Source organism: Sminthopsis crassicaudata, chromosome 2 (assembly GCF_048593235.1).
Source record: "Sminthopsis crassicaudata isolate SCR6 chromosome 2, ASM4859323v1, whole genome shotgun sequence".
In the NCBI taxonomy this organism is placed as follows: Eukaryota; Metazoa; Chordata; class Mammalia; order Dasyuromorphia; family Dasyuridae; genus Sminthopsis; species Sminthopsis crassicaudata.
The window spans coordinates 494,311,938-494,384,026 of record NC_133618.1 but is presented as its reverse complement, the minus strand read 5'-3'; the positions used below and the strand labels follow the sequence as shown (position 1 = coordinate 494,384,026).

At 43.7% G+C, this 72,089-nt stretch overlaps 1 protein-coding gene across 1 annotated transcript; it reads left to right on the top strand.

The window, feature by feature from the left end:
* The first annotated feature begins 24,292 nt into the window (after positions 1 to 24,292).
* CCDC102A (coiled-coil domain containing 102A) lies at positions 24,293 to 67,592 on the top strand. Its single transcript, XM_074293533.1, has 9 exons — positions 24,293 to 24,459; positions 41,083 to 41,978; positions 43,357 to 43,574; positions 44,593 to 44,701; positions 47,605 to 47,721; positions 48,908 to 49,117; positions 55,453 to 55,623; positions 57,006 to 57,109; positions 66,737 to 67,592. The coding sequence occupies exons 2-9, from the start codon at positions 41,307 to 41,309 to the stop codon at positions 66,861 to 66,863; spliced, it is 1,728 nt and encodes a 575-aa protein (XP_074149634.1). The 5' UTR covers positions 24,293 to 24,459; positions 41,083 to 41,306; the 3' UTR covers positions 66,864 to 67,592.
* The last annotated feature ends 4,497 nt before the right edge of the window (positions 67,593 to 72,089 follow it).

Here is a 72,089-nt window from a genome sequence, read left to right as displayed (position 1 = left end):
TCATTTGCTTGGTAGTTCCCTTTTGATTGGCATGTTCATTCTTGAACTAAGATGTATTTTATAGTACATTATTCTAATAATCTCTTTTAAATATTTCCATTTTTTGTGCAAAATTATGTAGTTATTTTGTGAATGCAATTTTGTTGGCATACTAAGACTGAAGTCAAAAGATCCAAGGAGTCCTGGCACATGAATAAATTTAAAGGTTCAGAAAACTAAATATTTAGAATAAATTTTAGGATTGTCCCCAGTTTGGAAGGCTCATTAACACCATGTTCTTATATATGAAAACATCAATATACTTGATAATGTTCACATTAACCTCAATTTCTATGATGCAGCATCTTATTTTCACTTCAGTTTTACATAGTTAGGGTCACCCTTTTGATTTCATCAGTCGCAAGTGTTCCACCTTCAGAATTCTAAAATTCTTCTTTCTGACCATAGCTCCATCTCTCTCTGTGGCTCACCCCTTCTAAAGCTGTTCTCCATACATATTGAAAACTCAAGTTGAAGAGGGAGAAAAGCAGATAGCCCAATATGTAAATGATCAACAAAATCTTACATCCTCTAGAGAAAAATCCCTTTCAGAGGACTTACAGTCTCCAGAGAAACTCCTTTGATATACAAACTTCCCCATATCCTCTAGAAGCAGAAAAGTCTTTTACAAATACAAATTCTGTTTTATGATCCTGTTGGTGTATAAAATGAAGCTCCAAAATTCTATTCTTTGCAATAAGGCTTTTTTACCTGGAAGCTTATTGCCGGCAGACTCTGTGGCTTCCCTTTCCTAATCAATAAAGACTTTGTTTTAACACAGCATTGAGTAGGCAAATTCTTTCATCCCTCCAACTGGTCTTAGCATTTTGGAGAAGAGAGGAGAAACCCATCTCTGCCTAGTATCCCACCCTCTTCAAAGACACCTCATTTCTCTAGTCTATCACCCTTACTCTGGTCTTTTATTACTTCAAAACTTTGACCCTATGGCCCTGACCCTAGGGGCAAGAGAAGAAGATCAACCTGAGGTTATGTGTTAGGCCCTGTGTGGGAGTGACCACAGTAATCCTAGAACCAGCCTCAGGGCCTGAGACAGAATTTAGCAGGGGACAATTCAGGACTTTTATGTCAAGAGAGAATCCCATGGAAAGGAATATAACAGATCCTGAGCCACCACCAGGATGTAGGGAGTAGGGAACTCAACAAAAGCTAATACAGGGGAGCAGCCTAAGAGCCTCCCAGCAACAGGCAGTCGAGTCACAGAACATCCTAAAAACTCCTTGAAATACAGGCCCAATCTTGACCACCACAGTCAGGACCAAGCAGGGGTGTCTATTCCATTCAGTTCAGAAGAGGAGCCTGACCCAAACATAAGTCCCACAATCTAGACACTGAAGCTGTTGAGATGAACAAAACAAGGATTGGGCTTATTGGCCCAGTGAATACTATAAAGAAAAATATGGATTTAAGAGAAATTCAGGAAAGTCTTAGAGGAAAAACATCTTGATCACAAGGACTACAAGAGTATTTGGAAGAAGTAAAAGAAGAAATACAAACTAGATTACCCAGTGAGGAAATAATTTCAATTTAGAACAAATAATGAAAAACTTTATCTAGGAACTGAGGGCCCTGAAAATCAGAATGAACTGAACATAAAATGATTCAGTGCAAGGACAATAAATATTTGTTTTTTAAGGGAATTGAGGTTAAATGACTTGCCAGGATTACACAACTAAGAAGTGTTAAGTGTCTGAGATCACATTTGAACTCAGGTCCTCCTGACTTCAGGGCTAGTGCTCTATCCACTACGCCACCTAGCTGCCTCAGAAAAAAATAAATATTGAAACAAAATCACAAAATTGAAAAAAAAGAAGAAAATTTAAGAAACATATCAAAAACAATGGACCTTGGAAACAGATCAAGAAGAGATAATTTGAGAATTATCAGCCTATCTAAAAATCCTAAATGAAAAAAAAAATCTTGGATGCCATATTTTTAAGAAATTATGGGCAGAGCCAAGATGATGGAACAGAGGCAGCAAGCCAGATGAACAACTTTCATTTCTAAACAATTCTAAACTCTAAATCAAATTTTGGAATGGCAGAGCCAACAAAAGGTCAGAATGACACATTTTTCCAGCCTAAGACAACTTAAAAGGGCTGTAGTAGCAGTGACTAGCCTTGGAGGCAACAGCAACAGTATCAGTAGCAGCTAGTCTTTCGGTTCAGAGACAACAGAGGTTGGACAACAGGTCAGGAAGAGATTCCAGGTGATCCTTTGTTGACTGGGTATAGCTAATGCTGACTGGCAACTCAATTTCAAATAAGCAGTTCTGGGTCACATTTTGAGGGCATCGAAGAATACTTATGGTCAGGCCTTGGTTGTAGTTCCAAGGCAAAGGGAAATACTAGCACTTGTGGCTACAAGAGAACAGGGCACCTTGTCACAATCACAGTTTGGGAGCCAAGGAGGAGCACCAGAACTTGCAGTTGTTAATCAGGGATGTATTGAAGAAAGGTGAGGGGAGAGGTAGAATGGGAAATTTTTTCTTAGATAAAAGAGACGTGCAAGGAAGAGTTTTTATAATGGAGGAGGAATTGGGGAGGTGGTGGCAGGCAATGATTAAAACTTTCTTTTATTGGAATTGGTTCAAAGAGGGAACAACCAAAAATTTGTTTTGACAATAAATTAGGAGGAGAAGGGGATAAGAGATTTATGGGATAAAGGGAAGGTGGATTAAAGGCAGCACTAGTTAGAAGCAAAATAGGCATATGAGGAGGGACAGGATAAAAAGATAAAGATCAACATAAGAAAATAGGAGGAAGAAAATACAGAGTAATTATAACAGTAAATAGCAATGGGATGAACTCGTGCATAAAACAGAAGTGGATAGCAGCATGAATTAGAAAGTAGAATCCAGCAATATGTTCCTGGCTCATACAAGGTGCTGTATAAATGCTTATTCCCTTTCTCTTTTCAACATTAGACTTCTGAAGTCTTGATTGATCATTGATCAGAACTATTAAACATAAGCCAGTGGTTCTTATTCATGAACTTGTTTTTAAAATGTGTATATTTATGTAACTAGATTGTTACTATTATTGGGTTTTTTTTTTAACTATACTTGATTTTCTTTTGTAATCCTATAGATTTTATAAAATCAAAAACATTATGCTGAGAAGGGATACACCAACCCCACTAGATTGACAGAGGTGTCCATGATACATACCAAAAAGGGAAAGAGATCCTGTTCTAAACTGTTTTTCATTATAATGTTGTAGTCATTGAATTGGAAAAGAAAATGGACAACCACTCCAGTATCTTTGCCAAGAAAACTCCAAATGGGATCATGAAGAATAAGTGGTAACTGAAAATAGTTGAACAACAGTCATAATTGTTTAACTTGTTCTCTTACTCCAATCACTCTGCTGGATCATTTCATTCGTCCTCCCAGGTTTCTTTGAATTCATCTCTTTCATCTTTCTTATGGCACAATAGTATTCATTATATTAATCTATCATTATTTGTTTAGCAACTCTCCTCACTTTGTTTCTAGTTATTAGTTACCAAAAAAAATCTGTAAATATTTTGTTCATGTAGATCCTTTCCATTTTTCTTTGATCTCTTTGGGGGAATTTGCCCATCAATATCACAAAATCAAAAGATATATTCAACTTAGTGAAATTGGGGATCATAGTTCTGAATTGCTATTTAGACTATATTGATCACTTTATAGCTAGACCAAAAGTGCATTAGTGTACCTTTCCTTTGATGAGTCTTCCAACAATTGTAATTTTCCTCTTTTGTTGTGTTTGCCAATCTGAAGAGTTGGAAATAGAACTTCAAATTTATGTTAATTTTATTGTAATTATTAGTGATTTTGGAGCACTTTTTAAAATATTGTGCTGATAGTTTATATTGTTTCTTTTGATAACTGTTCCCATATATGCCTAGCTGGCCAGGAGATAATGAACTTTGAGTTGTTGCTTAGACAATTCAGATCCAAGAGCTTCAGAAGGAAATTTAGTTATCAGTTTCTAAGTATGTCCTGAACTTTGATCTCACCAAAAATGTTTGAATCTTTAGTTGTAGAGAGTTTGCAGAAAACATGCTATGTATCAAGTGCCCCCTCATCCTTGTTAAAAACGATCATTTAATATTTCCCCAAGTCACTTTTATTACCCTTCAATGCTTTTACTATATCTTTATTTTTATCCTCAGGGTCAATTCTAAGAATGAAAAATCTCCTTGTCTGTTTTTGCACACTGAATTTTTAATGTTCTGACCTCCATTTTTTTTAAGTTTCTAGTTATGCTCAGTAAAGTGTCTATAGTACCATGCTATAATGACAAATTGCCACACATAATGAATACTGTGTATATAAAAGACAATATAGAATCAGATACACAATAGCAATGAAATAATTGTCACATGTAAACAATAACAATGTTATAAATAACATATAACCACTATCATTCCAAGCATTAGGGATTAACAGCAGTCAGAATTAGGGTCAGCAATAATAATGGCTTCTTGATGGTAATAATGTATTTGCAGTCATACTGTATAATGTATTTGCAATCTATGGGATAATAAGAATTGTGAGAAGAATGTTCACAATAGCAAAAGCAAGAAAGTAAAAATATTTGTGGTAAAACACATCAAATCTTAGACTGGAAAGAAAATACTTCTAGTAAAGGGGGAAAAAAACTAAAACTTAAAAAAAAAAACAACCTTTCCTACATATACTTTCAGGGTCCAGGGAGGGAATAGAAATAGTTTAATGTTCAAGAAAAATGAGATTTTGAAAAGATTGTTTTTTCATTAATTTTTTTAAAAAACAGCTAAAATAAATTATTCTTAGGCTCAAGTAAAATAACATAACAAAAACAGTAATCCCAAGGAAGATTTTCCATATGTAAGTTTATTTTGCTTCACTTGGATATAGTCAGGAGCAATATTTCATCTACTAATAGCATTAGCATGAGGAGCTCAAAGTGACTGCTCAGTTTGTTGGAGCTGAATAAAGTCACCATGTGGCACTCTAGGTTTGAACTGCCTCAGCTCTCTACATTAAGCAGGTACCAAAGAAACAAATATTCCACTGAGTTGCTGTATCTAATTGTTCCAGGCCAGGATTGACTTAAGCCATATAGACTCAGGATTGGAATGAAACAAATCTATAAATGGCCATAGACTATATTATGCCAGGGGGAGGGAAAGGGGATAAATGTTTATTCTAGAGCCTACTGTGTGCCAGATCATGTTAACCACTTTTTACAAATATCATCTTATTTGAGATTCACAATAACCCTACTAAATAGTCTTATTCCCATTTTATAGGTGAAAAAACTGAGGAAAATAGGACTTAAGTGACTTGTTCAGGGTCACACAGTTAAGTAAATGTCTAAGGCTGAATATGAATGAAGATCTTTCTGGTTTCAGGTCCAGTGCTCCATACACAGCACTACTAGCTACCTCTCCATTTAACAAAAGAAAGTTTACTCAACAGCAGTAAAGTAACAGTATTGATTGGGTTGGGGACAGTTCCCATTTTTACTTTCCCATTTTCACAGTGTTGCTCCTAACATGGTAATATAGGAAGTCTATCAAACTGAGGAAAACCATCCATTTGTGTACTGGGATTGAATGCTTTAAACTGGCACATAATGATGATGAGATCCATCTGCACTTAGAGAGAGAACTGTGGGAACTGAGTGTGGACCACAATATAGTATTTTCACTTTTGTTGTTGTTTGCTTGCATTTTGTTTTTTTTTCTCATTTTTTCCTTTTTGATCTGATTTTTCTTGTGCAACATGATATTTGTGGAAATGTCTATAGAAGAATTGAACATGTTTAATATATATTGGGTTACTTGCCATTTAGGGGAGAGGATGGAGGAAAGGGAGGAAGAAAAAAATTTTGTAGCACAAGCTTTTGCAAGGGTGAATATTGAAAGCTATACATGTGTTTTGAAAATAAAAAGCCTTGGAGAGATTTACATGAACTTATGCTAAGTGAAATGAGCAGAACCAGGAGATCATTATACACTTCCACAACAATACTACATGAGGATCAATTCTGATGGAAGTGGGTATCTTCGGTAATGAAAGGATCCAATTCAGTTCCAATTGATCAGTGATGAATAGAACCAGCTACACCCAGTGAAAGAACACTAGGAAATTAGTGTGGTCTGCTTGCATTTTTGTTTTTCTCTCCAAGTTATATTTACCTTTCTAAATCCGATTTTTCTTGTGCAACCAGAGAACTGTATAAATATGTACACATATATTATATTTAAGATATACTTTAACATGTTTGACATATATGAGACTGCCTGCCATCTAAGGGAGGGAGTGGAGGGAAGGAAGGGAAAAGTTGGAGCAGAAGTGTCTGCAAGAGTCAATGTTGAAAAATTAACCATGCATATGTTCTGTCAATAAAAAGCTATAATAATAATAATAAAAAAGACAAAAAGCATTATTTTTTAAAGTCCTTGTCCATAATTAGTTTGAGCCTTAGTTCAATGGAACACTTAAATCTCAAAGTCAGTTTTGTGTTCTTTTTAAGGGAAAAATAGCCTGTATTTAAATAGGACCTTCTAATCTTTTCATTAAGTTGTTCTAATACCACACAAGTAACCACTAGGTGGTGCTCAAAACTTAACCAATACAAACTTGTCCACAGACTCTTATGTGGAAGTAGTTTTTTCAGACTGCAACTTTTCCCATTGCCTTCCAGGGTTATCTAAAGGTATGACTTAACCTCATAATAATTCACAATTTATCTCGGCTCAAGTTCTGTCCTATCCCACTATGATTTTTATTTCTTCTTCAACTTCCTCAACAACAGAATCTGAAATTTACATGCTCATTTACATGCAGATAAAATGAACTCTTTAAAATGATGAAAATAAAATTAACAATATCAACTGTAAAACTCTCTAGTGGAGGAAGAAAAATGAATGCTACTCCCTGTGAGATCTAAAAATCTCAACTCCCCCTGCCTAAGGCTTATTATATTCTTCCTGGCTGGAGTGTCCTTTGAGAATTTTAGTATCAAAGGTTAATGGCCATGGACTGATTTCTGCTTAAACTCATCACATAGTTCTCTTATCATATCTGGCGAGACATATAACTAGTGCCACCTGTACTCCTTCATGGGCACAATGAAGCAAATAAACTAAGTCATTCTGTATTGTATTTAGATATTAAATTTATTAGAAAGACTTTTTTTTTAGAAGACAGAAAATGAATATGAATTCTAACACTTGTCTGATAGAGATATTTTATCAATAAGGGTCCCCATCTTGCATAAAGAATTTAGGACTTATGTATTCTTGTGAAAAATGACTAAATGGAAATTTCTAGAAGTTACATAATATTAGAATACATAATAACATTTTACATTGTTAAAACTTAGGAACAGAGTGGCAAATAGCCAAGTGCAAACAAATTGGACCAACATTTACCATCAAAGACATTGTCACCCTTCTAAAGCTTTAAGAATTTGCAAATGACAACACTTAAACAATAGCAATGTTATGAGAACAAACTAAATTCTATTTTATGTGTCTAAAATGTTTCTTCTTCTAATATTTATAAGATATGTAGAATTTGAGCAGTTTTATTTTGTTTTGATATTCACTAGTAGTTTATAATTGCAGAAGCTTAGTAAACATTAGCTAAGTCTTATACATTACTTAATTTCATTTATTTATCAATTTGAAGTGATAATATTTTGCTTTGATATGCACTTCAGTGTCCTTTTCATCAATTAACAAGAGTGAGCAATCTTCTAAGTTGTTCCCTGGAGGGAGTATGGTCATATACCTTCTTGGAATTTTCTTTCCATGTTTTTCTAAGACTTCAGTATCTCTTTCTGGCATCTTCTTCTTGTATTCTTCCCATAAAACATGGTGACAGACATCTCCCTCATGATGTAACATTAGGGCAACCATAAATATTAATTAATCTTCTGAAACTATTAATCTCCACAGTTCATATATCACTGATGCCTTTAAGATGAAATTACTGAAGGAAAAACACATACCTCTGGCCAATAAGAGTCTGTGGGAGGTTTTAAGTAGCTAAACTTGTGGAGTTTCTAAAACTTCTAACTCCTGAACGTTTTGTGGAGAACACGCCTGCAGAAGGGATGGAAAGAATTTCTTTCTTTCCTTCCCCATGCATGGATCATGGGCTGTGTGATAGTAGAGTGGAGGGTGTCCCATCTACCAGTTCTGTAGTTTATCAAGTGCAAGTATAACTTAAAAAGAGAAAGGAGCAGACCCTCAGAACCCAGTTATGTAACCTATCTATCTGGGACAGGGTACCCAAAGGGTGATGTGTGAGTTCTCTCTTTACAAAGAGAGCAACTGTTTCTAGATCCTATAAAGCACGGGTTCTCAAACTATGGCTCTCGGGCCAGATGTGGCCGCTAAGGACGTTTATGTGGCCTGCTGGGTTACCAGCGGGTTACCATGGAGAGGATGTTAAATGTAGCACAATTCTTTGTAGACAAAAACATTTACTAAGTACTTATTATTTGCCAGATACTGCACCAAGCACTTTGCACACTATAGGCTGCTAATAAATGTTTGCTGTATAATAGATACAAGAAAGTAAGAAAAGCATTATATTTTCTAGAATGCCTGGGCCATTAACAGAACTGAGGTAGGAAAAGACATTCCTCAATATCCTTGAGCTCAATTCCTCCTCCAAACACTCAATGGGAGAACAAGATCTCCCATTCCCAAGGATGTGTGTTGAGGAAGGGAGGGGGGTTTGTGATCAAACAAGGAGGCCTCTAAGAAACAGCCACAACAGTTGCAGTGTTTCTTAGTTATATTAGACAATAAGAGTTCTGTCTGGAGCACAGTGAAATGAGGTAGCCTGAATATGGAAACCTGGTAAACAATGGCCATCCTCAAGAGAGCTGAGTAGTACCTCAAGTGATGGAAGCCAAGAGCTATATAGCTGATTATGGTCAAATAAGAAGCAAATAGTAAGTGGCAGATACCTGCAAAAATAAGCTTCATTCACCTTATTCCACTTAAATATAAACCTGGCCCTATCAAGACCATTACTCTTTTGGAAGAACTTATTTTCCAAGTTACTCTGGAGGCAAAGATTGTTTTAACACCAGGCTGCAGCAGTCCCTTGTATTTTTCCCTTTAATTTTCCATATCTAATTGCCAAGGGAAAACAGAAAAGCAGAAATCCAGGAGTTGAGACTTTAAATGTAAAGACTTGCTTAAGATCATTTAATTTTATATATTTACAGTAGGACATTTTAAAACAAAATAAATTATCTGCTCTGTGGGAAATGTCAGATTACGTACATGCACACACACACACACACACACACACACACACACACACACCACATACCCCACGCTAAACCTACCTGAAGGATAGCATAGAACAGCTAGGTTGGTTTGGGAGTTGCTCTGCTGTCATATGGGGGACAAGCCTAGTCTATTGCACCTGACAGCAAGATAGTCTGGTATGAGACATCAGAGAAAACCTGCAGGGATGATCCTGCTCTATCACTAAAAGTAGAGGCTTTCACTGATATGTCACGTAGGAAATAAATGAAGTTCCTGTCGAATTTGGGATAAAGGACTGTCATTTCCCAACTCCCATTTTGTCTGTACTTTTCTGTACCAGTAGCACTTTTCTACCAAAATCACTGGGCACAATTTCTCATTTAATTGACATGTGAATAAGCAACCATTTCAGATTCCATGAAGTTGAGGAAGAAGTTAAAATCTCAGTGGGATGGGGGAGAACCTAACCAAGAAAAATTGTGAAATATTATGAGATTAAAACATACCCTTAAACAAAAGCCCTAGAAAAGCAATGAATAAAGCTAAAATCTGAAAAAATTAGCATTTCTACACATGAGTGAGAGGTAAAGTGTATTGGGTAAGCTTTGAGCACCACCCAGTGGCTTAATCAGTGTGGTATTGGCAACATGTATTCCTAATAAAAATATAAGGTCTTTCCCTTAAAAAAAAAAAAATGAAACCAATTTTGAGACGTGTTCCATGGGGTTAAGGCTCCAATTGTTGATGTACCATCTTAAAGTATACAATTCTAGTGCACAAATAACTAGTTTTCCTCAGGTTTGACAGACTTTCTATTGCTTAGTTGGGGCAAAAAATGAGGAAGTAAAAATGGAAGCTGTGAACGAGTCAATGGATGCTGTACCTTTGCTGAATACCCTCTCCTTTCTATTGTTGAGTAAATGTTTTATTAACTGTCATATGGCCTATACAGGATTTGTTTCATTCCAATCTTGATTCTCTAAAATCTAAGTCATTTCTGGCCTTGAATAATTAGATATAACAATACAGTGGAATCATACTAAGATAAGATCAAAATGGGTCCATGATTTAGGCATAAAGATCGAGATCATAAATAAATTAGAGGAACATAGGATAGTTTACCTCTCAGAGTTGTAGAGGAGGAAGGAATTTGTGACCAAAGGAGAACTAGAGATCATTATTGATCCCAAAATAGAAGATTTTGATTACATCAAATTAAAAAGCTTTTATTTTTTTTATTTTTTTTTTAAATTCATTTTTCCAAATTATCCCCTCCCTCCCTCCACTCCCTTCCCCCGATGACAGGTAATCCCATACATTTTACATGTGTTACAATATAACCTAGATACAATATATGTGTGTAAATACCATTTTCTTGTTGCACATTAATTATTAGCTTCCGAAGGTATAAGTAACCTGGGTAGATATACAGTAGTGCTAACAATTTACGTTCACTTCCCAGTGTTCCTTCTCTGGGTGCAGTTATTTCTGTCCATCATTGATCAACTGGAAGTGAGTTGGATCTTCTCTATGTTGAAGATTTCCACTTCCATCAGAATACATCCTCATACAGTATTGTTGTTGCAGTGTATAGTGATCTTCTGGTTCTGCTCATTTCACTCAGCAACAGTTGATGTAAGTCTCTCCAAGCCTCTCTGTATTCCTCCTGCTGGTCATTTCTTACAGAGCAATAATATTCCATAACCTTCATATACCACAATTTACCCAACCATTCTCCAATTGATGGACATCCATTCAACTTCCAGTTTCTAGCTACAACAAAAAGAGCTGCCACAAACATTTTGGCACATACAGGTCCCTTTCCGCTCTTTAGTATTTCTTTGGGATATAGGCCCAGTAGTAGTACTGCTGGGTCAAAGGGTATGCACAGTTTGACAACTTTTTGGGCATAATTCCAGATTGCTCTCCAGAATGGCTGGATTCTTTCACAACTCCACCAACAATGTATCAGTGTCCCAGTTTTCCCACATCCCCTCCAACATTCATCATTATTTGTTCCTGTCATCTTAGCCAATCTGACAGGGGTGTAGTGGTATCTCAGAGTTGTCTTAATTTGCATTTCTCTGATCAGCAGTGATTTGGAACACTCTTTCATATGAGTGGAAATAGTTTCAATTTCATCATCTGAGAATTGTCTGTTCATATCCCTTGACCATTTATCAATTGGAGAATGGGTTAGTTTCCTATAAATCAGGATCAGTTCTCTATATATTTTGGAAATGAGACCTTTGTCAGAACCTTTACTTTTAAAAATATTTTCCCAATTTGTTACTTCCCTTCTAATCTTGTTTGCATTAGTTTTGTTTGTACAGAAACTTTTTTAGTTTGATGTAATCAAAATCTTCTATTTTGTGATCAATAATGATCTCTAGTTCTCCTCTGGTCATAAATTCCTTCCTCCTCCACAGGTCTGAGAGGTAGACTATTCTCTGTTCCTCTAATGTATTTATTATCTCATTCTTTATGCCTAAATCATGGACCCATTTTGACCTTATCTTGGTATATGGTGTTAAGTGTGGATCCATATCTAATTTCTGCCGTACTAATTTCCAGTTTTCCCAATAGTTTTTTCCAAATAATGAATTTTTGTCCCTAATGTTGGTATCTTTGGGTTTGTCAAAGATTAGATTGCTATAGATGTACCCTTTTTTGTCCTTTGTATCTAATCTGTTCCACTGATCTACCGTTCTATTTCTTAGCCAGTACCAAATGGTTTTGGTGACTGCTGCTATATAATATAGCTTAAATTAAAAAGCTTTTTTACAAACAAAACTAATGCAAACAAGATTAGAAAGGAAGTAACAAATTGGAAAAATATTTTTACAGTTAAAGGTTCTGATAAAGGTCTCATTTCCAAAATATAGAGAGAACTGACCCTAATTTATAAGAAATCAAATCATTCTCCAATTGAAAAATGGTCAAAGGATATGAACAGACAATTTTCAGATGATGAAATTGAAACTATATCCACTCATATGAAAGAGTCTTCCAAATCACTATTGATCAGAGAAATGCAAATTAAGACAATTCTGAGATATCACTACACACCTGTCAGATTGGCTAAGATGACAGGAACAAATAATGATGAATACTGGAGGGGATGTGGGAAAACTGGGACACTGATGCATTGTTAGTGGAGTTGTGAAAGAATCCAGCCATTCTGGAGAGCAATCTGGAATTATGCCCAAAAAGTTATCAAATTGTGCATACCCTTTGACCCAGCAGTGCTACTACTGGGCTTATATCCCAAGGAAATACTAAAGAAGGGAAAGGGACCTGTATGTGCCAAAATGTTTGTGGCAGCCCTTTTTGTAGTGGCTAGAAACTGGAAAATGAATGGATGCCCATCAATTGGAGAATGGCTGGGTAAATTATGGTATATGAATGTTATGGAATATTATTGTTCTGTAAGAAATGACCAACAGGAGGAATACAGAGAGGCTTGGAGAGACTTACATCAACTGATGCTGAGTGAAACGAGCAGAACTAGGAGATCAATATACACTTCAACAACAATACTATATGAGGATGTATTCTGACGGAAGTGGATATCTTCAACATAGAGAAAAGCTAATCCAATTCCAACTGATCAATGATGGACAGAATCAGCTACACCAGAGAAAAAACACTGGGAAATGAGTGTAAACTGTTAGCATTTTTTGTTTTTCTCCCCAGGTTATTTTTACCTTCCAAATCTAATTCTTCCTTTGCAACAACAACAACAAAATTCGGTTCGGTACATATATATTGTACCTAGGATATGCTATAACATATTTAATATGTATGGGAAGCCTGGAGCAATCCACGAAGAAAATCATGTTGCTTCCCCTGCCCACAAATAAGCTACAAACTTGAATGCTTAAGTCCTGGAGCACAGTGGGGAAAACCCTGAATTGGGAGGCCTGGATTAATAGGCTTGATTCTGTCGCTTACTTTACTGTGTCACCTTGAAGGAGTCACTTTATCTCCCAGGACTTCAGCATCTTCATCTATATGATCCATATATCAACCTCCTTAGCATATATTTTTCTTTTACAGTCTCACAAGAAATTACCATTTTTATGGTTGGTAAGAAGTAAATGTTTGGCTTAGGATTTAGCTGGTCCTCTTGAATACCTGTAAAGCCCTTGTTGTCTTTGTTGCCCAAAAGCCAAGGTCAGTCATTCCCTGAATCAATGGTCAGTCATGGACACTGGTTTGAGAGATTCATGGTCATGTCATTCCCTTCCCCAAGAAATAAGAGTGGCTCGAGTGAATATAATAAAAATGACAATACTACCTAAATTAATTTACTTATTTAGTGCTTATACCAATTAAATTCCCAAGTAATTATTTCACAGAGCTAGAAAAAATAATAACAAAGTTCATCTGGAAGAACAAAAGGTCAAAAATTTCAAGGAAATTAATGAAAAATGCAAATGAAGGTGAGCTAACTGTATCATATCTAAAACTATATTTAAAAGCAGTCATCATCTTTTGATACTGGCTAAGAAACAGAGTAGTTGATCAGTGGAATAGGTTAGGTTCACGGGACTAAATAGACAATGACTACAGTAACCTAGTGTTTGACAAACCCAAAGACCCCAGCTTTTGAAATAACTCACTATTTGACAAAAAATGCTAGGAAAATGGGAAACTAGTATGGCAGAAACTAGGCATTGATTGACCCACACCTAACACCTTATATCAAGATAAAGTCAAAATGGGTTCATGATCTAGACATAAAGAATAATATTATAAACAAATTAGAAGAACATACTCTCATAACTCAGATCTCAGAAGGAATTTGTGACTAAAGAACTAGAGATCATTATTGATTACAAAATAGATAATTTTGATTATATTAAATAAAAAGTTTTTGTACAAACAAAACTAATGCAGACAAGATTAGAAGGGAAGCAATAAACTGGGAAAACATTTTTGCATTCAAGGATTCTGATAAAGGCCTTGTAAAGAGCTAGAACTGAGCAAATGCACTTGGATAATGGAGCACGAGAGACTAATCGCCAATTGGACGGTTCTCTATTAACTTGTTTGAAGGTTGACCCTCCCCAGCTGTTCTGTGCTGACTTGATTGGTGGGACAGAGGGGGAAGTGACATGTGTGGGGAGAGTAAGAGGAGGCAATTGAGGCATTCTCGATCGTGGTGGTTGAGAGAAGAAGGTGGTGTGGAGATTACTAGATCTAATCCACTTATCTAGTGACCTCTAGAGACCAAGAATAACGACTTTTGGTGATCCTGACTCCGGCTGATTTCTGAGAAGATAGAGTTCCAGCAAGGCCTCATTTCCAAAATATATAGAAAATTGACTCAAATTTATAAGAATTCAAGCCATTCTCCAATTGGTAAATCAAAGGATATGAACAGACAATTTTCAGATGAAGAAATTGAAACTATTTCTAGTCATATGAAAAGGTGCTCCAAATCACTATTGATCAGAGAAATGCAAATTAAGAAAACTCTGAGATACTATTACACACCTCTCAAGGTCAATGTGGAAAATGTATCCATGCATATGTTTTGAAAAATAAAAAGCTTTAATTAAAACAAAAAGAAATAACAGTGGCTTCCCATTGCCCTAATGGTCACAGATTCATAGAGATTAGAAGATTTTAGGAAGGGATTTTAGGGATAGATTATCTAGTCTAATCTCTTCATCATACAGAGGAAGAAAGCAAAGTTCAGACAGAAATACAAGGAACACTCAGTCTAAATTTAACATTTTGCATTTAATGTCCTCTTTGATCTAGTCCCAGGCTACCCTTCCAAATTAATTCTCAGCTACATATCTCCTGCTACTTACTATCCTATATGTCTCCTCCTTATTTCATTCTCTTTCTTGTCTATGTTCTTCCTTTTGTGCTGTGTTCCTCAACCAGATTGTTCTCTACAACCATTCACCTATTCAATTTTACCTTTCTTCTTTGCCCAGGTCACATTTCACTTCCACCAAAAAACCTTCCTTAACTATAGATTCCTCTTTGTATTTCCACTCTTCACTAATTCTGATGAAGTCTGATGCCTCAAAATCTTTTTCTCTCCTTTACCTCATAGTGCCAAGAACAGGAACAGCCACAGTAATAATAATTGACATTTAAATAATGCTTTAAAATTTGCAAAGCTCTTTACATGCAATAGGAAAAGTAAAATGACCTGACTTGGTACTATCACATGGTTTAATCACATCAGAATTCATATCAGAAACTGATATGATTTTATGAGTTGTTCTTGTCGTCTATTCTTTGTTATTGTAGAGGATCAATGACATAAGGAGAGTGATGTCTTGACTTGGATTTCAGTGAGGCAGGGCTGTGCAAAGTCATCTTTCCTTTAGAGTCATCTGAGTCTAGTGGCAAGACATAGGTCAGAATGACTGGCAATGTTCCTGGATGCATTCATTATATCAAAGAGATATCATTATCGTCTGTTTTGTTGCTGTATCTTGAGGACCATTAAATTTTTCCATTTGACTTGCAGCTGAAATCTTCTCTATAAAATCATTTCCATTAGAATGTGAGCTCCTTGAGACTTACATGAACTGATGCTAAGTGAAATGAGCAGAAGTAGGAGATCATTGTACACAGCAACAACAATACTGTATGATGATCAATTTTGATGGACGTGGCTCTCGGCAATAGTAAGGTGATTCAGACTAGTTCCAATGGTCTTGTGAGAAGAAAGCTATCTGCACCTAAATAAAGGACAGTGGGAACTGAATGTGGACCATACTCCTCTTTTTCACTCTTGTTGTTGTTGTTTCCTAGCATTTTGTTTTCTTTCTTATTTTTTTTTCTTTTTGAGATGATTTTTCTGGAGCAGCATGATATTTGTGGAAATATGCATAGAAGAATCGCACATGTTCAACATATATTGAATTACTTGCTGACAGGGGGAGGGGGTGAGAAAAGGGAGGGAAAAATTACAACACAGGATTTTGTAGGGGTGAATGTCAAAAATTATACATGTACATATATTGAAAATAAAAAGCTTTAATTTTTAAAGAGTAAATGTTGAAAAGTAATAAATAATTTTTTTTTAAAAGAGAGAATGTGAGCTCCTTGAGAATATACACACCTCTCAGGGTCAATGTTGAAAAATTATCCATGCATATGTTTTGAAAAATAAAAAGCTTTAATTAAAACAAAAAAAGAAATAACAGTGGCTTCCTATTGCCCACTTGGCAATTTTTGTTTTTCTATTTGTATCCCTAACACTTAGCCCTGAGTTTTGAACATAGTGTTAAATCCTTTTATTCATTCATTCATTCAATCTTACAACCTGTGTAACTACACAAATCACTTAAATTCTCTAGGCTCAAGTTTTCTCAATTGTAAAATGAGAGGTTTGGACTAAAGTCTCTATTCCATCTCTAGATCTAGGATTCACCTTTGAGTAATAGTATTCCCATTTTGCAGATGAACAAACTGAGGCTCAGAGAGATCAAATGATTTGTCAGTAATCATATTGCTAATAAATATCAAAGGTGATATTTGAACCCAGGTCTTCCTGACTCCATGTGTTGTCTAGTACTCTATGCTGCCTGTTCTTCATTTTTGAAGATCAATGACATCACAATGTTGGAGCTGGGATAGGGTGTGTTTGGCTGTGGTTGATCTGTCCACAAGAGTGGAAGCAGCTCCAGATCTGAGCACTCATGTTTCCTCTGTGCTTCTATAATTTTACTTTGCTCATGAAGAACAATACCAGCATTTCCCACGTCCCATAGTCAATATTAAATTCTTTAGAGATGCCATGAGAGTGTCCTCATATTGCTTCTTCTGATCACAATGTAAGCACTTCTTGTGTGTGTTCTCCATAAAATAATTCTTTTGAGTAAGCATGCATTTGGTGTTCAGATAATGTGGCCAGTCCTTTGGAGCTGTGCTCTCTGCAGTAGGGTTGGAATGCTTGGCAGTTCAGTTCAAGCAATGACTCAGTGTCTGGTACTTTATCCTGCCAGGTGATCTTCAGAATCTTCCCAGGACAATTCAAGTGGAAGTGATTCAGTTTCCTGCCATGGTGGTGGTGGACTGTCCCAGTTTCACAGGCACACAACAATGGGGTCAGCACAGCAGTTCTGTAGACGTTCAGTATGGTATACAGAAGGCTCTCTCCTACTCTTTCTTCTGGAGCTTCCCAAATGTTGCACTAGCTCTGGTAGTATGTATATCAACCTTCTCAAATGTGTGGACACCCATACTATCTCTCGCCTTCCCCTACCTAAGCATAATAAAATGTCATGGATGCATTCTCATAGAAAGCACTGGCATTAAATAGACTACATCATTGTCAGGAAAAGAAATAGGCAGAAGGTGAGAGTGATGAAGGCTATGTGAAACACTGTGCTGCATCTATCACAGACTCCAAGCTAAACATTTGTACTCAGCAAAAGTGGTGGCCCCATGGCAAGATGACTGTCAGGAGACTCAATATGAACAGGTTGGAGTGTTTTTCCCTGTATAAACAGACTATTGCTGACCTAGAGGAGAAGCTGAGTCAGTACATAGTAACAGTGGAGCAGAAGAGGGGGCAGCTTTCAGAGGCCTGGCATAGAGGGTCACATTTGCTTCTCTAGGTCAGGACACTCATAAACATCAGGATTGATTTGGCAAAAATGATGGGGAAATTCAGAAGCTTCTAAATGAGAAACAAGAACTCTACAAGATTTGCCAGCAGAGTAGCTTCTCTGTTAAACAGCAGCATTTAACTCCATCACAAGTAAAGTGCAAGTGAGGCTTCTTTGATAGTTATTGATGGGAATATGTATTGAAGCCCCAGTATTCCTGTACACTAAGTTCATTCCCTGGAAGATGAAAGCACATTATTATGTGGTACTCTGTCAGTACCCAGTTCTAATTCCCTAAAGTCAGTGACAGCCTTCAGTGAAAGTGATGGGATCATAGAATATCAGAACTGGAGGGAATCTTGGAGAGCCACTAATTCATCTCTCTCATTTTACTGAGGAGGAAACCGAGGACCCCAAAGATTAAGCTATTTGTTCATGCCATGAATGGCAGAGCCAAGATTTTAATCTAGATCTTTAGACACAAGATCTCAGCTGGCTCCAGGAGAGTATCCAGGAGGGGAGAAGGTGCTGAAGATGATAAATTAAAGACCAGAGATTAAATTAAATTAAAGCCTGTTAGAGAGAATGCTGTATACACATGTTTCCTAAAGGCTGAGTTCCCACAAGCTGCCCTGCCAGCTACCATAACACCAATCATCTGGGGGAGCTCCTTATAAAGTTCACTTTATGAGGGCCTGAAAATCCTACAAATCAGTTATATTGTATATGTAATGACTAGACATTCCTTTTCTGAGGTTTAGCAGAGGCTACAATCTTAAAGACTGTTACTGAGCTTGGAATCCCTGAGCTGCTAAAGCCTTGCTGTGTGACTCTGGGCCCCTCTAAGCCCCAGGTCACCCCATTTTTCCTCACTGTCAGTCTTAAGGAGTTCCCTTGTCAAATCTACTCTTCCTGATGATGTCTGTCAAAAAGAAGTGTTCCACTTGAGGTGGCCTTAGGGCTCACAGAGAGGGAGTCCAATGGGAACTTCTGACTATCCCAAATCCTTTAGGCAGCTCCTAGCCAACTGATGAAGACATTTAAACCTCGTGAATGAGATCATAGCTGGCTCATTTCCCACAGATCCCAAGACTCGCAGATGGTTGTCTGCATCAGCTGGAGTTGACAACATTAGCCTTGGAGAACAACCTTTTTAACAAAGAAAACTGAGCATTGAATTGTATGTAGAGACCTATGGGTATTAGGCATGACTGGGGGAAGACAAAGGAAGGTGGAGACATAGCTTTGAGGAACTTATATTTTGTCTAGAATAAAAGGGATTGGATACAGACCAGCATATAATATTCATATATATAACTCCCAAAATCCATAAGCTGCTTCCCCACCTTTCTAGTCTTCTTAGACATTACTCCTTCTGTCTTCCCCTACTCTGTTCTTCGAAAAAGACATTCCATTTCCCAATCAAGCATTTGGAATGTTCTTTTTCTCTTCCCAGGCTTCCTTCAAGTCCCAGTTAAAATTCCATTCTCTACAGGAAGCCTTTCTGGAACCCCCTTAATTCTAGTGTCTTCCTTCTGTTGATTACTTCCAATTTATCCTACATATAGCTTGTTTGTATATAGTTGTTTACATATAAATGTCTCCATTAGATTGTGAGCTCCAAAGATCAGGAAAGTTTTTTTTACCTTTCCTCACATCCCCAGGGCTAAGCACAGGCAAATAGTAGACAATTTATAAATGTTTATTCACTGGCTAATTGAATGACCCAGACTTGGATACCCAGCTAATTATAGTATTACAGATGTAACCATAAAAAGAATGAAATGAGAAGGCTAAAGAAAGGTTGCTACTGAAGTGACTAGTTGGGCAGATAATGTAAAGGGCTTCCTGGAAGAAGTAACCAAATGGAAGAGGAATAAAGTTTGTAAACAAAGAGTATGTTGCTATAGTTAGATGTTTCAATGTCCAATTCCCTACTCAAAAAGGTCAAATCTGGGCAGAATAAAGGCTGAATAAAGAAGGGGTGGGACAGCTAGATGGTGTAATGGCTAGATAGAATGCCAGGCTCGAAATCAAGAAAATTCATCTTGAGTTCAAATCTGGCCTTAGAAACTTACTAGCTGGATGACTGGACAAGTCATTTCTCTCTGTTTGCCTCAGTTCATCTATAAAATGAGCCAGCACTCCAGCATTTCTGCCAAAAGAATCCCACAAAAGGGGATCATGAAGAATGGAGATGATTGAAACAATTAAACAACGACAAAAAGAAGGTCCAGGAAATTTGCAGGGAATTGATAGATGAGCCCTTCCTAGTTGGAAACACTTATTTTTCAGGAATAAAAGTCTGATCTATACTGTGTCTTTTATATTTGGGCTATTACCTCAACTTCCTCCCCAGCAGTAACCTAGACTATGCTACTGACGCCCCTACTAGGCGAGCCTTTACTTTGTAGGTCTTTACATTACTTCCCCATTGATTCCATACCTTGCAACTGGTATCTTTTCACTATCCTTTCCAGATCTTCCTTATGTGTAGGCTACCATAATTAGAATGTAAACTTCTGGAGATCAGTGACTGACTTTCTCCTATGCATTTGTGTCCCCAGTGCTTTAGCACTTAGCACATAGTAAGTATTTAATAAATTCTTTATTTATCTATGATAGCTCCCACTTATGAAAAGGGTAGTGATGTGTACTGTTGCTGGTTCCTGATAAAATAATTCTAATATATGGCTTCAATAGTTTCTCTTTCTTTGAATGGATGCCAATCAATTGGGGAATAGCTGAATAAGATATGGTATATGAATGTAGTGTACTGCCATTGTTCTATAAGAAATGATAAGCAGATTGATTTCAGAAAAACTTAGGAAGACTTATATGAACTGATGCTGAGTGAAGTGAGTAGAACCAGGAAACCATTGACACAATAATAGCAAATTGTGTGATGATCAACCATGATAGACTCGTAATAGTGATTGGAATTTCAACAATTCCAAAGATTTGGGATGAAAAATGCCACCTTCATCCAAAGAAAAAATAAAGTTTGTAAATTTGAGACTGAATACAGATCAAAGCATCCTATTTTTACCTTTTTTATAAGGGGAGGGTTGGTCTTGTACTTTTTTCCTTTTGTTCTGACTTTTCTTTCCCAAAATGACTAATATGGAAATATGTTTAAAATGACAGACGCGTATAACCTTTATCAGATTGCTTGCTGTCTTAGAGAAGGGGGATTTAAGAGGAAAAGTGTTAGGTTCTTACTAAGTGCTAATGAGATAATGAGATGATAGGTTCTTAGTAAGTGCTAAATCAGCACTAAACAATTCTCTAGTTCCGGCCTTTAGGGGAGTTTTACCCCTGTGAACTCCTGGGGAGGAGCTTGAGAGATTGAGAAAGAGTCTCTACACGAGGTGAGAATTGGTGGCAGTTGAGACAGCAGATCTCCCAGAGAGCGATCGGCAGTTTCTGGAGACAACAGCACATTACAGGAAAGGGAGGAAAAAAAATTGGAATTAAAAATCATACAAAAATGAATGTTGAAGATTATTTTTACATGTAATTAGAAAAATAAAATACTATTAAAATGAAAAAAAAGTTTCTCTTTCTAGGTTTTAGGATGATTCTTTAGGTTTGTATATTGTGTCTGTTTTGGGGAGATCCAGAAGCTTCTTCACCATCTTCAGACCAAGATAAAAGGAATTCTCTCCCATCTATTTAAGGACAAAAGGCATTCTTCCTCCCAAACTTTCCCTATTTGCTATCATTAACCACACAAGTCAGGATCAGCAGCCAGAAAATGTTCATATGTTTGCATATGTATTAACAATAATGGTAAGTGCCTGAGGAACAAATTGTCCAAAAAAAAGTTGTCTGTAGCCTATAGTTATCCTGGAGGAAGGGACAAGGATGAGGTACATCATACTTACTGTACCTGTATTCCTCCAAATAGTTCTAGAAGATGAACTTTCCCTATCCTTTTTCCAAATTCTTTTCCAATGCCAAGTTCAAAAACCATAAATCCTGACAAGTAACTAGAATTCTGAGTTCCTGTGGCAGTGTTTACTATCTTGCCAGATAGGAGGTAGAAGATTATAAAAGGAACTCCCCAGTGCCAATCTGCATCTTCCAAAAGACAAGAGAAGTTCAAAGGATTTTGGAAAGAACCTTAAAGAACACACGGTTTGAGCTAAAAACTACTACTTTAGACATGGATTTAGAATTAGAGAGGATTTCAGAAACGATCTTCTTCAAGGAACTAATTATATAAAGGAGGAAATTGCAAACCAAAGAGTTTTTGTCCAAGGTCATACAGGTTTTAAGTAGAAAAGCAGAGATTTGAATGTCAGCTCCAAGTTTAATGTTCCAAAGAACTAAACCATCCACCTCTCACCATTCCTGGAACCATTAAAGGTTTACACACTGGGTCTTTGAAATGATCAGATTTAAAAATCTGACCTTCACTTCTGAACAATTTAATTGTGTTCATTCTTCTTATCAGCCTTTAGTAGTGGACAATAAGCAAAGAAAATAATCACCAGCAATGCAGATATTTTCATTCGTGCTGCCCTTTTTTTTAATTGAGGGGAAATTTACAACATGGCACAATAACAAGTTCTGGGTGTCAAGTTTTGGCTTTGCCATAACTTGGTTATGTGACCTGGCCAGATAGGAGGTAGAAGTCAAATCACTTTCTCTGGGTTCAACTTCCTCATCTTGAAAATGGGGGGTGGGGTGGACTAGAGGATCATGAAGGGCTCCCTGAGCTCTGATGTTCCATGTTCTAAGATCATTTACAGATTTTTGACTGTACAAATCCTTGGGTAACAAGGGTCCAGCTGAGAGGAACTTGGGAAATAATGATATTTGTTAGCTTCCTCTTAAGGATGAAAATACTAAATGCAAAGAAAACAAACCTCTCTCAAGGATTAACTTCAACCATCAACTTCTAGAGTACATCCTGGGAGAAAATATAAGTACAACCCAGTTTTCTCTAATATTCTCCATCTCCCCCCTACAGACCTGCATAATAGAACATAAATATTCTCAGAGACTGTTTCTCAAATTTCTCAAACACCTAGTATATTTGGTATGTTATAGCAGACACTCTCCCGTATAATTGCAGAAAAGTCAGAGAGAATATCTCCACTGCTCTGGAAGTTTCTGGAATCTCTGAAGAACCAGCTTTTTCAACCCCTAGGATGTTAGTTCTGAGGGCAGTAATGGTACTTATGGAGCTAGTGCCAGGGCCAGCAGTGATTTTCAGGTCAAGAATTCATAGAACTTCAGCCTGGGAATGGATCTTAGGAATCATCTAGTCCAGTTCCCTTTTGTTATAGAGGAAACAACCAAAACTCAGAGAGAATAGGGTGTTAAAACATAGACTTTAGACATCTAGAACTCACTTCATCCCATTGCCTAATTGTACTGGGAGAGACACTGAGTCTCAGAGGTAAAGAAGTGGTTGGGGTAGGGCCAAGCTCACCTGCCTGATTCTGACCCATGAATTTTTCCAGTTTTCTCCTAAGTAGACACCCAGCCCATAGACAGGGCACGTGGCATTTTTATATTACTTTCCACAGACTTTTTAAAAATTGTAATACGGGCTGTTCCAGAACTTTGACTGCTACAGGGATCTCCTAGGTGAGGAAACTCCCTCTGCCAACGCAAGCTGGCACCTTCTCTGAACTTTATGTCTTACAGAGTTTCGAGGGGCACTGGAGGGCCCAGCCAATAAGTGTCGGATCTGAGGCCGGCTCTTATCTGCTACGCCACATTACCTCTCGCTTCCCGAACCGTTGCTATAACCGGCTCTCCGATGTCCGGGGTCCCTCTTTTTCCCATTGGGGGGGGGGTGCCTGAGCAAGGTTTCATTGCCTGAGCTTACGTCACCGCATTGCTACTTTGACCTCGTGCTTCCCTGCCTCCTTCACCTTTGTCCCCTCAAAGTGAGCAGCACCCTACGTACAGCCCCCGGACTGTGGTACCTGACGAGACTCAGACCTTGATGTTGGGAAAGATTAAAGGCAAAAGGGCTGAGGGGACGCAGAGGGCGGAAGGATGGAGGAGCGCGAGCTCGGACGGACTCGGGAGATGGTGAGGGACTGGGGTCCGTGGGCGCAGGAGTCGGACTCGCTGAACAACAACAAAACTTCCCCACTCAGATGGGGACCTGCGCCTGCTGGGCATCGGGTCATCCAGAGGCGGCTGGCAGCCCGGCAGCCCCTCCTGAAGCGGACAGAGCCAAAGCGGAGTCCGAGGAACTAGCCCGTCGGAGTCAGACCCAACTCGGCCAGAGAGGCTGGAGGGGACCGGGCGGGTGGGACCCGGCCGAGGGGAGCCCCAGCGACCCCCGTCCTGGCTGCGCCAGCCCCTTCCCCGCACGGTGCTCCTCGCCTCTCTCCCCTCCCCCCGGGAGGAGGAGACTCCGCTTCCTTGGTCCCTCCTCCCGCCGCCGCGGCTGGAATCTCGGCTGCCCAGGCCGCCGGCTGCTCCGAGCCGCTCCGCTCTGCCTTTCCGCGGGGCTGAGCTGAGCGAGCCGCGCCAGGCCGGGCCAGGCCGGGAGGGGAGCACGGTGGTCCAGGTGAGTCCGGCGCTGGGGGGGGGCGGAGGAGGGAGAGGAGGAGAGAGCCGTCCTCATTCCGGGCCATCCCGGAGGAAACTTCACGCCCCCTCCGCGGGGCAGGCAGGAGCCGAGCGCGAGCGCTGGGCTGTAGGACCCCGGCAGGACAGAATTTCCGAGCTTCGGGGAGCGCTGTGGCCATCTCCTAGTTCCGAGGCTTCCACAGTCTCTAACTTTCTTCTTCCAACTTTTTTTGGCGGAGGCTGGGGGGGGGGGCGGTGTTTGTGGTCTATCTCCTGGGGGACCGAATACCTCCCTCGCTGGCCCTCGCCTGGCTGCCGGGGGGAGGGGGCGCCGGGCTTTGGAATGCAGCGGTCCGGGAGTGGGGGCGGCCAGGGGTGGGATTTGGAGCGCTCCCCACCGAACTTAACGTGGTCACCATGGCGAGCGTGGGATAGACTAGCACTGGCAGCCAATCCTCGTGGGGAACCCTCTCGCCTCGGTCTGCCCCCCACTTCGGAGGCGCCAATGAGGGCCGCGCACAAGGGGTAGGCGGGACCTCCCGGTGTTGGGGGAGATGGGAAGTAACTGGGCGCCGAGGCAGCGGGAGGGAAGGGAGGTGGGGAGGTGGGGATCTATCGCGATGAAGTAGGAGTAGCGCTGGTTCTGGCCCTAGTCACTGGGCTCTGGGTTTTAGCAGAAGAGTCGAGTATTGTCTCTTGGAAAAGAGGGAGAATTGAGAGCGGGCAGCAATGCCCATCTGGAAGTTGGATGCATTTATCAGAGGCCACAGTAAGCAGGTGGGGGCCTGGCGGGAGAAAGGTGAGCTGCCCATTCTGGCTTTGAAGTAGGGAGTGGATTCCAGCTTCTTCGTCCATAGCCGGGCATGTAGGGTCCTGCTGACAGCGAAACTGTGCGATTTCTAATAACTCATCGGAACAGCTCTTAAGTCCTCCTGCATTCTCTGATTGGAAGTAACAAATGGTCAAACCCGAAGAAACGTCAGTCCCATTTATTAAACCAGCCTCGCATGCACAACTTTGTGCTAGGTGTCTGAGAGGGCGACAGGCCTTAAAACAGGAGACATCCCTGTGGTGGGGGGGGATCTATAGTTCGGGAAGATCAATAACCCGTTGGCATGTGTGATTCCATTTTTGTGGGCATTTCCTCTATTGGTTCGGGTCGTGGCCCTCAAAGAGTTAGAGGAAAGTTGCTGTATCCAAAAAATCCATCACCCTGCAATCCGTCTAGTGATGAGCCTCTTGTACTTAGTCTGGCACTTAGAGAACACTCACCTACCCTACAGACACAGCTACCTGTAATGCACAATTTAGCATAGAAATGCCAAAGAAGATGTGATGAAATTTGTGGGAGAAAATCCTGATAGGAGTTCTGAGAAAGCTTCCTAGAAGGGTGATTTACATTATTTTTTTAAAGAATAAGAATTCAGCTGGTGAAGGAAGAAAGGGAGGATATTCTAGACAAAAGGAAAAGCATGAGCAAAAGTACAGTGGTTGGCTAGATGAAGGAGTTTTGTTTGGTGGGGACCGGGAGAATGTGGTGCAGTTTGTCTGAAGTACAGAATATACAGAAGGGAATAGTTTGAGGTAGAAATGGGAAAACAGGCCAATGTCATATATTATTAAGGGTCTCAGTGCCTTGCAGAGGAGTTTGATTTTTATTCTGCAGGCAGCAGAGAGACCCAGAAAAGTTTTGAGCACTTAAGTGACATGACCAGATAACATGAACAAGAAAGATCATTTAAAATCATTTAATGCTTGTTTGATATTTTAAGCCTGTCAGAGTTCCACTCCTGTGAAGTTCTTCTTTCCTCTTATTATTACTATTATTATTACTCTTTCTGTTTATTCCCTCTCATATAATCCGTGTTCCCAAGAAACTGATCAACCTACTATTCCCCATATGTGATACTCCATATCCTGCCTTCTGCTTTTTGTACGGGCTGTGCCCCACACCTGGAATTGTCGCCTTCACTTCTGCCCATTGGAATGCCTACCTTCCTTCAAGTGTCACCTTCTGCAAAAGGCCATTAAACTTACTCTGGGACCATGAACAAGTCAGATAATCTTGCTGAGGAGTCTGGACTGGATGACCTCTCTGGCTCCCTTCAGCTTTTTCAGTCTACGCTGCTGTAATTCCCTCCGTTGTTAGCGCTCCCTCTTTTCACTGAATTACTTTGTATGTATTTCATATTTACTTGTGTACATGATTAAATAAGGTAATGTTTATAAATCTTTTGTAAATCTTGACCTACTATCTATGTTATTCTATTGTTGTTATTATTTCCCTCTGTAGAATTTAGGGTCCTTGAGGGTGGGGATTATTTCTGGGTTTTGTTTTTGTATCCTTATCGACTAGCACACTGCCTGATATACAGTAGGAATTTAAATGCTTATTGAATTAAGAAGTAAGTTTAAGGGGAAAATGATGAAGTCATTTGGACATGTTGTATTTGATATATTAGTCGGACAAGTAAAAATATCCTAAAGTCAATTGGAGATGCTCAAAAGGAGGATCAGGACTAAAACAGTAATGAAGGGAAGATCTATAAGAAAACCATTACAATAGTCTTTGCAGGTGGTAGTGAGACATTATCCTCTTCTTAGTCCAGTTAGAATGATGGGCAGGGAATTTAAGAGATGTTGCAAAGATGGAATTAAAGGATTTTTTTCATAATAAATGTTTATTTTTTGACTAATCAATGAAGGCAAAGTACAAAGAATCCTCTTGTACGGGATACTGTATATCTCTTTTAATTAACAGAATTTTGTAATTGATTGGATATGTGTGGTGAGAAAAAGGAAAAAATTTAAGGTACAACTGAAGTTATGAATATTAGAAGCAAAATAAATTGTGTTGTCACAGACAGAAATAGCAAATCAGAAAGAAAAGTAAGTTTAAGGGGAAAGATAATGAAATCAGTTATGGATGAGCTGAATTAAATATGTTGGTGACACAAATAAAATATCCAATTGGGGTTGTTGGTCTGGAGGTCAAAAGAGAGAGAGAATAAGAGGGTTAGAGATTTGGGTATGTTTGCATAGAAATGTTAGCTGAAGCCAAATTGGTAAATAAGATTGCTAAAGGAGAGAATATAACAAGAGACTGACAGGGCAGCTAGGTGACACACTGGCCCTGGAGTCAGCACAGCCAGCCTCAGATGCCTAGTAGCTGTGTGATTCTGGCAAATTGCTTAACCCATGTAACTTCCTGAAAGAGAGACAGAGACAGACAGATGGACAGACACACACACACACACACACACACACACACACGAAGACAGAGACTGATAAAGAGAGACACACACATACAGAGAAACAGAGGGAGAGGCAGGCAGAAAGACAGAATGAGAATGAAAACGGCCAAGAGCAGACCACTAGAAACCTACATTAAAGAGTTGGAAAAGTAAGGAACAAATGAAAGACAGAAATGGTTAGAAACATAAAAGGAAGATCAGGAGAGGGTGATGTCTCTCTCAGAAGCCAAGGGAGACCAGAGTGTCCAGAAGAAGAAGCAGTCATCAGTGCCAGAAAGCCACAAAGAGGATAAAGATATTTTTAAAGGTCATTAGATTTAGTCTTCCAGATCTTTTGTGACTTTAGAGAAGTTTCAATAGAGTGGTAGTGATGGGAGCCTAATTGTAAAGAGTAAGGAGAGAGTGGATAGTGAGGAAATAAAGATGTCAGGTTTAGACACTTTTCAAAAAGTTTAGTAGAAGAGAAATCAAGAAGAATTTGTTGTTGTTCAATTATATCCGACTCTCTGTGACCCCATTTGAGGTTTTCTTGGCAAAGATCCTGGAGTGGTTTGCCATTTCCTTCTCCAGCTCATTTTTACAGATGAGGAAACTAAGGCAGACAAGGTGAAGTGACTTGCCCAGGGTTACACAGGCAGGAAGTTCCTGAAACCAGATTTGAACTAAGGAAGGGAAGTCTCACCCAGCTGGATGAGATTTAAAAAGGCAAAAGCAAAGTTTCCTTTTGTTGTGAATTGGGGCAATCTAAGTATATGTGTGAGTAAATATGGGGGGAAAATGACAAATGAAATGATATTGCTGGAGCAAGGTTTTAGAGAAAAGAAGGTAGGATGAGATCAAGGATACAGTTAGAAAGATTAACTTAACCCTTAGTAGCATGTGGGAGGCATCTGGGAAGAATGGGACAAGGTACCATCTTTCTAGAACCTAAACTGAGCTACCTGCCTCTGACCCAATAAGGAAGGAGACAGAAAATGAAATCATGCAATTTTGGGTTGAAAGAACTAGAATTAGTTGCCTGAGGAAGAACAAAATTTAGGCAGCATAAGAAAATTTCCCCAGTATCTGAAAAGGGAACAAATGTGATGCTTGTATCTAGAGGGCTAAACTAGTAAAGTAGAAGTTATATGGAGGCAGATTTCTTACCTTTACATCCCAAATCATAGTATTTAGAGCTATTCAAAAGTGGAATGGGCTGCCTTATGGAGTATTGGTTCCCCTATCATTGCAGATCCTCAAGCCAAGAAAATTAGCCACTTGGTGAAATTGTTATAGAGGGTTTCCTGTTCAGATTTGATTGGACTAAATGACCTCTGATATCTTTTCAAGGTCTGGAATTCTATGTTCCCTCTGACGGTCACCCTTTAGGGCATAGGCCAGAATTCCCTTCCTAGGCTCTTGTGTCTCCCCACAGTTACCCAAGCCCAGCCTGCAGGTTATATGGAAAAGGCTTCCTGTGGGCTGACCATTCTCTATCCCCCTGTACTTATCCAATTAAAGCAGCCTCCTATTGAGGTTTCCTGCAGTGGCTCACCAGCCTGGCAGGCCCAGCAGGCCCGTGGCCACAGGTCTATCTAAAGTCCTCCCCCCTCATGGGGTGTGTGGCCTCCAACTCTGGTACTGAAGCAGTATTGGCGTGGAGTCACAGGGGTTGTAAGGCAGAGTATTGCTGTCCTTCTGTGGAAACACATCATTCCTTGGAAGACATGAAATTCCTCCCTACCGTGGAAGGGATTCCTCTTAATCAAAAAAGTGGGTAATATGGAGTGAGAGGAGATTGCAGGTCCTGGCTGAAAGGCTCTTTCCAATCCCATCATTACTGTGGGTAAGTATTTAGTGGTTAGTTAGAGCCTCGTTTGGAGTCTATGAACCAGGGTTCAGTCTTTGTGTGGGCCTGCTCCAGGGCCACAATCTATCTCACCAGCTCTGACCACAGGTGCATTTCAATTCCTCAAATTGTGTGTTAGACTCAGGAGGAGAACGGTTAGAGAAGGCAGAATACCTACCCTCACGGAGTTTATAGTCTGGCAAGTCAGACCTAGAAAACCATTCAAGATATGCTAGCTGTCTTCAAGCATCTGTCAAATGCAAGAATTATTAGACCGAGTACTCTTTTTTGGCCCCCGGTGGTGGAACCAGAAGAAGTGATCAGAAATTTCACAAGAGGAAAAATTTGACTTGATATCTGAAAGAAGCTGCTAACAATTAAAGCCGCCCACCAGTGGTCTGGGCTGCACCTGGGGGGCTGTCTCTGTGGAGGCTTTTGAGCAGGAGTTGGATAATCACTTGGGGGTGGGTTATAGAGAGGGATTCCCTTTTTGGGGCAGGTTGGATTAGAGAGTCGCTGAGGTCTTTTCCAGCTTTTCAATTATGTGACCCAGATCTAGGACTCGGACCCACCACAGTGGCAATGTCCTCTTTGAAGATGCAGCTCTTGGCTCTCCTTCCGAGGTTTTGGTTGTGTCCTGGGTGTCTCGCTCACACAGCACCTGGCTCTTAGGAGTGCTTAATAAATGCTGTTTGACTGATTCTAGGCCTTCCTAGGGTCATGGATTTAAAGCAGGAAGGACCATCTGCTTTGTTTTTCAGATAAGAAAATGGAGGCACAGAAGAGTTAAGGGATGTGAGGTCACATAGTTAGTCAGTCAGCTAGCATTTAGTAAACACCTATCGGGCATTGTGGTAGGTGCTTACTAAATGCTAATTGACTGACTGACTGTGTGGCAAGTATCAGAGCCTGGATTCAAATCTAAGTCCCCTGACTCCAAAGCCCATACAGGTTTCACATATCCTCAATAAACATCAAGACATTCTTGATGATATCTTTTATCACAGTTGTTTATAAGCTATCAAGCTTTCCCTCACTCACCCTGTCTTTGAATCACCTGTAGTTGAGATTCTTATGGAATTCTGCTGTTGCACGATTCATCATCATAGCTGATTTTTACATAGATCTTAAAAATTTTAAAGCATTTTATGTGTATTTTTTTCTTTGATTTTCACCATAAGTGGGTCCTGCTGTTGTTATTTAGTCATTTTCAGTTGTGTCCAATTCTTCATGATCCCATTTGAGGTTTTCTTTGCAAAGATAGTAGGGCACGTTTACTAATTTCTTCTCCAATTTATTTTACAGATGAGAAAATGAGGCAAAAAGGGTTGAGTGACTTGCCCAAGGTCACACAGCTAGGAAGTATCTGAACTCAGAAAGATGAGTCTTCCTGATCCTACTGTGCAACATAATGACCCCAGATCCTTGTATCATCCCCAATTACTGATGAGCAACTTAGGGCATTGAGAGGTTAATGGTCTTACCCAGAGTCACACTATTAGTAATTGTCTGAGGTGAGATTTATTTTTTTTTCTCAATAGTAGTTTATCTTTCCAAATACATATAAAGATAGTTTTCAACATTCATTTTTGTAAGACTTTGTGTTCCAAAATTTTTTTCTCCTCTTTCCTTTACCTCCACCCTCCCCAAGACAGCAAACAATCTGATACAGGTTGAATTTGTACAATTCTTTGAAATTTATTTTCATATTTGCCATGTTGTGTAAGAAAAATCAGACTAGAAGGGAAAAACATGACAAAATAAATGAAAACAAACAAAAAAGTTGAAAATATTGTGCTTTGATCCATATTCAGTCTCCATAGTTCTCTCTCTGGATCTGAATGGCCTTTTCCAAACCAAATCTTATTTACTATTGTCTTGGATCACCAAATTGCTGAGAAGAGCTGTCTCTCATAGCTGATCATCATATAGTGCTGCTGTTACTGGATACAGTGTTCTGCTTCTGCTCACTTCACTCAACATCTTAATAGGTTCTTATAAATCTTTCCAGACTTTTCTGAAGTCATCCTGTTCATCATTTCTTATAGAAAAAATAATATTCCATAACATTCATATTCATCCATTCCTCAATTGATGGGCATCCACTCAGTTTTCACTTTCTTATGAGGGAGAATTTAAACCCAGGTTTTCCAACACTCCGTTCACTGTGCCATATTTACTAATCCTAATAGTTAAATGCATTACTGGCATAATCCTGGAGATTTTTTAAAACAGACTTTTAATTTTTAGCTTCTAAATTACATGTCAAGACAGTTTTCAACATTTATTTTTGTAAGATTTTTGAGTTTCAATTTTTTTCTCCCTCTTTCCCTTAAATTCCCCTTCCCCAAGGCAGTAGGTAATCTGAATGCTTTGATTTGTATTTAATCTCCATAGTTCTTTCTCTGGATGAGGATGGTATTTTCCATCCCAAATATATTGGAATTGTCTTAGATCATTATATTGCTGCGAAGAGCTAAAGCTATCATAGTTGATCATTGCACAGTCTTATTGTTACTATATACAATGTTCTTCTGTTTCTGCTCATTTCATTCAGCATTAGTTCTTGTAAGTCTTTCCAGGCTTTTCTGAAATCCACCTGCTCATCATTTCTTATAGAACAATAGTATTCCATTCATTCATATACCATAACTTATTCAGCCATTCCCCAATTGATGGGTTCCCACTCAATTTTCAATTCCTTGCCACTACAAAAAAAAACAACTGCAAAAATGTTTGTACATATGGGTCCTTTTCCCATTTTTATAATCTCTTTAGTATTCAGTATTCATTATTCAGTATTTAGTATTTAGTATTCAGGCCAGTAGTAGTATAGCATCTTAGGACCTGTCAGTTTGTCCTTAACTTGGTATAGACTTGGACAACTCAGGGTCACCTCCACACCATGATGAGGTATCAGATTAGGTGTTTGGCAATCAAGTAGCTCAAATCTTCAAATGGATCTGAAATCTTATCTCATTAAGAGGCAGCATAGCATCATGTAATGGATAAAGAATTGGACTTAGAATAAAAAAGATGGGGTTCATATCCCATCTCAGATACTTATGACACATGACCACAGACAAGTCACTTAACTTCTGGTCTATTTTCTTATTGTTTTTAATAAGAGAGTTTGTCTCAATGACCTCTGAGGTCCATTCTAGTAATAAATTTCTGAATGATGATTGGTTGCAACATATTCATGCCTGTCCATCCTATGTGCAATTCTTATCTATATCTTTCCACAAGTTCACTAGAAGGGGTACATCTAATGTGTCAGAAGTCTTCCTCTCTTTAATACAAAATAATATATAGCATAGAGCAACTAGAACAACCAACCAGTAATAAAAACCATTTCAAAGAAAAAGAAGAGCAAGGAGCAAATTGGCTATCTGAGGAGGCTTTAAAAATAGCTGAAGAAAGAAGAAAAATGAAAGGGGAAACAGGAAGGAAAAGATATTCCCAATTGAATGCTGAATTCCAGAGAATAGGAGAGAGAAGGTTTTTTTTTTTAAAGTGAATAATGCAAAGACATAGAAGAAAACAATAGAATGGGAAAGATAAGGGAATGTTTTATGGAAAAATTGGGCATGATAAAAAAACAAAAATGGTAGGAATTTAAGAAGCAGAAGAGATTAAGAAGAGGAAAAGCTACAGAAGAGAACTATACAAGAAAGATTTTTAACATCACCAATAACCATGATGGTATGGTTACTGATCTCAAGTCAAACATTTTGGAGAATGAAATCAAGTGGGCCTTAGGAAGCATTGTTAACAATAAAATTAGTGGAGGGGATGGGATTCCAGCTGAGCTATTTAAAACCCTAAAAGATGATGCTGTTAAAATGTTTTACTCAGTATGCCAGCAAATTTGGAAAACTCAGCAGCAGCCACTAAATTAGAAAAGATCAACTAACAATCCCAGTTCTAAAGAAAGCCAATGCTAAGGAATGTTCAAATTACAATTGTGCTCATTTTACATGCCAGCAAGATTGCTTAAGATTCTGTAAGCTTGCCTTCAGCAGTATGTAAACTGAGAATTACCAGAAGAACAGGCTGGTTTCTGAAGAGGCAAAAGAATTGGAGACCAAATTGCCAACAATATCTGGATTATGGAGAAAGCAAGAGAGTTGCAGAAAAACATCTCCTAAAGCTTCATTGACTACACTAAAGCTTTTGATTGTGTGGATCACAACAAAAAGTGGCAAGTCCTCAAAGAGATCAGAGTATCCGATCATCTTACTTCTTGTTTTCAGAAATCCCTATGTGGGCCAACCATGGAACAATGGATTGGTTAAAATGGAAAGAGTGTAACAAGGTTGCATAGTGTCACCTTTATCTTTTTATATGCAGAGTACATCATGTGAAATGCCAGGCTGGATGAATCAAAAATTGGAATTAGGTTGCTAGGAGAAAGATCAACCATCTCAGATATATACATGATACCACTCTGATGGCACAAAGTAAAGAAGAATTAAGAAGCCTCTTGATGAAGGTGAAAGAAGAAAGTGTAAAAAATGGCTTAAAGCTTAACATTAAAAAAAAAAAACAACTAAGATCTTAGCAACTGGTCCCATCAATTCCTAGCAAATAGATGGAGAAGTGGAAGTAGTGTCAAATTTTATATTCTTGGTAGCCAACATCACAGCAGAGCATGACTGCAGCCTTGAAATTTAAAAAAAAATGTTTGCTTCTTGATAGGAAAGCAATGGCAAATCTGGATAGCAGAGAAATCATTTTGTCGACAAAGATCCACATAAGTCAAAACTATGATTCTTCCAATGGCAGTATTGGCTGTGAAAGTTGGACACTAAGGAAAGCTGAGTGTCGAAGAATTAATGTTTTCTGGTTGTGGTGCAGGAGACTAATGAGAGTCCTTTAGACAGCAAGGAGATCAAACTTGTCAGTGGTTAAAAAGAAGTCAATTCAGACTATCTACTGGGAGGTCAAATATTGAAGCTGAAGCTTAAAAAAGTATTTAAGCCAAAATAGGCCACATAATGAGAAAATAGGACTTGTTGGAAAAGACCTTTGTTGGGAAAGATTGAAGGCCAAAGGGAAAGGAGAAAGCAGAGCACGAGATGCATAGTGACATAGAAACAATGAATACAAACTTGGGCAGACTTTGAGAGAGAGTGGAGGATAGAAGAGCCTGACTTGTTGTGGTCCATGGGGTCATGAAGAGTGAGATACGTCTGAACAACAACAGCAAACAGCATATTGTATGCCTTTCTAGAGACTCTCAGCAGAGCCCATAAATGGAGGCAACCAGGTCCAGGAGCCAGTGGAAACCCAGAAATGTATTTAATAGATAGGCAAAGCTTATTCTTATCTATGAGTTTATTTTCTTTATCCCAAAACCTGATTCTCTTATAGACTTCCCAGATATCTCTGTTGCACCACCATTTACCTACCCTCTTCACTGGAAGAGTTTCTGAAGACCATTCAGAACATTTACTCATTCTTAATTCTTATGTTTCCAGAAAAATAAGACACATTTCTTCCCTTTAAAACTTCTGAAAATGTTTTGAACAATTCTTGCTAATATAGTTACTAAGACAATCAAGAAAGAAATAGTCAATAAGCATTTATTGGTTTTTTTTTTTTATTGGCTTCTGTGAGCTTGGAGCACTACTAAGTGCTGGAAATAAATAGAAAGGCAAAATAAGGTGGTTGTCACTAGCATCTTGGTGATCTTATCTCCACAATATCTCTTCAGCTCAATCCAACAAACATTTAAATGGCACACAGTAGGTACTTAGTGATTTTTTTGATTGCCTATAATTTTCAAGGACACAATGAATGTTAAAAGACAAAAACGTCTCCAACCCTAAAGAAGCTTACATTCTACTCGAGGGATACACTTGACATGCAGACAAGTAAATGCAAGACAATGCAAAAGCACTGTCAAGTGAGGAAGGAATTAAGAAAGATCTGCAGGAGGCAGCAGTCTGAGGGAAACAGCTCTTAAGAGGCAGAAATGTAGAGATCACGTTACAGTTATGATAGAGAGACAGGCCATGAAGAAGCAAAGAACAGGAGATGGGAGGTCAAGTTTGGGGAACATCTCAAACACTAGTTTGAGAGAAAGAAGGGAGAAATTAGAGAACCCTGGAGGAGCTGGGATATAAAGAATGGATAAGAACATGAGAGGAGGGAGAAAGGAGGGAACTGTGAGAACAAAGACATGGAGGTGGGAGAATATACATATGCCTCACAAATAGTATGTAGCTTATGAAGTAATCCAGGTGCCTGGACCATAAAGTGTGTGAGGGGAAATTCATGTGTAATAAGCCTCTAAGGGTAAGCTGGGGCCATATTCTGGAGGGATTTAAATAACCATCTCTTGTACTTCTTTGCTCTCCATCCTCTCTGCAGGACCTGGAGTCAGAAATATCAGACTCAAAATCTGGTTTTAGATACTTACTAGCTGTGTGACCCTGGAAAAGTCACTTAATCCTGTTTGCCTCAGTTACTTGGTCAGGAAAATGGGGATAATAATAGCAGCTACCTCCTGGGGTTGTTGTAAGGATCAGGTGAGATAATTGTTATAAAATGCCATATAAATATAGATTCTCACAGTTACCTGGTCACCTGCCCGGATTGTTACAATTGCCTCCTCACCATCTTGCCACCCCTCCAAGGACGCTTCATGCCTTTGCCAGACCCGTCTCGTGCATCATATTCTGGGCATACCATTCCTCCTCTTGAAGATTGCTGGTGGAATTATTTTAATGTCTTTTGCTCTACTACCCAGTTCTATTCTATTCAGAATTGTCTCACCTCCGCATCTTTGTTCACACTGTTCTCTCTCCTGGAAGTTCTCCTTCCTCCTGTCAGATACTTGCTCATTCCTTACAGCCCAACCCCAGTGCCCCCTTGTTGGAGCCCAGCTCCTGTGGTGAAACGAAGGGTGGAAGTCAGGAGGCCAGGTAAAGAATTCAGTTAGACCACGAATATATGCACCTTAAAGACTTATATGTTTGATACAAAGTACACTCCTTGGAAGTTCTTATAGCCAAACAAGGTCTACTGAGAAGTAAATGATTACCCCCTCAGCCCGATCTTGGTTACTTAGACAGAGATGTAAATAGCTGAGATACCCATCGGAGGAAAGTGTATTACACATTGTCTCCGGTATCTTTCTCCCAAATGCCTTTAGTCTCTTTGTGGCCTCTTTTCCTGTCCTAAGTTCAAAGGTTTGTCTTTAACCACCCAGTAGTGTTTGCATTTTGTTTCAGTCGCCAGATTTTCAGTTTATAGTATTTCCAAGCGTGTCTCTGCTATTAATAATAGAAAAGAGATGTTGGCGAGCCAAGTTACTGTAAGATTCAAAGACCTGGGATGGATCATTCCTGTACACCAAAGACTCCTGATGCCTTCTCTCCCCCAAAAGACCTTTACTTCATAAGCCCTCACAAAATTCCAGTTTGCATTTCTCTATTATACTTAGCAAAGAATATTCGCACCATTGATATTATCTTAGCCCCTTCCCTACCGGACTGTAAGCTTGCATCTCCCTTTGTTACGGTGCTTTACATGTAGTAGAACGGAGTGGGTGTTCTCGGAATCTGGAGAAGCAGCTGGCTACCAGGGACGTGGGACTGGGCAAATCAGTATTTGGGGCCACAATTTTCTTATCTAAAAGGAAGGAATCCCTTCCAACTCAGATCCACAGCCCTGAAACTTAAGGGGGTTTGGGGACTAGCCTCGTCCTTCCTCACATAGGGCCCCTCGAGGTTTGGCTGTAAGGGTGTGAATGGTTGAGTGGAAAATCGGTGGAAGCCTTTCCTGGCTCCCCGGGTCCCTCTCCCCACCCCCTTTGTCTGTCAGACGTCTGGCCTTGGTCTTTCATGTGGTTAATCTGTAGTACATTAGTGAGCAATGGGTGGCTTATTCTTCTTGCTCTCCCTTCCCCCACCCAGTTACGTGGAGAGTTTCCTGCAAAGGTCAGAGAGAAAGGCAGAGTCTCACCTTTCCCCCTCCCAACCCCCAACCTCTAATACTAGCCAAGCCCCTGGTTTACTTAGCTGGAGATGCTGGGACCCAGCCACATTGCTGGGCCGTGGAGCGGAGGAGGGAGGAGGATGTGGCTGTAGGCTCTGCACTCCCTCCCTGCAGCTTTCCAGGCAGACCCCATCCCTGCCTGTTTCTCTCCCCCCCCCATTCCTGTAGGAACGTTTCCCCCCCCTCCCCATGCAGGGATGTCTTCTCTGCTTTGCTTTCCTCTGCATTTAGGGTCTGGGCCTGGCAGGAGGAGGGGGCTGGAGTGGGGGGAGGCGCTCCATCTCCACTAGGCCTGGCTGAGAGCAGACACCGAATGCAGACCGCTTGGCTCGCCGGGAGCCTCTCCGGTTTCCTGCTTTCAGGGCTTTCCAAAGTATTTTTCTCCCCATGTGGAGCTGCTCCAAGAATGCAGGAAAGGGCTTCATCCATGTGTGTGTGTGCGTGCGTGTGCGTCGCGCTGTGAGATGCTATATGCGTTACATGTATAACCGATGTTCCATGCGCTTGTGGGAGTGTGGGACTCCTGCACCTCCCCGGCTCCGGGTGGGGAGTTCTAACGCCAAGGGGACTCGGGGGCTATGGTCCACGTAGGTATACGGAGCCGCGCTCGGGGGCGGGGCGTGGTGAGAGGGAGGCAGAGGAAGACAATGGCAGGATGTTGGCCAGAAACCGAGACACCCTCTGTCTGGCACGGGACCCTCCTTTCCCCACCCTCAGTGACTGCAGTTCCCATCAGGGGGAGAGCTAATCGCTGGGGTTTGGCTGCTGCTTGACTTCCCAGAGCCTGATGGAGATTCCACAGACTGTGGGCGGGCAATGGATTGTAGATTTACAGCCGGAAGGGGCCTCGGCGATGCTCCTCTCATTTTATACAGGAGTAAACTGAGATCCGCAGGGGGGAGTAACTCACCTAGGGTCTCCGGCCCAAGATTCAAACCCAGAGAATGCCTGCCATCTAGGGGAGGGGATGGAGGGAAGGAGGGGAAAAACTCGGAACAGAAGGGAGTGCAAGGGATAATGTTGTAAAAAAAAAAAATTACCTATGCATATGTACTGTCAAAAAATATATAATTATAAAATTAATTTTAAAAAAAGAAAAGAAATTTTTCTATGGAAAAAAAAAGTTTCAAACCCAGAGCCTCTGACCATGAACCTAAAGCAAGTGTCAAAAGAGGAGAAAGAGGGGGGAGGATGCTGCTAAAAAAGTACCCGAAGAGAATACCAGCGGCCAGCTGACTGATTTGAGAAAACCACATATTAACATTATCTATTTTGGTGTAAATTTAATTACACGACAGTTATATTTTAATCCGGTCTGAGCAAGTTTGGTATTTCTGACCCGGAACCTGTACCCCAGCTTCTTGTGCAGAGGCATCAGTGTAAACAAAGTGAATCAAGCGGCTGGGGAAATCTTCCAGGAAAAGTTTGGGCTGGTGCTGGGCCGCTGCTGGTCTTTGGTACGTACTTCTGGACCTCAGCTCAGCCTCTGTAACACACACACACACACACACACACACACACACACACACACACACACACACCAGGGCTTAAAGCCCCGGCTCTCGGGTTCCATTCCCAGGTTATTTTTTTGACTTGTTCTCCCCTCCCCACCCTCCAGACTCAGGGAGTCTCTATCTCCTTGTCTGTCTTCTGCCTCAGTTTCCCCTCCAGGCAGTAAGGTTAAATTGGCAGGCATCCATTTTGGCCAAGAGGGCAGAAATATCCTGGGTCTTGGATCAGTGTGGGCTGGGTTTGCAGGCTTAGGGCTTGTGACTTAGGTGGTAAGGGGAATAACAAGCCTGGAGTGACTGTGAGAGTAGGAAAAAGCCGAGGCTCGACCCAGAGAGGTGGAATGCAGGAGCCTGGAGGGACACTTCACACTCACTCAGAGCTTGCCTGGACACGATGACTTCTCCAGAGCACTCTGGATCTCTCCTTTGCCCCCATCACACACGTTATCTTCTCCATCTGCAGTAGAATGTAGGATTTTATTTGGATTTTGAAGGAAGCCAGGGGTAAGGAGGGTGAGCACTCCAGGCACGTGGGGCAGTCCGCAGCTAGGAGATGGACTGCCCTGTTCTAGAAAGGACATGGGGGCAAAACCATGGGCTCGAAGAGAACACAGGGGTACGAGCAGGGAGGAGGAAGAAGGGAGCTGCGGCTAAATCGAGGATTTTGTGTTTGGCCCTGGAAGTGACAGAGAAGCGCTGGAATTTGTTGAGTGGGGAGGAGAGGCACTCTGGTGACTGATGGAGGAGCAGGTTTTCCAGGTGTGAGGCAATTGGGGGGGGGGGGTCAGAGGAGAGGAGGGGCTCTTCTGAGGGAGGCTGCCAGGGTGAAATGGGCGGGCCTCGGCAGCTGAGTGGGCGGGGAGGTGAGAGAGTGAGGAGCTGAGGGTGACTGCTTGGGAGCCTTGGGACTTGAGGATGGCGGAAGTGATGCACTCAGTCACGGGTCCTCTGAAGCAGTCCTCTCCCATCACACTGAGCAATGACATAAAAGCCAAGAAGGGGGATGGAGGTGAGAAGCAAGGCCCTGGTCACCAAGCCCGGATGCCGGGAGCAGGGCGGCCCGAAGCTCGAAGGAGAACACTTCGGCCCCGCTCCACACAGTGCGGAATACATTTGGGGAGAAACCGCCCCGAGAGGGGCCAGAGCTGGAGGCCCCGCTCCAGAGGTGCCGGAACCTCAGAGAGGGCAGAGCCGGGGCAGGTTAGGAGCCCAGGGAACCTGGCTGGCAGGGCGGCACGGAGAGCCTGACCTCCCAGAAAGGAACTAGGCCCCGAGGCGGAGCCCTGGCCCAGGGAGTCCGAGGTGGCGGGAATGGGTGCCCTGGGCCACGCCGAGATTTCTCCCCAGGGTTTTGCTCTGGAGCAGGGACGAGAGGAGCTGCGGAGAGAAGTAAAATAGTCCCTGCTCCTTCTGAGTGAGACCGGAGAGGCAGGCAGGGGGACAGGGGACGGGGAGACGTGAGGGGGAGAGGAAGCAGGAGCTGCTGAGAAGCAAACGTTCCCAGCCTGAGCCCATTTTCTGCAGTACCTAATTCACGCCGTCGCAGTTCTAGCCGTTAGAGACCCCAGAGCCACTGCCCCAGCCCCCTCCTCCCACGGCAAGGAGACTGAGGCTCACCCACGGTCACCTGCCTGTGCTCCCGCGAGCAGCGGGCCTCAGAGCTGGTGTGGACCCCGAGTCCTCCCAGTCCGGCCTGTGCCTTCCCGGGCCCCCGCAGCCGCGGGGCTGAGCAGTGGTCCCGCCATGGAGGGGTGGGGAGCGGGGAAGACTGCCAGGGAGCCAGAACACTAAGGCTGCCCTGACTTGCTCAGGACCGTGTGCAGAGCCTTAAGCTCTCCGACCCTCGTGAGGTTCTCTTCTGTTAAATGGGACCAACAATCCCAGCGCTCCTGTCTCACAGGCGGCCTAAGTGGGCTCAATAAAATAACGTGCGTGGGGAGGTTTGATAAAGGCATCTCCTCCTCGTTCCCTGGTGCGAATGCAGGGGCCGCCATTATCACTGTTTTTGTTTTCTGTCCCAGCATCTGAAGACCCCCAAGTGGCCTTTCCCAGCTGGATCGCGAGGGCATGAGCAGTGGCCGCTGTCAGTCACCGCGGGGAAGGACGTGCCAGTCGCGGGACCCCCGTGAGGGTGGTGATGATCAGCCCGAGGTGCCCCTTTGCGGCTCCTAGGTCCAGCTGAGCCCATGCGCTGGCGCCCCCGGCCACGCCCAGAGCCTGAGTCTTGCCCTTCGGCACCTGCGCCATGAGTCACGGAGCCGGCTCCAGGCTGGCCGACTCCCCCCAGCTCTCCAAGAGCAGCCTCCTGAACATCCTGGGCAGCCCCTCGCCCGAGCGCATGGGCCTGGCCGACTCCCTGCCGCCCACCCCGCAGAGCGGGACCCCCTCCCCGGGGCCCCCGCCGCTGCCCCTCCTGCCCGGCAGCTCCCCGGGGCTGGACGGTGACTGGGAGAGCCGGGAAGAGCTCCGCCTCCGGGAGCTGGAGGAGGCCCGGGCCCGGGCAGCCCAGATGGAGAAGACCATGCGCTGGTGGTCAGACTGCACGGCCAATTGGAGGGAGAAGTGGAGCAAGGTGAGGGCCGAGCGCAACAAGGCCCGGGAGGAGGTGCGTCAGCTCCGGCAGAAGCTCGAGGCCCTCACCAAGGAGCTGACCGGGGCCCGGCGCGAGCGGCAGGAGGCCCTGAACCAGAGCGAGCAGCTGGGCAAGGAGGTGGCTCGGCTGAAGGGGACCCGGCTACAGGAGGAGCAAGAGCAGGAGCACCGGCAGGAGAGAGAGGAGGCTCCCGAGGAGCAGAAGGCCAGGGGCCGCCAGAAGGAGCTGGACAACAGGGAGGCCTCCGAGAAGGAGAGCCAGGGCGGCGGCCTGGAGCAGGAGCCCGTGCGGGATGTGGGCTTCGAGAAGCCCGCCAAGAATAAGGTAAGCAGCCGAGGCAGGGCCTCCTCCCTACCTCCCTCCAAAACCCCGGGGTGTCCACCGTATCCGAGCACTCAAAGGTCCGAGGCGCAGAACCCACAGCGGCCCCAACTGCAGCAGCCTTCTATCCTCCACGGGGCTTGGAAAATGATGACTTACTTTCAGTAAATGTTTGGTTTGTATAACTATTTTATAAACCCGCGTACTTAGGGTCACATGAAAATGTCTCAGGTGAGAAGGGCCTGCGGGGGAAAGCTTAATGATCCCTAAGGATGCACGGGCAAAGCCACTTCCGAAGTGTTCCTGGAGGTGGTGGGCAGGCGGGAGCCCTTCCCCCGTGAGTTCTCAGCTCCTCCCAGAGTCCCTCATCTCCTCATGCTAAGCCAGACCCCTGCCACTGCAGAAGGCCTGGTAACTGGAGAGGGCCGGCAGGGAAGCTGGACTTGCCCACAGATCTCCCAGAGCAGCTAGACAGTAGGAATGAATCCCTGGGTGCCAGGGGTTTGTGGTTGGCAACCAGCGCTTAGGTGCCCGAGAGACCACAGCTTGACTACTGGAGGAATTTGGGGGACAGAAAGGGGACCTTGCGGATCTAGGACACTGTTTGGGAAAATCTGTCATCATTTGAGTATTAAGAATCCAAATCCCTCAGGGCAAATCCAGATCACGTAGGCACTAGCTATGCACCTAACGCAATGCAGGGCACACTGGGATCAGAAACCTGGGGGCTGATAGTGAAAGGAGTACTGCCCTGCAGCCTTGGTGCTGGTCTCTGCTTTACTGCCAGCTGGCCGTGTGACTCCGGACGCACCGTTTCCCCGTGATTTTCCTTTCTCAGCCCTTTTGGGTTTTGATTTTATCATTTTCAGCTGTGTCCAGTTCTTCATGAGCCCTTTTGGGGTTTTCTTGGCAAAGATACTGGAGTGATTTGCCATTTCTTTCCCCAACTCATTTTACAGGTGAGGAAACTGTGGCAACCAGTCAGGTTCTGGAGTGACACAGTTGCTGAGAATTTGAACTCGTGAAGATGAGCCTTCCTGACTCAGGCCTGGCACTCTAGCTGCCCAGCTTGGTCTTCTGTAAAATACAAGGGCTACTAGGTCTCTAGTTCTCTTCCAGCTGCAGCACTCTCCATCCCATTTCTATCACTGTGCCATGGGACCGTGGATGCATAGTTAACAGACGGGGAAACTGAGGCTCGGGGATGTGAAGCCACATCTCCCAAGTCCCCTGGCCAGGAAGTGACAGAGCCAGAACTACAGCCAGGGTTTCTGATCCGAAGATTCCCCATACACTAGGACTAGTGTTCGCTCACCCCAGAGTGATGATGTGAGGGAGGGAGCCTGCTGAATAATGCCCCAACCTGGGCTGTTCCCCACAGGAGCTGGAACTGATGGAGAACCTTCTGAAGAGCAAGCAGGAGGGGCCTGAGAACTGGGAGGCTCGGAGCATGGGCAGTGTCCGCACGCCCTTCAGCAGGCAGGAGCGAAGCCGGCTGCTCTGGGAGGAGGTGTCCACCATCGAGGAGGACGTCACCAAGGTGACCGCCCTGAAGCTTCGGCTGGATGAGTCCCAGAAGGTGCTGCTCAAGGAGCGCGAGTGAGTTTGGGCCGCGGTAGGGGGCGTGAGGTTCTTCAAGGGGACCCACTCTGGCTGCAATTAGATTTCCCTTTTCACCCGCTGGTCAGCACCATGGCGGGGGGTTGTAACAGCCACAGAGACTAAACACTGGCACCCACAGGTTAGCAAAAAAGTAATTCAGTTCTGAGTGAGTGACTATAAAGGAGAGGAAGAAGTTGGTTGAATAAGTTAGTGAGTTACTAGAGTAACTTTTTTCCTAATTAAATACTAGGTTGATTTTAGACTTTGGAACTAGGAAGAGAGAAAATGTAATTTATTTTCTACCTTTTCTCTTTCCAATCTCAGTTTTTAAAATTATAAATAAATAAACTTTTTTTTTTCTTAAAAAAAAAGAAAAGAAAAGAAAGAAAGAAAAAGAAACTGGAGCCCAGACCAGAAGACAAGACTGGACCTTTCAGGGTAGTGCGGAGAAGGGGATGGGAGAATAGGATATTTCGTGTCAGGAGACTCCCAGCACTGAAGGGAAGAAGGCAGGGACACAGCTTGGGCCAAGCAGTGTAGCCATTATTCCAATGAGCCCAGCAGGATACACAGACCAAGTCCAGGGGAGCTGGTGTGGCGAGGAGAGGGGGATGCTGGGGGGGAGGGGGGATGGAGGTCAGGGGCTGCTTTTGCCTTTTTTTTTGAGGCTGGGGCTAAGTGACTTGCCCAGGGTCACACAGCTAGGAAGTGTTAAGTGGCTGAGACCAGATTTGAACTCGAGTCCTCCTGAATTCAAGGCTGGTGCTCTATCCACTGCGCCACCTAGCTGCCCCTGCTTTTGCCTTTTAAAAGAGAGAAGGGTGTGCATGAAGCTACCCCCCCCCCCCCCGGCCGAACCTCTGACCCCCCCCCCCCCATAACTGGTAACACTTCTAGGAGGGACAGAGAAGTCCAGCCTCAGTGGGAGCACTGCTGGGAAATCCCTAAGAGATAACCGGGAGAGCCCGGCCCTAAAAGGCTAACCAGGGCTCCCCATCTCCCCCCACGCCCCCAGGGATAAGCTGTCACTGAGTAAGAACATTGAAAAGCTGGAAGGGGAGCTCAGCCAGTGGAAGATCAAGTATGAGGAGCTGAGCAAAAACAAGCAGGAGGTGCTGAAGCAGGTGAGCCCTCTCCTACCTCTGCTCCTCTCCTCAGAGGGCCAGCTTCCTCGTCTTTGGGAGGGAAGACCAAACCTGATCTCTTGTCTAGGCTTACTCGGCCCACCAGAGGGCGCGATTGGCCCAGGAGAAAAAAAATCACAGAAAATCAATAAGAAATATTAAAAACTGGAAGATTCTGGAAATCATGTGGTCCAACCACCTGACTTTATGGATGGAGAGACCCCGGGAGTAGGAAGCAGACTCTCTTCTTTCCTTCACTCTGCCCCCCCAGCCTGGCTGAACCATCCGAGATGAGCTCCAGCTTGCTCTCCTTGTCTTCATGAGCTTTCTTCTCCTTCCTTTTGGTCACCAGAACTGTCCCTGTCACCAGGGCCGCCTGTCCCTTTGATCCTGTTCCCTTCAACCCCAAGTACCTTCCCGTTTGTTTCCTCGGTCTCTCCCTTTTCAGGGGCTTCTGCCTCTGCCTAAAAATATACTCAGATCTTCCATAATTCTTTCTTTTCTTTTTCTGAAAACCTTCCCAGACCCTAGATTTCCCCCCACCCATCATCCCGGGTCTCTCCTCTGTTTCTCTGCTAACTTTTTGGGAAAAGCGCTCTCACCAGCTATCGAGCTTGTTTCTCCTCCCTCCGCAGCCCTCCACAATCTGTGTTCTTCACTCTTATACTAAAGCTGTCCCCTCCCAGGCTGCCAGTGACCTAATCACTAAGTCAATTGTCCTTTTATCCTTCATTCTCCTTGACTTCTCTGGGACTTTCTCTGGGACAGCTTCCCCCTACTGCACACCCCCTCATGAGTCTTCACTTGCCTGTTTCCTCCTTTCTCTGCCTTTTCCTTCCATTTCTCTTACTGCCTCCTCATCCTTTTTCTGACCCTTTACAGTGGGTACTCTTGGGAGGGGGATTTCTGGGCCTATTTGTATTCTTACCTTTCTCTCCCTTGGCCGTCTCATTTATCCCAATTACTTCCGTCATCACCCCTGAGCTTGTAATTCCAAAATCTGTCTAGTTCTAATTTTTCTTCTGAATTCCAAGCCCGTACTTCTAATTCCCATAAGATATCCCTATCAGGCTGTCCTACCTCTCATTCACCACGTCTGAAACTAAACTATTGTCACTTACTAGATCTCTCTCTTCTTCTGACTCACCCTTTCTATCTGTACGTCACCATTCATCCCGTACCCCTGGTTTGAAACCTCGGTGGGAGAGTTGACTCTTCTCTCTCACTGACTTCTGTCCAAGTAGTTGTGATGTGAAATCCTGCTGATATCCCTTGTATCCCGTCTCTCGCACCAGTTCTTTCCTGTTCTGACTACTGTTATCAGTCAGTAGATTCTGTGATCTACAACTGGCTTGCCCAAAGTCACCCAAACTTGGTAGGAGAGCCAGGACTGGATCTAGATTTATAACTCCCCAGTCTAAGACTATACGTTGTCCTGAAGAAAATCACCAGAGAATTAAGACTTGACCTCTGTCCATCTTCTCTCTCACTGACTTCTATCCACGTAGTTGTGAGGGAGGTACTGCTGATATCCCCTGGATCCTGTCTCTCGCACCAGGTCCTTCTTTCTCTGACTGTTGTTATCAGTCTAGAACAGCCCTTCATTACCACCCGCCTGAAGAATTACAGTATCCTCCATACAGGTTTTTCTACCTTTACTTTCTTCCTCTGATTCTCTCAACCTTTCCCCATTAATTTCTATTTAACCATTTTTTGTATATGTATGTATAGATCTAGTATATCACTCCTCTGATGATAAATCTTTAGTGGCTCTCTTTGGCTAGCTCATTTGGCTGGATTCAAGACTTTCCATAATCAATTGCCACCTTCCTTTCCAGCCTGATCTCATATTACTTCCTCCATACACTCTATGCTTTGCCCCCAGCGGACTGCTCTCTGCTCCCAAAGAAACTGCACATTCCTGCCTCCATGCCTTCACTTATACAGTTTTCTATGCCCAGAATGACTCCCATTTCACCTGTTGAGTTCTTATCCATCTTTTAATATCAGTTCAGATGCCAACTATTTCCTGAAATTCCCTGATTTCAGGGAAGTCTCAATCTTCCCTATCAGACCTCATATCGTATTTTGGTTTTGTACCTTCCTGATGCACTTAATCATGTAATGTGATGAATTATATACTTAAATGTGTCTATCTCGTTCTCTACTTGGCCCTAAGTCTTGATTAAATTTTTCATCTCCTTTAGCATCTAACACAGTGCTCTGTACGAGGAGACCGATGAATCAATAAATAATGTGATAGAATGCTAGATTAATTAGGAATATCTGGGTTCAAGTCCTGCTTCGTACAGTTACTAGCTATATGACTCTGGGAAGATCATCCAACCCTTCTGGGACTCCTTTTCCTCCTGCAAGATGGGTTAGTGGATGTTTGCCTTCAGAACATCTAAAATCCTTTCCAGCTTTAAATGTGTAGACTCTGTGAAAGACAGCCAGGCCTGGAATCTAGCTCTCTACCTCCCAGCCTAGCACTATATACTGTGCTGAAGATAATCACTGGGGAATTAGGAATTGACCTCTGTCCATCAAGCTAAAACCATCCCTGGTTGATATAAGAGCATTAGGGCTTTTTCCCCAAGGAGCTTTCCCTGTTCCCATTGCTTATCCTAACACAAGAGACACAGCTTCTTTATCGATCCTCTATAAAATGAGTGGGTGGGCTGAAAGATCTCCAGGGTCCCCCAGCTCTGACTTTTGTAGCTAAGGACTTCCCTACTCTAACATTCTATGTTCTAGAGGCCCTTCCAGCGCTTGGTCTATGGTTGATTCTGTCTATCCTCTACTTCACTCCTCTGCTCCAAATTGTCCAGCTCTTTCCTCGCCCTCGGGATTCTCTGCTGACCCAGACACATGGGGTGGGGAAATTGGTGCTGTCTCCACAGCTCAACATCCTTAAAGAGATGCACCAGGATGAATTGGGCCGTATGTCAGAGGACCTGGAAGATGAACTCGGGGCTCGGTCCAGCATGGACAAAAAGATAGCAGAACTTCGGAGTGAGGTGAGGTTGAGGGAACAGGAGGAGCTGGAAGGGTTCAGAGGCCTAGCCACCAGTCTCAGCCATGAGACCCTGGTCTTCCGCTGTAGCCAGGCAGGCATTGATCATTAATAGGGTTTCTATCGTGAGCAGTCACAATGTGGAGGGAGGCAAGGCAAAAGGAGACCTGATTCCCATTTTCAAAAAGCCTCCATTCAGATGGGGACATAGCAGTAACCACCAGCATTCTGTGAGCATTTGCTATGTAAAGATCTTGTTCGATGCTAGGAGAAACTTAAAGGTGGCCAGCACCCTTTCTGGGCACCGAAAGGGTTCCAGTTTGGTCAGGGAGACATATAGGTACACATATATGCTATATAAAATATACATATTGTATATTTGCATATATGCATATATATGTACATAAATTATACACTTAAATGTGTCTATCTCGTTTTCTACTTGGCCCTAAGTCTTGATTAAATTTTTCATCTCCTCCAGCATCTAAAACAGTGCTCTGTACAAGGAAATAATGTTTGATGAATCAATAAATAATGGGATAGACAGAATGCTAGATTAATTAGGAATATCTAATTTATAAAATGTATATGCATTTATAAAATAAATTCATGCTATATAAAATATAATATATTAAAACACCATAGGTACAAGTATAGATACACACAAATATACCAGATGTATACATGTATGTACATATCACATGCGTATTCAAATATATACATATATACATATTTACATATATATATCTGACAGGCATATATGTGTATTATGTATAGATACATGGGTACACGTTTACAGGTTTATATATAAGTGTTCATAAGTATGTGTATATGGTAATACGTACACACATATGTACCTGTACAAATATAGAATTCCCTTTCCTGGGAATCTTCTCATAATGAAGCTTTATTTCTCAGGAAGTCCTTGGTGTGATAGGAAGTCTTAACCCTCCGGAAGCCCCCAGCCTATTTGGGGAGGACATGCACATGTGAGGAAGACATAGGACACGTACAGCACCAACATACAAACAAACCCAAGCTAATTATAGCTGTGCAGCTGGACCTACTTCCTGTAGCTAGAAATGGCCCAGCAGGATTGGGGACTGGGGGAGCCCAGCTGGGGCTCTTCCTTCTTCCCCATGTAGAGCAGGTCTCCTTAAGACTCTCCCCTAGCTTTATTTCCTCCCCAGATGGAGCGTCTGCAGGCAGAGAACGCCGCTGAGTGGGGCCGTCGAGAGCGGCTTGAGACAGAGAAGTTAAATCTTGAAAGGGAAAACAAGAAGCTTCGAGCACAGATTGAGGACCTGGAGGAGGTACTGGCCCGAAAGCGGCGTCAGACAGCCAGCGCCCTGGATTCGGACCTCAAGGCCATTCAGGCCGAGCTCTTTGAGAAGAACAAGGTGGGGGGACCTGGACCTGGTGGGTACTTCAACCCCAGGGAGGGGTAATTGGAATATCCAGGATTTTATATAGCACTTTAAAATTTGTCAAGCACTTTACATGTATTACTTCATTTGATCCTCATACCAACTCTTTAAAGTATCCCTGTTTTACAAAAGTGGCTGAGAAAGGTTAAGGGACACATTTTAGCAAAGTAGCAGGATATAAAATAAACTCATGTAAATTATCAGCATTTCTTTATATCACCAACAGAACCTTCTAAGAAGAGATAGTAAGGGATACCCCAAATTACTAAAATTATTATTTCAAATTACTTTTTAGTTGAATTTTTAGGATTTTCCAAATATATCATCATATCATCTGAGCAAGATTTGATTTCAGGTCTTCCTGAGTCCAAGTCCAGTGTTCTTTCCTGTATAATATAACCTAAGGAAAACCACAAGCAAAGCATAAGAATGAGCCACAACCAGGGAACATCTAATCTCTTCTACTAAAATGGGCTCCTAAGACAGTCAATCAGTAAACATTCATTAAGCACTATGTGCCAGGCCTTATACTAAGCACTTCAGATCCAAAGAACAGCAAGTAACATCCCTGCTCTCAAGGAGATCCTAGTCTAATGGAGGAGATAACGTGAAAACAGCTTGTACAAACAAGATAGAGAGGTAACAGAGTTACCTTGGCTGAGTTAGGCTGTGACGTGAGAAGCAAAAACATCTCCACTTTTCACCCAGGAACCCAACAGTCAAGGAGGATTCTTAGAAAAACTATAAGGGAGTCAGGTCTTGGGTGTCTTTCTCCTTTCCTCCTGGAAGATTGTGTCTAGTTCTGGCTACAATATTTTGGAAGGATTTTAAAATTCAGAGAGTGTCCAAAGGAAGTGACTGAGGTAGTAGAAGGCTTTAGGATCATGACATACAAGGTTCCAAGGGAATGAAAATCTCCTTAAAGGCAGAAGCTGACCTTCTTCCTTCCTTCCTTCCTTCCTTCCTTCCTTCCTTCCTTCCTTCCTTCCTTCCTTCCTTCCTTCCTTCCTTCCTTCCTTCCTTCCTTCCTTCCTTCCTTCCTTCCTTCCTTCCTTCCTTCTTTCCTTCCTTCCTTCCTTCCTTCCTTCCTTCCTTCCTTCCTTCCTTCCTTTCTCTCTTTTTTTCTTTCTTTCTCCCTTCTACTCCCTCTCTCTCTTTCCTTCCTTCTTTATTTTTCTCCATCCTCTAACATGGCCTATAGTAAACATGAAAATGCTTGTTGAATGAATAAATCAGTTGAAGGAATAGAAAATGTTCATTCTAAAGGATAGAAGCCTTACAGGAGTCATGATAGCTATATTTGGATTTAGAAGAGGGACTTCACATATCCTACTTGACTACAGAGGACAAAACTAATAACAGTGGATGGAAGTGAGAAACAAATTTAGACTAGGTAAAAAGAAAAGTTCCTCCCAATTAGAGCTATTCAAAAGTAGGAGTCTCCCTGGAAATTAGTAAGTCCCCTATCCTTAGAGGTCTTCAAACAAAGACTAGATAATCATTTGTTAAGTATTTTGTAAAGTATATTCTTGTTCAGTTGTGGACCTAGATGGTTTTAGATCCCTTCTGAATCTCAAATTCTGTCATCTTCTGATCTTCAGTTAACATTCAGCAAGTCTTTAATGAAGGTGCTTTCTCTGACCATCCCTATCCTAGCAAACAAAGGAAGAAAGTTTTTATTGCTCTCCCAAGAATATCAGTAATCCATTCTTGACCAAAGTCTGCAGTCTCTTCCTCATTTCTTTCCTTTCTTGGCCTTTCCACTCCACTTTCCCCTATGGCCTCCCATCTCCCTTTCTCAAAAATCTCTTACCTTGAGTTCCATGGTATTTTATCTTAGCCTCTTAATAACCAATTATGTCTTAGGTGCTTCCTATTGAATTCTGCAAACTTTATTGAATGTCTGCTGTAGTAAAGCAATCATTCAACCAAAGGGATTTTGTCCATCAAGAATTTATCATCTAGTTGGGGCAAAGAGATCCATGTAGATCATAATTTGGTAACCCCACTGGATGACAGGTTATCAAATTCATTAGCTATGTGATTTAGGACAAAGTCGTCTCCTCTTTCTAAACCTCAAGTCTTCCTCTGTAAAATAAGGAGGCTGTACTTTTGGATCCTTATGGTACTTCCCAGGACTGATACACTATTGATCTAAGGCCCCAGCCTCAAAGAAGGAGATCCCTGAGGATCTCTGAGGAAAAAGATAGGGTTTTCATTGTGCTTTCAAAGATGAATAGGACTTAGATTGAAAAGGAGTAAAGAAAGACCATTCCAGGTAGGAAGTTTGAACTAACCTTAACCACATCTTCCCTCGAGAGTCATGTCTAAGTCACTCCTATATTTGTAGACCATTTTTGTTATTCAGTCATTTCAATCCTGTCCAACTCTCTTAACTCCATTTGGGGTTTTCTTGGCAAAGGTACTAGAGTGGCTTGCTATTTCCTTCTCCAGCTTATTTTATAGATGAAGAAACTGAGGCAGATTGAAGTGATTTGCCCAGTCACACAGCAAATGTCTGAGGTCAGACTTGAACTTGGGAAGATAAGTCTTCTTAATTTCAGGCCTGGAACTCTATCCACTCACTACCTAAGTGCCCTATAGACCATTTACAGGATTGATAAAGCGCTGATAAACCAATATACACTAAAATTTTGGTGACCAATAATGGCTTAATAAAAGCCCTTCGTTTTAATCCTCATCCTCAATGTTTTTTAAACCTAATGAATGAACCTCAAATCATGAAATATCATCAGAAAAGAGGTGAGAGAAATACCTTGGAAGAAGAGGAATTTGTACAGCGACCATTAAGCCATCCCATAGTGGAAAGAGGAAACTTGTTTATGAGTTTTAGCTCTGTCTCGTCACCCCCTTATTTAATCAACTCCGTCATTTGATGTGTCTGACTTTGTGAACCACAGTTTTCTTAGTAAAGATACTGAAGCAGTTTGCCATTTCCTCCTCCACTTCATCTGACAGATGAGGAACTCAGGCAAACAGGGTTAAGTAATTTGCTCAGAGTAACCCGTCTAGTATGTATCTGAAACTGTATTTGAGCTAACAATGAGTCTTCTTCACTCCAGGCGAGTCATTCTATCTGCTCTCCTATTTAGTTGCCCCTGTTGGCCCCTATACCTCCTTTTACCGTCAAATAATACAATTCTCTGATTTTTAAAGGGCTTCAAAACTCGGTTGCCTCCTACCTTTCTATAAGGCCTTACACCTTCTTTCTCTCAGCTCTAGTGCAGTGAGATTGGTCTTCTTGTTACCTGAATAAGAGGCTCCATCCCTTGCCTTTGAGTATTTTCCCTGAATGGCCCCCATATCTGGAACACTATTCCTCATCTTTCTCATGACTGCCCTGGTTTCCTTTAAGTCTTTTAGGACTCACATCTCACCTTCTGCAAGAAGACTTTCTCAGGCCTCCTCAATCATGCTGTGTTCCCTCTGAGATGACTCCAGCAAACTCCCAATATCTCTTGTCTATACATTACTCATTGCATGTATTCTCCCCTTCCCCAGACCATGAGCACTTTGGGAGCAGGGACCCTTTTTTCCTTTGCATCCCCAGCATTTGGCACATAGTAATTGCTGGTTGCCTATGTGAAATGCCAATTACTGCCTCTCACCAACCCTCAGTTTTCTCATTTCTCATCTATAAAATGTCAATAGTAATATTTATACCACTGCATTCATAGGTTAATTGTGGGATCAGAGTTGGGATTATGTAAGCAAAGTACTTTGCGAATCTTAAAAGTGTCTAAATCTCTAAGTCATAGAATCTCAGAGCTGGCCTTTGAGACAAAATCAACCCAACAAAAATCTCCTCTACAACATATTCAATAAGTGGCCACTTCCTTGAGGAGGAACCCAGTGTCTCCCAAGGCCTCTCATTCTACTTTGGACGGCTCTGCTTGTTAAGAAGCTGGTTGGGTTTTTGCTAACTTAAATCTGTCTGTTACTAGACTACATTTCCACCCACTGTGTCTCATTCTGCCCTGAGACCAAACAAACAAAAAAAAAAAAAATCCAGCCCTTCTTCCACAGTCCAGCTATCAAACACTTAAGACAGTCATCACATGTATCGTATCCCCTCCGTCTCCTCCTCTCTGAACTAGCTATCCCTGGTTCAATCAATTAACAAGCATTTATTAAGGCTTACTGAGCAAAGAAAAAGAAAAACAATTCTTTTGTACACAAAGTTCATTTTCTAACGGAGGAGACAACATAAATAAATTAGAACAGAAAAGATAAATTCAGGATAGATCAAAGATAACCATTGAGCTATGGCTCTGGTACCTAAAAGGACCAGGACAGACTTTTTCTCTGGAGGAGAATCTTAAGGGATCCTCAGACTAAGAAATTGGGCAGGAGACCATTTTAGGCATGGGGAACAGCCAGTGTGAGACATGAAAGATGGAGTGTTTGGGGAAAGAAATGGTCTTAGTCAGTATGATTAGAGGGAAGGGCATAGAGGGGAAGTAGAACATAAAAAGATTAGAAAGGTAAGAAGGAGCCAGGTTATAAAGAGTCATCACTGTCAAACACAGGACTTTATAATTGATCCCAGAACCACTCAAGTTTCTCATTTTTGTGTGTTGGCTAGGGCTGGGGGCCGGGAGTACATGTTACGTGAACAAACTTAAACTTTATGTAAATTACTTTGGTAGCTGAGTAGAGGATATATTGGAATTGGAAGAGACTTGAAAGGGGAGAAATGTTAGGGAAATTATTAAAACATTTTGGGAGAAAGATGAAAAAGACTTGAATGAGGTGGTTGCCATGGGAGAGAGAGATGCTTTGGGATGTTTTAGAAAAGGAAATGACAAGTTAGCTGTAAATGATGAATGGGAAATGAAAGTTGAGGATGATACCAGTTGCAAATGTGGGTGACTATAAGCCTGGTGGTCTCTTCCACATTAATAGGGAAGTTCAGAAGAAGGGAAAGGTTTTTGGGTGGGGGGAGAGATAATGAGTTCATTATCTCTTTCATGTTGAATTTGAGATGCCCACTGACTTCTACAAGCAGACTTATATAGCCCAATATCAAGACTCTTCTCTCTCTCCATTGCCCTTTTTCTCATATTTAACTTCATAGTAACAACACTCAGAACTATAGAGTATTCCAGATGAAGACACCTAGATGGCTTAATGCACAGAATGATGAGTCTAGAGGTCAGAGGACCTGCGTTCAAACCCAGATTTGTACTGGTTGTGACTTCCTGAGGAAGTCACTCAGCTTCCATATGCCTCAGTTTTCTCAACTGTAAAATGGGGATAATAATAGCACCTACTCCCAAGGTTGTTGTAAAGATCAAATGAGATAGTATTTGTAAAGTGCTTCACACAGTACCCGGCACGTTGTTAGTGCTGTTCAGTAATGTCCGACTCTTTATGACTCCATCTGGGTTTCCTTGGCAAAGGTACTAGAGTGGTTTGCCATTGCCTTCTCCAAATCATTTGACAGATGAGGAAACTGAGGCAAGCAGGGTTAAGTGGCTGGCCCAGAATCACAAAACTAGGAAGAATCTGGGGCAGTCTTTGAACTTGGGTCTTCCTGAGTCCAGGCCCAATGCTCTACCCCTGGCACGTAGTGGGTGCAATATAAATGCTCGTTCTCGTCACTGTTGTATTTGCTATTATTATGTTTGTATCCAAGTCGTTGATAATAACATTAAGTGAGAATGGCATCGTGACATGGTGGATAAAGAGACGTGGTGAGGAAGACTGACCCGTGCTGGCCTTAAGTCCCTTGCCCGCTCAGTGCTCCCGGGCAGCTCTCTGAGACTGACTGAGCAAGGAAGACGCAGAGGGGGCTTTTCAGCTTTGGTGGAAGGAGTCACTCACCCAGGGCTCCTTACCCTGACGACATAGCTGTGTGGTTTAAAAAAGAAAATGTCAGAGTGAGCCTGGAGCCAGGCCCAGGCCCTGGGGCGCTCTGCCAGAGGCAGGCTTCCCAGTGGAGTTTTCTAAACCTGCTTTCATTGATAGCGAAAAGCCTCCTCTGCCCTCTCTGTACCTCCAAGCTTTGAAGGTGGCCTGAGGCACCGGGAAGGCCGCAGAATGAGTTCGGGGCAGAACTGGGCGCGGGTCCCCCTACTCTGCCTTTTTGCCCACCGCTGTCGGCATCCCACCCTCCGAGGGAAGTGGATTCCGGGTTCTATTTAGTTCCAGAATCTAGCTCACTTTATTTTTGTGGGGCTGTCCCGTGAATAAAAGTAGCTCCGTAAAGGAGAGCCGGTGCGGCCTGGCAGCACTGGTAAGCCAGCGGCTCCTCAGCCCATCCTTGGCCCCCACCTTCTTTCCAGGAGCTGGCAGACCTCAAGCATGTGCACACCAAGCTGAAGAAGCAGTGCCAGGAAAAGATGGCAGAACTGGCCCACGCCAACCGTCGGGTGGAGCAGCACGAGGGGGAGGTCAAGAAGCTGAGGCTGCGCGTGGAGGAACTGAAGAAGGAGCTGGCCCAAGCCGAAGACGAGGTGACGGGGGCCGGGGGGGCCAGACGGTGGAGCTGGTGAAAAAGTAATTAAAGCAATAACTGGCATTTACGTAGGGCTATAGGATTTCTAAAATGCTTTATTATTCGCTCATTTGATCCTCCCAACAATCCTGGGGAGACGCTACCATTATCATTCCCATTTTACTGATGAGAAAGCTGAGGCTGACAAGGGTTAAACAACTACCCAGGTAGTCAACCTTGAAGAAGGATTTGAACTCAGGCCTTACTTAACTCCAAGTCCAGCACTCTCTCCATTGAGACATCAAATGTTCAGACAGGGATCTCTGAAGGACTAATAAAGTTGAGAATATATTTTACATGTATCATTTCATTAGCTCCTCCCAACAATTCTATTTAGTAGGTGCTATTAATCATCTCCATTTTACAGATGAAGAAACTGAGAGTGAAAAAAACCCCAAGTGGTTTATATAGCTAGTGAGCTTCTGAAGGCAGGATTTGAATTTGGGGCTTCCTGACTCCATCTCGTCACTTTGCACGGTCCCAATGTGGAGGCTCTGTGCTCTCCACTAGGGCACAGAGAGAGATAAGAAAGGTTTAACTCCTGCCCTCAGAATTTCCCAAAAAGAAAGAAAGCTGAGATACAGATAGTAAAAAAGTGAACCAACAGTGCTGTAGAGACAGCTTATGTCATGGGAAGAGCAGTAGTCCCAGAATCAGTAGCCCTGTCATCAAATTCCAGTTTGGACCTATAATTGGTGAGCCACATTGAGCAAGTCCCAACCTCTCAGCCTCAGTGTCCAAAGGAAAATAATCTTTGCACCAGCCGCCTCACAGAACTGTTGTAAGAACATCAGGTTATAGGATAATATATTGTAGCAGGTTGTGTGCTAGTATTGTGATATATAAATATCATGTCAGGTTATATGATAAATATTATAAAATGTGCATTTCATTATTCATGGAATTACCAATGGTTGTAGTTGTTTAAAAAAAAATTAATGATTGTTAACCTGCATTGGAATGCTTGCTATCTAGGGGAGGAGGAAATGATCAGTAAGTTGAAAACTATCTTTGCATATATTTTGAAAAATTAAAAGCCATTCTAAGAGAATTTTAAAAATGGTGCTAAGCAGAGCATGTAGCATACTAAATGTGGAGAGGGATTTGCGGGTTGTGGGGGCTCATGGGAAGGAGGGATTGCTGTGAGCTGAGGGCATAGGGTGGGGACAAAGATGGCTACATGGAGGGGTTAGGGATAGGCCTTGAAGAATGACCAGGATTTGGCAAGGCAGAGAGGAAGGGGAGAGGCAGACAGAGCAGAGGATTTGCCCTCTCACAGCAACCCTGGAGGTGGGGAAGGAACCTGAGCCCGGGATGATTGCTATTGTCTCCACCTCATAGCTGGATGAAGCCCATAACCAGGCTCGGAAGCTGCAGAGGTCCCTGGATGAGCAGACAGAGCATGGTGAGAACCTTCAAGTACAGCTGGAGCATCTGCAGTCAAGGTATATATGGTTGGAGAAGGGGCCTTGGGGGGCGAGGGGAGGAGCAGTGCAGGGGGGGCAGTTAGAAAGCCACCTCTTCAAGCAGCAAAACCGTCACATCCAGATTTGCTCTGGTGCCTCAGTAGTTCAAGGAAGGCTTGCTGGATTCAGGTCCAGCCACAGGAATTGGGTTTGCCCTGATCATCTCGGTCAGGTGACCCTTAACCAGGCTTGGGCCGGCCACAGTGGGCAGAACCTGAAATGGGGCATTTGGGAGAAGACTCACTCCTTCAGTATCCAGGGCAAGATCCTACTGTTGGCCAGACAGGAGGGCAAAGGCCAGAGAGGAGTGACCTGATAAAGGAGGAGGATGGGGATGGGGGGAAGCCTTCACAGCTGGAAAAGTGAGGATTGACATCTGGGGAAGGGGGGACCTAGGAGCAATGAGAAGAACAGGAAGGACAGATACCGAAGGCAGAAAACAGGCAGAGAAGGGTTAAAGAAGAGTAGGGGTCGAGTCAGTGAGGAGCTCCTCACTCTCCAACTTTGGCCTGTCCCTCAGGACTGGGTCCCAGCCGAGGAAAGAGATTCCCACATCCGATGTGGGCTCAGCCCCCAGCAGCTGGGGATGGCCCAGATATCCGAATGTGGTGGGAAAGAATGGTAAGGCTGGGTTAGAGGGAGTCTGGGAATTCTCGTAAGTACATTCCCACTGTCTCTTCACCACTCTTGCATCTCAAAGGGTAGGTGAGCCCCCCATGATTGGTCCACGACCCTCTGTCATTGACAGATAGTCAAAGCCATCAGCGCGTGGCTCTGATCTAATCCACTTACCCTCATCTTCCTTCCTGGACCCAGCAGTGGGAAGGAGGTAGCTGAAGGGAAGGGTCAGCCCAGAGCTGATGAGAAGGGAAATGATCAGTAAGTGCCTTTAAAGAGATTGCCTTCTCAGCGAGCGTGTGATGGCTGGCCCCGGGGGAGCTCTCTGGGGCCTGGACTTTCATTCACCCTCTCACCATCTATCAAACTCTTTAGTTTTCACTCCTGCTCCTCCTTGCCCTTCCCTCTTTGATTCCCATTTCTTTTTGCTCTTCCTGGATTCTCTTTCCCTTCTCTCTCTTCCCCTCTTGACTTACACTTTCATTCTCTATCTCCCCTTTGGGCTATGTCTTTTTCTGTCTCCGGGTCAGGGCACTGAACTGGGTGAAGTCCCTTCTAATTCTGAATGCAGTGTTCTGTATTCTAACATTCCTGTAATTCAGCGCATGTTTTCTTCTTTATTAACTTCCTCTCTTTCCTCACCTGCCTCCTCATCTCTTTGCCTTATATTTAAGAGGTGGCTAGGTGGTACAATGGATAGAGCACTGGCCCTCGAGTGAGGAGGACTGGAGTTTTAAGTCCAGCCTCAAAGACTCTCCCTGTATGGCCTGATTGTCTCTCAAAAAAAAAAAAAACAACAAAAACAAAAACAAAAGCATCTCTATATAAAGGTGAGTGGAAGCTCTGGGAAAGGCTAAACAAAGACCTCCCTTCTTGTCCCTAGATCTCTCCCCAAGCCCTGCTAGGCCCATCCCATCCCTTCTTAAGGACTGGAGTTAAATCCTCCTTTATTTAGCTCCTGAGCTCTTCGCTACCTTTCTCACCTTTTATTTCCCAATTGGAACCTCTCTGCAAAGAGTATTTTGAGTTCCTTATATAGGAGGGTCAGAAAGCACAGTGGGCCCAATTCTCACCAGTAAATGGAGCTCAGAGTTCCCTCCTCAGGCCTTGTCCTCCAGGATCCTTGTGTGGGTAACAACAGTGATGGCCCTGAAGCCAAGAACCCCCAGAGTCTGATGGGACCTTTGATTTCCATAAGCAGGATTGGCCAGTTTAAAAATCTACTCCCCAGGGGCAGCTAGGGGGCGCAGTGGATAGAGCACCAGCCCTGAAGTCAGGAGGACCTGAGTTCAAATCTAATCTCAGACACTCAACACTTCCTAGCTGTTTGACCCTGGGCAAGTCACTTAACTGCCTCAGGGGGGAAAAAAAATCTATTCTGCCCACTTAGGTAACTCTGTGGTACATTAGATGGAGTTCTGGGCCTACAATCACAAAGATATGAGTTTAAATGTAGTCTCAGACACTTATGACATGTGTGAACCCCGAGTAAGTCCGTTGACCACTATTTGCCTCAGTTTCCTTATCTGTAAAATGGGAATAATAATAGCATCTCTCATTAACACAAGGTGAGCAGACAGAGCATGGTGAGAACCTTCAAGTACACAGGTCTTACCTAACTCCAGTACTCTCTCCATTAAGACATCAAATGTTTGGAAAGGGATCTTCGAAGGGCTAAGAGAGTTGAGAGGATACTTAAATGTTAGCTTCTTTCCCTGGCTCCCTCTTACTTGCCCTTCTTCCAAATGGCACTTCTGTGTCTCATTGCCTCGATCTGTTCCCAAGCAGCAATCATCTGAAAAGGATCCCGTAAACTAAGCTATTAATGACTAATAACCATCCAAACTTCTGAGAGGCAGCATTCAAGCAGGGGAGGGCCCCATGGAAGGCCCCATTCACAGAGCCATCTCCAGTCGGGCCGGGCTGGCTGCTCCTCCTCAGCCTCCTGACTGGCCTTTGGGCACTGCCGGCTTGAGATCTCGGTGTCTCCTTTTCACATACAAGTTAAGTCCTGCCCAGGAGACTCTCCCCTTGGGTCTGCTGCCCATGTAGTTCTGAATCCTGCTTCCTGGGGAGAGTCCTCATCTCTTGTGTCCCTAAAGAGAGGAGATCTCATGTACCAGGGGATTATTAGGCCCCAAACCCCTGAGGGAAAACACGTTAGGGTTGCAAAAACAGGAGTTTCTACACATTTTAAGATCTCCCATTTTCTAGCTCTTAAAAAGTTGTTTAAGATTAAAAAAAAAAATTTATTTGGTGTTCAAGTGCCTTTCCAACAATAAATCCCCTTGAAATGGCCTGCGGCCCAATGAGACCTAAGCTCTGAAGTGCCTTCATCTAGGGAGGGGCTACCTAGTGGTTTTCCCTTTTTTTTTCTTCAACTTTTTGTTTTTTAATGTTCTGGGGACAGCGCCACTAAATCATGCAGGAGTAATGGAGGTTTGGTCCCCTCCCTTCCCCCCTCCCTTAATAATTCATGCCTTCCAGTAAAGACGCAGCCATTGAGGCCACTTTACCGGGAGAGTTATGAGTTGGGGGGGAGGAGGGTGAGAAGAGAGGGGGGCCTCTCCATCAATCGAGTGGCTTTGAGTTGAAGTTTGGCTCGTAAATTTTGGCCCGATGGAATTTTAATGCGAGGAAGAGCGTGGGCCTGGGAGGAGGCTGAGAGCTTTTCCATTGACATCAGGAAAGTAAAGCGCTGAGACAGAGCCCCCTACACCCCTGTTCACTGCCCCATCTCCTCTCTGGGTCCTTGCAATTTCCAGAGGTCACCTTCCATCTTCAGGGAGCCCAAAAAGGCCACCTGGGGCTCTGCGTCTTTATGGAGGACCACAGCTATCCTGGGGGCGGAATACATCTAGGACACACTGGGGAGGAAGTGAAGTGATAACAACAATTAGTATCTGGTTAACATGCCCAGGACACGGGCGTGGATCCCCCAGTGCTGTGGGAGCGTTCAGAGAAGAGAGATTGATGTCAGTAAAATGGGGAAGACCCTCCTGGGTGGGCAGCCTTTGGGTAAGCAGGGAGGACAGGAAGGAAGTCAGTGCCCCAGGAGGGAGAATGTTCTGAACAAGGGGGAAGAGCTGGGCTTGTGTGAGGGGGGTTCAGCAGTAGGGAGCCTGGCTGGGCTGGAATGGACACATGATGTGGGATTATGCAGACTCCCGCACCTCCTATTGGAGTTAGAACCCCTAAATTTGGGTCTTGACTTTTCTTTTTTCTTCCAAAGTTACTGTCTGGGTGACCTTGAATAAAATTCCTCTCGACCTCACCTTACAAATTAAATGGTTTGGATTAAGTGATCTCCAAGATTCTTTCACATCAAATGACCCATACATCCAGGAGTTAAATGTTGGGGACTAGTAGAAGGTACGGCTCAGCAGAGTGTGCAGGGCCTTGAATATCAGACAGAAGAGGCTAAATATGTTCTGGGCGCAGTGGGGAGTTCCTGGAGCTTGTTAGTGGGGAAATGGCTTATGTCCTGCTCTATTTCCTCCTTCCTCACTCATCCTGATGAAGGAAGGAAAGGCACGCTGGCCCAGACCCAGGCACAGGGATCACTAGAGAATGGGCTGCCCTTCAGCCCCCACAAGCCCCAAGGTAGCCTGACTCCTGTCACTCTGGATTGAGGTGAGGGCCCATGTTAGAGTATTCTTACCAATTTCCTCAACTGTAATATAGGGATAATAATAGCCCTCCCTCTGAAGGGTGTTATTATGAAGATAAAATGAAATAATATTTGTAAAGTACTTTGCAAATCTTAAGGTGCTACATAAACACAGTTGTCCCCTAACAAATGAGTTGTAAAACTTCCAATGCAGAACAGGCTGAGAGGCTGAAGGGAAGAATAGGCTTGGCAGGGTGGTGTAATGGGGAGGACTGTGGATTCAGGGCCATGTGTCTTGGGGACATTCAACTTGGCTACACTGCTTTGGCTAAGTCAGACGTGGGCAGGACCAAATGATGGTGAAGAATCTCCAAGCTTTGGCTCTGGTGCCTCTCAGCTCTTATGGGAGACAGAGACAGACAGAAAAGAGAAACAGAGAGACAAAGAGTGAAAGAGAGGGGCAGGAGAGAGACAGAGACAGAAAGGAGAGAGACAGGGGAGTAGAGACAAAGGGGAGAGGAGAGGCAGACAGAGAGACAGAGAGTGAAAGAGGGGCAGGAGAGAGACAGAGACAGAAAAGAGAGAAACAGAGATACAAAGAGTGAAAGAGAGGGGCAGGACAGAGACAGAAAGGAGAGAGACAGGGGAGTAGAGACAAAGGGGAGAGGAGAGGCAGACAGAGAGACAGAGAGTGAAAGAGGGGCAGGAGAGAGACAGAGACAGAAAAGAGAGAAACAGAGATACAAAGAGTGAAAGAGAGGGGCAGGACAGAGACAAAGGAGAGAGGGGAGTAGAGACAAAGGGGAGAGGAAAGGCAGACAGAGGATGACAGAAAGAGAAACAGAGAGACAAAGAGTGAAAGAGAGGGGCAGGACAGAGACAGAGAGACAGACAGTGACAGAGAAGAGAAACAGAGGAGGGAGACAAAGTGAGAAAAAGAGAAGGGAGATAGAGAAAAGAGACAAAGACAAAGGAGAGAGACGGAGGGGAGCAGAGATAAAGAGAGGGAGATGAGAGACAGGATGACAGAGAAGAGAAACAGGAGGGAGACAAAGAGTGAAAGAGACAGAAGAGAGATAGAGAAACGCATAGAGACTGAGATAGAAAGGAGAGAGATAAAGATACAGAGAGAGGCCCAGGAAAAGCTACCCCTTGTCAGGACATATGTTTATGTATGTACACTGAAAGGGAGAGACAGACAGAAAGACAGAGAAGCCTAGGAGACGCTGTCCCTCTTCAGTGCACGTGTGTGTTCTTTCATATAGGGAGAGAAAGATTGGGAGGAAGAGCTATAAAATGAAAACCCTGGAAAGTACGTTCCCATCCCTCTTCTGTCAAACTATCTATTCTCTTTAATTCAGCACAGAGACCATTGTCTCCAGTCCCCCTCCCCACTCCCCCATTCCCCTACTCCTGGACATAAGAAGGATGAGCTCTAAGGCCCAAAGGGAATTTCTGGTCCTCCCCAAGCCCAAGGCCTTGCCCTCCGGAAGACAGCCTTATTCTTTGTTTGTCCACCCCCCCTCACTTCCCTCCTGCCGCTCCCTAAATAACATCTCCAGCCTATAATGTGCTGCTGCTAAGTACTATGGATTAGAAAAAACTATAAAGCAATTTCAGGTCTTTTCTATCAAGTCCATTCCACACGCCTGCTCAGAGCCGTGGAAGAAGGGGCTGCAGAGGGTGGGGTGAGCCAGGCAGGAGCGGCCGCCTCTTCCTTTGCTCCAGCAGGAATATAATATTAGGTCACGATTCTATAGTACTTTAAGATTTAAAGCACTTTACATATATGATCTCATTTGATACTGACAACAATCCTGTGAATCCTAGTATCTTGTCCAGCTTATAGCTGAGGAAACTGAGGCTAATGACTGCCCAGGATCACACAATCAGTAAGAATCTGAAGCAGGATTTCACCCACATCTTCCTCCCTCACAATTATCTTCTCTTTGACCTTCTACACTCCCAGGTGGGGACCTCTTCTCTCTGTTAACGGAAGCATTATTACTCCAATAACCCAAGTTTCAAACTTTTAGTTGTCTTTTGCTCATCCGTCTCATTAAGCCTTTTTTATCCATCAGTCACTAAGTAATTCCTTCTCCCCAGCCAGTCTCCCTGCCTCTACCCTGATCCATCATTTCGGAAGCCTCCTCACCAGCCTCCCATTTTAGCCTCTGCCTCCTCATTCTTTCCTGTGGCAGATGACAGATTACTCTTTTTAAAACAGTGTTCTTATTAGTCAGTTTAATGATAAATGCCTAAATTATTGAATGCCTACTGTGTGCAGGCCTTCACCCACTGAACTGGGATATCTATGAGAACATTACCTGTATTTTATGTAAACTTGGTTTCTCCCTTGGTGCCTGGGGCAGGGCTCTGCACACAGTAGGTACTTTAAAATGTTTCTTGTTTTGTTACCGAAGACAACACGAAAACACACTATATGACTTCTCTGGTCAGAAATCATAAAAGTTGAAATTCATTTTGCTGGAATTTTAAGACCCCTTGTGGACTTGGAACCATTATGTGAGAGAGAAAACATTTAGAAGGACATAATCATGGTTCAAGTTTGGAAGGCTCCTCTGAACCTACGGAAATAAATAGGAAGGAAACAAGCATTTATTACTATGCCAGCACTATACATTTAATCTTCACAAGAGCTCAGAAGTAGAAGCCATTATTATCTCCATCTTATATTTCCATCTGAGGCTAGATCTGAACTCAGTACTGGGCCTGGAAATTCATTTTCCCGAGTTCAAATTTCTGCAATATTAGCTGTGTCGGCCACACCACTCAGCATTATTGTTCTATCTCAAGGAAATTTTAAATTCTCAAGGGCAGCAGATATGCTTTTACAGAGACGGGCTCAGTGCCAGACACATACCCCATCAAGGACTGGTGGATTTCCTCAGTGTTTATATTCTTTCCATAGACACAAATTGCAACCCCTTTACAATTTTATAGGTGCTCAATACCTAGACAGAGCACATAGCATGCACTCTGTCCTTATTGAAATGAAAAGAGGGACGAAGTGAATATACCTGGTGGTGAGCCTCTAAGTTTTCTCCAACAGCTTGTCTCCAGTGTTATTACTCACCTTCAATCTTCAGTCCATCTCTGTGTTTGTTCCCTAGTGCCTGAAATCACATGCAAGTGCTCCCCATCTTTAAAAAAAACAAACAAAAAAAACTTTTCTAGGTTCTACCCTTCCCTCAAGTTATTTTCCTATCTCTCTCCCTCTGTTCTGTTATAGCACCAGCATCCTTCACATTACTCAGGTTCACAGCCTCCATGTGGACTTACTAATTTACCCCATTTATCCAACCAGCCACCAAATTTCATTTTTTCCACCTCTACAACCTCCCTTGACTTTCTTAAAGCATAAATCTGACCATGTTTCTTCCTTCTCTATAAACTTCAATGGCTCCCTAATATCTCCAGGATCAAATGTAAACTCCTCTTGACATATACATTTCTTTCTTTCTTTCTCTTTCTTTCTTTCTTTCTTCTCTTTCTTTCTTTCTTTCTTTCTTTCTTTCTTTCTTTCTTTCTTTCTTTCTTTCTTTCTTTCTTTCTTTCTTTCTTTCTTTCTTTCTTTCTTTCTTTTCTTTTCTTTTCTTTTCTTTTCTTTTCTTTTCTTTTCTTTTCTTTTCTTTTTTCCTGAGGCGGGGGTTAAGTGACTTCCCCAGGGTCACACAGCTAGGAAGTGTTAAGTGTCGAGATCAGATTTGAACTCGGGTCCTCCTGACTTCAGGGCCGATGCTCTAACCACTTCGCCTCCTAGGTGCCCCTGCCATATACCTTTCTTAACAGCATGGCCTCAACCTGCTGGTCCAACCTCATTACACATCTCTCCCCTCCGTGTGTGGGACAGCCCAGGCAAGCTGTCCTTGCTGTTCTGCGAAGCCTCCTGCGTGCCTTTTCCCTTGCCTCGAACGTGCTTCCTGCCCATCTTTGTCTCACGGTCTCAGTTCTCCCCTGATTCTCCCAGCTGCGACGTGTCCCCCCACATGACCTCGTCTCAATGTTTGTATTCCCCTACCCATACACGTGGGGTAGTCAGGTAGCTCAGACTAGCACCAGGCCTAGAGTAAGGAAACCTGAGTTAAATCCAGCCTCACACACCGGCTCTATGACCCTGGGCCAGTCCCTCTGCCCTGTTTGCCTCAGTTTCTGAGCTGGAGCAGGGAATGGAAACCCGCTCCTGTGTCTTTGCCAAGAATGGGGCCACAAGGAGCCGGACACAAACAAAACGCGACGGGACAAGAACAACAAAAACTACATTTTCCCTCCTGCCCAGTGGAACATGGCCTCGTGGAGGACAGGACTGTCATTGCTGACCAGTGCAGTGCCCGACGCACAGTGGGCACTGACAAATGCGGACTGGCTGATCAGGGTGGTGCTGGGAGCAGTCGGGCCGCCCGCAGCCCTGCCCTTGTGGTACATTGCTGCCCCTTGGCGAGGCACCCGCTTTTGTCAGTGCTTTGGATTCGTTCATTATTTGAGAGCTGTGGCCCTTCTCCCATATTTTAAGCCTTAACTTCATTCCTGTCTCTGGGCTTCATAATATCCTGGACAGTTGAGCAATAGTTCTAATTCTTTATATTTAATAAAAACCGCTTGCATTTATATAGTACTTTGAGGTTTGCAAAGGACTTTACATATGATATATGTCACCTAACCCTCACAGTAGGCCTCTGACGTAGGGGCTATTACTATACCCATGTTATGGATGAAGAAACTGAGGCTGGCAGAGACTAAATGGTTTCTCAGGACACATAAGTACTATCTGAAGTAGGAGTCCTGACTCTAGGCCCAGTGCTCTTTCTAACTTGCCCTCTGGTTGCCTTTCTTTATATAATACCTAAGCTGCCTCAATATGTTTATCGAGCACTTTGTACTTCTAAAAATGTTTTTACTTCTTAGGAAATCCTCAGACCAACTTGGGGAACATAGGGCAATAAATTAGTCCCGTTTGATAGATGAGGAAACTGAGGCACAGGGAAGCTAAGAGACTAGCACACGATTACAGGGTTTTGGAGAATCAGAGTAGCGCTCGTTCCCTTCAATCGGTGCTCCTTCCATGATTGGCGTCTGTTGGGATGGTTGATGGCCAAGATTGGAGCTGGGGTGAGAGCCAAACTGTCCGTCCCCTCATTTTTGCACTGAGGTTCGCTTGGGGTCTCACCAGTAGCAGGTGTCAGAGGCAGGATTTGGACCCAGGCCCTCTGAGTGCTGCACCCCGGGCCTGATGGGGATTCCCATTGCAGTTGCCAGGTTTCTGCTGCCCTGGGTGGGGCCGGCAGGGCTCAGAGCGTCTCCCTGTGTTCTCTGCTAAGCCTCTGACCCATCTCATTCCTCCTGGCCCGGTCCCACAGGCTCCGCCGGCAGCAGAACGCCCCCCTCTTTGGGAAGATCCGGAGTTCTCGGTTTGGAACTGAAGAAGCTGGGGATGGTGCGAGTGACCTGGATGAGGATGAAGACCTCCAGATCCAAGTCCCTTAGGGCAGGGGAAGGAAGAGGGAGGATGCAGCCTGCATCAAGGAACATTCGTGGGCCGGTTCTCCCGGAGTCCCGGCTGCAGCCCTGGGACAAAGTGAGACTGAGTTGCTTGGAACTTGGCCCTTACCAGGCTGAGATGGGGTGCACCCTAGTCAGGACAGGCTAAGGCCGTCCGGGGGACCCCCGTGGCCAGAGTTCATGCCCCTTGTCTCCCAGCCAATTCCTCCTGCTCCCCTCTGTGCCTCTCCTTTTCCCCTAGCCCCCACCCTACCCTCACCTTTCTGCAAAGTCAACAAGGACATACTAAAATAAGATAATGACTTTATTGGGCCACTAAAGAGCAGAGTGGGAGCTGAGGTCAACCACAGTCCTGCCTATCCAAGTCCCTAAAAAGGTGGGAGAAGTGTTTTATTATACATATTTTATATATATATATATATTTTATATACATACATACATACGTATAAGTGTGTGTGTCCTCGTACCTGTTTTATTTTTATAAACATATGAACTGAGGGAGAGGCTGGCTGCTGTTGAAAGGATTTGGGCATTTAACTCAGACTCCCTCTCCCCGGTTTGGGGCATCCTTTTGGACTTCTGCATTAGAAGAAGGTAATCAGGTGGGAAGACCATCCCAAGCCCATCTCCCGGGGTCTGGTGGGACAGAAGAGTGGGCCAACAAGCACATTTTTTACAAATTCAGACTTTTTTTAATAAACTGAGTTAAGATCACCTGAGGTTGAGCCTGACTATGGAAAAGCAGGAGGCAAAAACAAGGTCTTTGGCCTTGAAAGTGTCTCTCTGAGATGGGAGGGACAGTCTCAGGCACCTCTGCCTCTTCCTCCTCCACTCAAGGTCATGGCGCCCCGTGCGTCTGGGACCCCCATCCTCGGGAGAGTTACTGAGACGTGGGGGGCGAGGAGTTAGGAGCCCCTCGGCCTAATTCCGGTCCCGCTGCTGTGACCCCCCCAGGCATTTCTGTTGTCCCTCCAAAATGAAGGATTGGTCCTGCTGATTCCCAAGGTCCTTTCTGCCGATGATGGTGTAGGATCCTCTGACCATGGGGGTGAGGGGGCAGACAACATCCCCTGCAGGGAGGTTATTGTTCTAAGAGCCCCACCCGCTCCCTCTCCGCCTCTTCCCCGGCAGGCTGTTAATAAAACATGGGCCCTGACAATTTCCATGTCACCAAGCCACACTCTAATACCATTCTTGGAGACAGGCCTAAAATGATGATAAAAAATTTAAAAACGATGGTGCAAGCCGATTTTATGGGCAATGTGGGGCTTGTTGCCATGGAAACGAGAGGCAACAGCTCCCGTCCTGGACTCTCATTTTCCTTGAGAGGAGGTGCTAGAGGGAGTGTTGGGTGATGGGGAAACACAAGGACGTTTATCCTGCCCCCATGTCCCCTCCACTTTCCAAAGCTCAGCCAGAGGGATGGGCCAGGGGCCCTCTCTAGGAGAGGGACTGTTTCCTGCCCTGGGTAAATTAAAAAAGGAACTTGACCATAAGGAGAAACTAAAAAAAACATGTCCCTTGGCCCCAAATCCTGTGCATAGAGTGACAAGAACCTTCAAAGCCAAATCTCAAAGTAATCTTCCTTCCCCCCCACTCGGGGTCCCCTTCTACCATCCCCCATCCCACTCAGCTGCCGGGACATTCTCAGACACACAACAGACCTAGTCAGGCCGGGCTGGTATTTCCCCGCCAGACTCCCTGGCACCTCAAGCAAGATAGTGTCTGAACAGAGCAGTAATTACAGAGGCTGTATCTTCCTTTGCCTGGCTGCCCCCTGTCCACTCCTTCCGTGTGGCAAGATCTCTGGGAACCTCCCATCTCCACTAGGAGACTGGGCGGCAGGGGGGGGGGGGAGGAGATCTTGGGGGATGGGAGTTTGGGTGCCTTCAGAAAAGACTTGGGACTGCTATGTCCAGTTTCAGTCCTGGGTTTTATTCGGCTTTACCAACTCCAGGAAGTGAAACGACTCAAGATCTGCGAGTCAGGTGACCTATGGGCTAGTCCTGCTTTGTAAAATGAAGGAATTAGACTAAATGGTCCCTAAGGGCCCCTCCATCTTTGGCATGTGTCATGAGTCTATAAGCAGCCTTGACCCTGGGTGAGCTGGTGTCCCAGCTGAGCCCCAGAGCCTCCCTTTTGTGCTTGCTTCCCTAGGCTGACCCTCCAGGGCACCCAGGCAGGTTCCCAGCCCTTAACACCCTACCATTCCCAGCAGTCACCTTCGACTGAAAGTTCTCTTCTTTTGGGTCTTTTCTTTGGCTTCAAGTATTTTCTATAAATATGAAAATGTTCCTGCTAGAAGTAATCCTAATCCTAAATACCCATGTAAGACTAGTCAACAGCTAGATAAGGGCGAGACTTTCTCCACTGGGACACAGGAAAAGTTTGTGGGGTGTTGAAGGAAATAGGTTGGTTTGAGGATGGCAGGCAGAGGCAGAGATAAAAGAATCATCAGGATGGAAGGGATTTGCTGCTTTACAGACAGGGAAGCACCAGGCGGGAAATGCGGAGAGCTAGCGTTGCGGCACCAGCTCTCCTGACTCCATGACCAGTTGGCCATTGCAGCCGAAACACTGGTAGACTAGTTTCACAATGCTGCCCTGGGCCCAGCCCTAGGGTCTCCTACCTCCTAAGTGGGAGGAGAACCTCCCACTGCCCACTCACCCCCCTTTTCTTTCCCTTCACCTCAACTGCCCTACATGCGCATGACATTCCTGTGTCTGTGTGTGTGAGTTGGGAACGGCCTCGTTACAACAGGGGAGGCGAGCCTGAAGTGATCACGCTTCAGAGAGCCTTAAGGGCAGCAGCAGCAAAGGTAGCTCTCCATAATGGAGCTCTTCTTGTGCCAGGGAAGGGAGGGAGGGGGAAAGAGGAAGGGAGGAGGGTCAAAACCAGAGAACAGACCATTTCCAGTTGGGACAGAGAGTTGCCGGCGCCAGGGCAGCCAGGGTCTCGCCTGATGCCTTTTGGCTCTCTCTGCACCAGGCCAGACCTCAGCCAAATGAGGATGTCTTCACAGCTTCTCCTCAGCATCTATCCATTTTCTCTGTTTTTTTCTCTTCTAACAGCCTGAGCCTTCTTCAATGGAGTCCCTGAATGAGTGCTTTTCTCCCACTCCCAGTAAGATGGGGAGGTGCAGTGGAGGCTCCTAAGGACCTAAAGATAGGGCCTAGGCACACAGAGGAGACCACAGAGATCATCCTTTCACACTCTGTGGGTTCACAAACTGAGATCCAGAGAGGAAAGTTATAACAGGAAGGCCCTCCAAAGATCATCTTGTACAGCCCAGCTGGCTTCTGGGTAGCAAGAGAAAAGCAGTCCGGCTCCCTTCCTCTCCTTCTCCCCCCCAAACTGGACTCAGTTTTCTGAAAGGCTTTGGAGAAAGTCTTCAGTGAGTGATCCTTCCAGAATACTTGGCCACTTGGAGTCAGTCTGTCAGCTGCCTTCTATGTGCCAGGCACTGTGCTAAGCATAAAAAAATCTATGGGAGCCGTTGTCAAGGAGCTCCCAGTCAAACAGAGAGCCTACAATTCCTTCCATCTTGGGATTTGAGGCAGAATATCCTCAGGGTTCAAGATGAGAGGACTGAAGGGACAACGGGCCAGTTTGTTTTAACCGAGCCGCCAGGTAGCAGGGGAGGTAAGGACTTTAGGGTTGGGGTCAGAAAGTCCTAGCTGTGTGACCCTGGCCAAGTAATTCACTTAACTTCTCTCTGCCTCGATGTCATCGACTATAAAGTAGGGATAATAATAGCGCCCAACTTTCAGGGCTGGTCTGAGGGTCAAATAACATAATATTTGTGAAGCACTTAGCAGTGTCTGGCACATGGCAGATACTACATAGAGACCAGCCGTTGTTTTTTTTTTTTACTTATGATTAACTCTAAGAAGGGATCTTCATCTCATTGGACCACTTCCCCTGTACTCCTGCCCTCGTTCCTCTTTCCCATTGTGTCTACTTCTCTGCTTGCCTTCCTGTACAGTCTTCTGCTGAAAACAAAGCCAATGGAATGGTCAGGGTTGGACTGGAAGGTGGGTGATGGAGGAAGAGAGCCCGGAGAGGCAGTGGGTTAGTGGGCAGTGTGAGGAGGGAAATGTGATGGGCCGAGGCTGGATTTCTTTCCCTGTGCAAGGCACTTAACTGCCCCTCCGTAAAATAGGCGGCTGGACTTGAGAGCGAAAATCTCTTCGGGCTCTAACCCAGTTAGTCCAGGCTTCCAGGCCCTCCTCCAAACTCTCAATCTGCCGAGCAGAGATCTCTCAGGTAAAGTAAGGATCACAGGCCCCGGGCAAAACTGCCCGAGTTAGGGAGCCTAGGAGAAGTCTTCCTTACCAGGGGCCTAATTAAGCTGTTCTCCCGGTCTCAAACCCTGCTTCTGATCCAAGCCCAGCAGTGACCAAGAGACTGTATCTTTTTTGTGATAACCTGTGTGTGTCCCCTCCCCCAGCCCAGTCTCCCTTAGGGCTTCCGAAACTTGCCCCGTCTGTGCTTGATGAATAGTTGAGGTGAATTAACTACCCATCTGGCTTAGAGGCCTCAGAGTCAGTGCAGAGAAAAGGATCACATGTTGGAAGAAGTGGTAAGCACTTGGGGGAGGGAGGCCAACGGGGTCCGGGGAACCAGCTGCTGTTCCCAAGCCAGGCTGGCTCCTTGCTGGCTGTTAATTGCAAGGTTGTGAGATGCCAGCTGCTTCCCCTCCCCCAGCTCTACCCATCACCCTTCGAGGCTGGGGGCTTCATGCACCGAGTGGGAGGGGGAGAGAGGAGCAGGAAATCCCTTAAAGATTTTCCCTCCGCCACAGCGAGGACCCCGTAGGAAAGAGGACATTAGATGCCCAGACATCTTGTCTCTGAGCTCCTCCTACCACCCTGGGGTGTATGTGTAATGGGGGGGAGAGGAGAGAAGAAGGGAAAGTGCTGAGTTGAACCAAACCTACTTGTTCTGCTGGTTCCTCCTCTTGACTCCCTGAACAACCCCTTTTCCCCATCCCCCCAGTCATCCCCTGGGGCTGGTCATGGGTCTCCTTCCAGAACAGCCTTTTCCAATACTTTGCCCAGCCCTGAAATGCTTCTGGGGAAGTGGCTGCAGTCCCTCATTGGGCCCCAAATCAATACCTTAGGGCAAGAAGCCGCAGCTCCCTGCCTGAGCTCAGCACATCTGAGCCGGAACAATGGGGTATTCTGGGCCTCTGGCTAGCTTCTTTTTCTG

Excerpts from the sequence above, each read along its gene's own strand:
- CCDC102A (XM_074293533.1), top strand. The coding sequence starts at position 41,307 with ATGAGTCACGGAGCCGGCTCCAGGCTGGCCGACTCCCCCCAGCTCTCC. Across the intron at positions 55,624-57,005 it reads TGGCCCAAGCCGAAGACGAG|CTGGATGAAGCCCATAACCA; the intron begins GTGACGGGGGCC and ends TCCACCTCATAG. Across the intron at positions 57,110-66,736 it reads CTGGAGCATCTGCAGTCAAG|GCTCCGCCGGCAGCAGAACG; the intron begins GTATATATGGTT and ends CCGGTCCCACAG.